The sequence below is a fragment of the Mus caroli genome, unplaced genomic scaffold (assembly GCF_978045245.1).
Source record: "Mus caroli unplaced genomic scaffold, Mus_caroli_1 scaffold_2, whole genome shotgun sequence".
Taxonomy (NCBI): domain Eukaryota; kingdom Metazoa; phylum Chordata; class Mammalia; order Rodentia; family Muridae; genus Mus; species Mus caroli.
Genome location: NW_028227257.1, coordinates 56,933,041 through 57,005,129, shown reverse-complemented (window position 1 = coordinate 57,005,129; position 72,089 = coordinate 56,933,041). Strand labels below are relative to the sequence as shown.

The 72,089-nt window shown below is 38.5% G+C and overlaps 1 long non-coding RNA gene across 1 annotated transcript; it reads left to right on the top strand.

The window, feature by feature from the left end:
* Positions 1-24,676: 24,676 nt before the first annotated feature.
* Positions 24,677-48,613, top strand: LOC115029714 (uncharacterized). The gene is made up of 3 exons (XR_003835264.2): positions 24,677-24,751; positions 27,569-27,638; positions 48,424-48,613. It is a non-coding gene; the product is annotated as an uncharacterized LOC115029714 (long non-coding RNA).
* The last annotated feature ends 23,476 nt before the right edge of the window (positions 48,614-72,089 follow it).

Genomic DNA, 72,089 nt, shown 5'->3' with positions numbered 1-72,089 from the left:
GGAGAAGAGATACCCAAAAGAATGACAAAGGTGCACACAGTCTCCATGATACATGACATTTGATAAGAAAAGGACATCTGCCTGTCACCTGCTGTATATCCCCCCCTCCCCACACTTCATTGTACAGAGGAGGACGAAATGGTTGGGCCATTCTGGGGCATAGATTCCCTGCTATAAGGATCCTTCCGTACTGACTGTGCTACAGAGAGTTAACAGCTAATGTGACTGGAGCAGTGAGCAGCTTTCATTTCATCTTGCTACTGTTTGCCAGAGTGCAGAGTAATCTATTCCAGGCATCTGCAACTAGAGGCAAAACATGCCAATTATTTTTATTGATCTAAATCCTTCATAGGTAGGACACCTTGCCAGGGCACCATATGGAAATTTAGATAAGGAAATGATTGCAGAGACATGGAAAGGGCTTTGCTATTTGGAAGAGGATGAGGGAGGAAGGGAGGGAGGGAGGGAGGAAGGGAGGGAGGGAGGGAGGGAGGGAGGGAGGGAGGGAGGGAGAGAGAGAGAGAGAGAGAGAGAGAGAGAGAGAGAGAGAGAGAGAGAGAGAGAGAGAGAGAGAGAGAACAAGACTTGGTATTCCAGAGCCCAAGAGCACCAAAGACAAATTATGCAGTCGCTGCAATGGAAATTGATTACTAAGCCTACCATGAGTCATATGCCTTAGGAATTAAGCACTCCAATCTATTATTGTCAGTATCCCAATGGGTCAACCAGCCTGTGAATGGGAATTTGCATTAAATTGATTTGCGTGTTTTTTTTCTTGAACCAACATCACTCAATCAAGAGACACATTCAGACAGAGTGAGATAAGTCTGAATTTGATTTGGAAATGTGAAGGAAGAAGGGATTAGCAGGCAGAATTTAAAAGCACAGGAAAGCTGGCACTCTAGGCTGGTCTGGGGAAAACCAGGTGAACAGTTTCTAAGCCCACACAGCATAGACAAACAAGGTACATTTGTTTTCCAGCTGTGTAGCATGTCAAGACTCTCATGATCTCAAAATCCGTCTGCTAATGTTAAAGGCTTCTCCTGGTATTCTAGATTTGTTGCAGGAATGAGAAAACATTTGTCATCTACCATGCTCAAATCTGCATATTTCCAGTATACATTAACTATGTACATTAACAATGATATTTTGGACTCAGGAAAGTCACTCATCCTTCATAAAGAAGCTCTTTTTAGGTAAAAGGTTTCTGTGTAGGTCTAACAGGCCAGGTTCTGTGAGTAGGAGACATATCCTGGATGAGACTTCACCCAGACGACAGCCCTTGCAAAACAAGCTGACATTCCCACTACATCTTAGCTTCAACCTGAAGGCTCTTATAACATACACATAACTGGTGATTTAGGAAATGTATGAATTCCAAGGACTTGTAGTGGATTGAAGGATGCTAGATGGATTTTAATAGGCATTGAGAATTGATAACATTAGATGTCTGAAGCACCCATGGATGGTCAAAAGATTCTATTTTACTATGAAATTATGATTAAGGCAAATGAGTATTCATTTATAATTAACCACTCTCACACATAAGCCAGTAAGAATTCACATAACCTGCTTTGAAGGGAAACAAACATTAATTATTTTTATATAGTCCTTTTCAGAAGGAAAAAGGTAGTAAATTCTCACAGAACCCACGATAGCCTCAAATTTTAACCTGTTTCAGTTAAATAATTCAATTTAAGCTGCATTCCTTAAACTTTACAAAACATCTAACTCTGAGGTATTATTCTATTACTTGGAGCTGGTTCAAGGTTTGGAGATGACCATGACTGACCAGTGTTACTGTACTAACTGCTGGAAAGGAAATTTGAAAAACACATGAGTTTACTGACCAAACAGGACTCATGTGAGTACTGACTGGCCTGTTATGAGTGTTAGAGTCTCTTTTTCCAACATGTCTGCTCCTGGGGTTGCTATAGTAACTCCAAAGGTGTCCTTATTCCTGATTACTGCCTGCCACAAGGTCTTGAGATATCTTAGAATTTAGGTGTCTGCACTGCCACATGCCCCTTGCATGACTGTCATTGCAAGGCAAAGCAATCAGACTATGTCTTTAATTATGCTGTAACTTATTATTCACAGGGAATGCACCTCCAGATTTTTTAAGCTGTGTCTTTTCTAGGTTTAAAATACAGGAAGTGTTTCTTAAAAGATCAATATTTTTATCTTAAAAGTTACTGAGTTCCTTGAACTTCACTCTTACAGAGAAGTTGGAGAAGTATTGGAGACAGGTTGTTTGTACAAGATGTGTTCTCTGTTTGCAAATGTTGCCTTCTGAGGGTACTGCAATCAATAAATTTTCTCCACGTGAATTAGAATTATTCAATCAAACTCCATTCAACTTGAACCATAGACTCTGTTGTTGAATACTTTTTGGAACCATAAACATAGTTATTAAAACCTTAAAGAGCCTGTATGTCACTGATTAAAAAAAATATCATATTATAATGCTCTTGTGAATATATGGGGTATACTGAAGGGCAGTATGATAAGAGTCTGGCAGAAATTAATCAAAATAAACCAAGAATCTGTTTTCAAGTTTGGTCAGGGAGTAATTTTGAAACCAAATGTGCCTATTAACCTCACTTGTAAATCACACAGCAAAGATTCAGGAATATGAATCTGGAGGGAAGGTGGTGTGTTTCCAACACCAAGGAAAGATGACCTTGGACTGTCATTATTCAGTGGGTCTGAAGTATGGTTTTCAGGATGTGCAGGAATGTGCACATTTGATGTGCAAGGTAGAAACTAGAATACAGTCAAATGGCGAGGATCCAGAGATTGAGGGATGGTTGTGGATGGATAGTAGCACTTTCACAAAGCTTTTGTTAATTTTGGGAAAGGTTGGACAGGGAAAAATTTGGGCTCACATTTTCTTGGCCATTAGGGGGCATCAGCTGAATGTATGATGTTTATCTAACCGCTCCCAGCCCCCTTTCCCCTGCAATCACTTTCAGACTCTGGAGAGAAGATTCAACAGCTGGTCAGTATTTATACAGATGTCATGGTTGAGTTTCCAGCTGTATAGATATGACCTTCAAAGAAGAGAGACTGAAAACATGAGCTCAGTTTCGTGATTCTCTTTACTTAACAGAAGTCATATTTCTAAATAATAAGATGTCACGGACTGCCTCTCTATCTGTCTATCTATGTATCTATCTATCTGTGTATCTATGTATCTATGTATCTATATCTATGTATGTATGTATGTATGTATGTATGTATGTATCTATCTATCTATCTATGTATCTATCTATGTGCGTGTACACACACACACACACACACACACATATATATATATATATATATATATATATATATAAAATACTGCTTCTGGAAAGGCATGGTGTTTACAAATGCAAAAAGCCATGTTTATGCTTCCCCCATTAACATCACAGAAGCCAAGGTATCCAATAATAAATCCAAATTTTATAATAAAAAAGTCAATATATAGGTATGGTCACAGTTGTAAAAGAAGTGACAGTAGGGTCATAGATCTATGGTAGGCATTAAGTATACAGTAAGTGTTAATCTATACAGTGTTTTTTCCACTGATGTAGCCGAATCCTTGTCTACCATGCCTTTCTGAATGTAGGGCTTTAGTGAGTGTCACAAGTGGCCAACTGTGTCCCCCAAGCCCCCCAAAGTAGGACACTCATGTAAAAAACCCTACCTCTCTCTTTGATCTGCTGCCGTGACTGAAACTCATTTCCATCTTTGCTAGGCCCTAGGTACCTAGGCCAAAATACCTGTGAAACAACTGTAGCTTAAGATTCAGTAGAACTTGAACATTTCTTCTGCAAAACTGTGAGTCTATGTAATAAGACGTTTCCAAATGCTACTGTACAAAAACTTGTATTGAAATGAAGCATGAGTTAGGGTAAGTGGCTATGATTTGAACTGTGACTTAGCTAGGATCTTGATAGCTTAGAGCCATCCAGAAATACCTCTTTAGAGTTTTCAGGGATGGGAGGGTGAAGTAATTAAAAATACATGAAATCTTTAAAGGCACTGGCATCCACTGTGATCCTCCCAAGGCATAATAGTGTTTGCTACTTTAGCAGGGTCTGGGAGAGAAGGCACCTTTAGTAGCTTCTAGTTAGCTTTTAAGAGTACAAATTAACTCAAACAAATCAGTGGCCTTTCTCTACACAAAGAATAAACAGGGAAACAACACCCTCCACAACCAGACACTATTGTAGATGCCAACAAGAGCTTGCTGACAGGAACCTGATATAGCTGTCTCCTAAGAGGCTCTGCTAGTGGCTGACAAATACAGAAGTGGATGCTCACAACCACCATTTGATGGAGCACAGGGTCCCCAGGGAAGGAGCTAGGGGAGGTATCCACGGAGCTGAAGGGGTTTGCAGCCCCATAGGAGGAATAACAATATGAACTAACCAGTGCCCCCAGAGCTCCCTGGGACTAAACTATCAATCAAAGAAAACACATGGTGGGACTCATGGATCTAGCTGCATATGCAGCAGAGGATGGCCTAGTCGGTCATCAGTGGGAGGAGAGACCCTTGGTCTTGTGAAGATTATATGCCCTAGTATAGGGGAATTCCAGGGCCAGAAAGCAGAAGTTGGTGGGTTGGTGAGCAGGGGGAGGGAGGAGGAGATAGGTGATTTTCAGAGGGGAAACTAGGAATGGGAATAACATTTGAAATGTAAATAAAGAAAATATCTAATAAAAATTGAAAAAAGAAAAAGAAACTACACAGTAGATTATGACTTTTTAATGGAGTCCTCACCTTGAGATTTGCCATCCATCATTTATTTCTTTGTTGGTACAACTGTTGGTTACCTGTCTACCTTGCCCCTGGGTTGACACATGAACTCTTTTCATTGTGTCCTGTGGGTTAGGTGCCATTGTTTTCTCTTCAGTCTTGCTATTCTTACTGTGATACATTTTGAATGTCATTGGTTGGGATCCTATGATCTAATTAGTATAACTGAGCAAAGTGCTATAGATATCTTCACAAACAAACCCTCTGAATCTATAGATGTAGTTACTACTTAATCTCTTGGCAAAATTGGATTTTACTCTCTGCAATTGTGCATTCCTTTTGGATCTGGAACATGGTGTCTGTAGTGGGTTTTCTTATGAAACAATCATTAGGTATATCTTCATGCCCACTCTGGTATGCTTATTTCACAGTCTTTTAATTTGTTTAACTGACTTCTATGGGACTTCTTCAGAATACATGGTTGTTTTTTTCTATATTCCATATAAAAATTTAAATTCATACAAGAATGTAATATTATTTTCTGGAATTCTTTCTAAGATGCTACATTGTGAATGTTGGGAAATTATTATCACGCCAATAGTATTTTTATCCAGTGTATCTAAAATTATTGTTATGTTATTTTCTATTACGTTTGTTGCTATTTTTCCATAATGTTTGAGACAAAGCTTCCAACACTGTGAACCACAGATTGGTCTTAGATTCACAGTCCTCCTAGTGTTTCCTCCTAGCACTGGAATATATAGGGTGGGTGACCATAACTAATTTAAGTTATATTTCTGATACACATTTCATCACACAGTCATTTAAAATCTTTACAACTAAAATATACATTATAATAAAGCATTCTCATTATTGTGGGTGGAGTTAGGTTGGGGCATGCATGAGGTGATCAGAAAATTGTGTGATGGCAGTTCCAAATTTACATGTAGAACTCAGGATTCAAAGCCTGTAAATAAGTATCTTTACGTGTTTAACAATCTCATCATCCTTTTTTTAATATTTGTATTCACATATATCATTTGCATGCATTTCAGAGGCACAGTATGTTAATTCAGTGTATGTATAACTATTGGATTGATGGGTTTTTATCTATTAACTTGATACACCTAGAATTATCTTGGAAGGAGTCCTTTCTAAAATTAGCTTATTTCATTTTACATCCTGCTCACTGGACGCTCCTGTTCACCCCTTCCTACAATCTTTCAACCCATTCCAGTCTCATCTGAGTAGGTGGGACCTCCCTTAGATATCCCTGTACACTGACACATCAAGTATATGCAGGGCCAAGTGCAGCTTCTCCCAGAGTCCAGACAAAGCAGTTCAGCTAAAATAACATATTCCACGGACAGGCAACAACTTTTGGGATATGGAAAGCTTGTGTATGTTCTTTTGTTGGTGGTTCAGTCACTGAGAGCTCCAAGGACCCAAGTTAGTTGACTTTGTTGGTTTTGCAAAGAGTCTTAATGAGAAATTATCTTGATCAGGTTGTTCTGTGGGAAAGCCTGTAGAAGACTGTCATGATTGTCAACTAATATAGGACACACTGTAGGTGGTACCATTTCAGGGGCTCAGCCCTGAACTGTCTATGAGTGAAGAAAGCTAGATGATCATAAGCAAGCAAAGACTCATAGTTTATTTCTTCCCCTACTCTTGACTGTGAATGCAGTGACTTAGGTTTCTGCTTTGAGTTCCCTATAGTTGTGGACTTCAACCTGAACTTATAGGCCAATAAATTCATCCATTTTATCAGGGTATTTTATTATAGCAACACAAATGAAACTAGGACAATGGCTAATATCCAAATAAGCACAATCAGCATTTCTATTTCTTCAAATATTCATCACTACTACACATTGATAACTCCTAGACCCTCAGTTATTTTGAAATATATAATGTAGTAGACTATAATTATGCTGTTTTGCATCTTAAAGATGAGGTGAAGAGTTCATTAGTTAATGGGTTTTTTGACTCCCTTGATCTAGAACCATCATAATCCAGTCCCGTGTATACTTTCTTGACTTGTGCTCCATGCTCTAGCTGTACCTTGCAGGTTCATATTGGCATAGCCCCTTTCTTCGCCTCTGGGAAAAGCATCCTCAGCAAGACTATGTTGTAATTTTTACTAACTGGAATAAGATCCTGTACTTTAGCTTTTCAAGAAAAATAACTTCTATGGGCTAGATGCCATGCTCACAAATCCTGTTGAATTATCTCATTTGAAGGAATTTATGAGAAGTAGAGGGCTGGTGAGATGGCTCAGTGGGTAAGAGCACCCGACTGCTCTTCCAAAGGTCCAGAGTTCAAATCCCAGCAACCACATGGTAGCTAACAACCATCCGTAACGAGATCTGGCGCCCTCTTCTGGAGTGTCTGAAGACAGCTACAGTGTACTTACATGTAATAAATAAATCTTAAAAAAAAAAAAAAAAGAGAAGTAGAAGTGCTGCCAGCCTTTGCTTCACCATCAGCCCTAGATGGTTCTGAGGTCTTGTCTCTACAGTTCTTGGAGACAAGAAAGAAGTTGGTTTCTATCCCTCTTTCCATCTTTATCACTCAGTCCCTGTGCACAATGACTTGCTCTTGGTGTTTATGGCTGCTAGAATCTGGAACAAAGCTTTTTCTTTGGTCATCATCATTTTTGTGATATTTTGTATTTCCAGGGCTACATACTGATTGATAGATTGGATTAAGAAGCTTTAGTATTTCTTCCTGGAAATTTGTATGCTTCATAAAAGAAAATCTCTGCATAATCTTGTTAAAGTTGTTTAAACATATTTATTTTAGTATTTCCAGATGGTTTTCTTGGTCAGTTATCTTTTTCTTCTGCAAAGGAGAAATCTATATTTATGGTTATTTATATAGAAAGCATGTAAACATGTGGACTAAATACTGTCTCCTGGATTTATATGCAACATGCATAAGCATTCTCAAACTTACAATTCAGTGTAGTATTAGTGACATGTCCTGTCATCTTGTCATTATACCTTTGGGCCCACACTTCCAGCCTATCATGGTGGGAAATGCATGAAGTCGGGAAGTTGAGGCAGCTGATCTCATTGCATCCCTAGTCAGCAAGTTGAGGAGAATGAATACTAACACTCACTTATCCCCTTTATATTCAATTTGAAATGCTAGCCCATGGGACAATGCTGCACATAACCTACCTTAGTTGACTGAATGTAGATAACCCTTCACAGATACATGGAAGTGTGTCTTTTAGGTGACTCAATCCTGTTAAGTCAACAACCAATATTAATTGCATAAGTGATTATATTTATGTTTTAATTTTGAGTGAAAACCATGTTTTTCCCATTGAAAACCATTCATTAAAAGTCTTAGAGTAGAGCTGGTGAGATGGTTGAGTGGATAAAGGCAAAGCATTTGTTACCAAGTCTGATGACCTGAGATTAACATTGCGACCCATACAATAGAAATAGGGGGATGACTCATGTTGTTCTCTGACCTACACAGGTCCTCTGTGGCACTCATACTATCCCTTACTAAATGAATCAATCAATAAAATATTAATTAAAAATTGAGTCTAACAAAAATAAGTTATAAGGAGAGAAGGACATGCTCTTGAAATCATAGATCAGTGGAATGCATGTTCCGTTTATTGGCTAGTTTGTTTGTATCTGAGTCTTCTTCAAAACAATCATGAACAAAAACAGCAAAAGCAAGCTGGTGGAATATACATGGTTTCTAAAACCCTATAAGTTATAATGCTTATTTTCTTCATAAATATTTCAGCATGTACAACCAAAGTTGATTTATTAGATTTGCTTTAAAATTATATGGCATTGGGAAGTAAACAGAATATAGATGAAATAGAAGTGGCTTTGAGTTTATAAATGAAGCTGCATTGTATGGGTTCATTAAGTATAAAAGTTGGCAAATAACACAGGCTATTTTACACTTACTGTAGAAAGTGTCATGGATCTCTTATTTAATTTTAATTGTATTGCTGTCACTTTGGCATAGTGATTATTTGTGACCATGTCTCATACATATATTATTGAGGGATAGAAGATTGTAGGGAGTAAAGAGGACAAATATCAGATTTTCCTTAGCTGTTTCTTCCAGATATCTTTATTAAAATGTATTAATGATTAAACTTTTATCTCTGTTCACTGATTATTTTATTAACCTGAGAAAAAATTGTAACATAAATGTAAGGAGAAACTGACAAATATTGTATACTAATATTTGTATGTCTGTTTTATTGATTGATTCATTTATTCAAGTAAGTCTGACAGGACTTACTTTATTTTGAGTATTGATGTATGCATATTATTGCATGCAACAAGTCAACAAGTGAAAGTATGTTTTCCATTACTGAAAAGTTATTGTTAAGGATTAATACTTCAATTTGATATTGGGATGCTCAGTACTAACTGACTATTTTAGCATTATGATTTTTTATTTGGCATTTTCTCCATGTATCTCTTCCACCAGTTTCTTTTCACATTTTTCCTTCATTCGACCTTAGCCAGTAGTTTTAGAAGATAGTTAGATTCTTGGGCTTTTAAAACTATGTTTAATTATTACACTTGGTAATTCTACAGTCTTATGGATTTTATGACCTTTTTTCACCCCTAATTATTGTCATGGGTTCTTGGATTGATTGGATCTTCTAATCCCTTTTCCTTCAACTAGTCTGGGATTTATTGATCCTATATCTAGTATTTTAGTGCTATCCTTTATTTGTTAACATGAATATTGACTTAGAGGGAGATTGATCTTAGACTTTGTATTGATTGGTTGGAGGATAAAGATGGGAAGAATTCTAAGTGTCTCTTCCTTTAGTGCTCATGTTCTTACTGATGCTTTAGTCTGTATTGTTTAAACTCTGTATTGTTAGATGCCACTCATTCTAAAGTCTTTCCAGCCTCACTTTCATTTTATTAGCTACAGATGCCACAGCTACTCTGTGTGAGGTATGACCAACTTGACACAGATGCCATCTGACAGCTTCTTGCTTAGTGTTCTTTATTTCTTGCTATCTACCTTTAACCCTGTTAGAATTCCCTATGTCTATCCTGGAAGAAAGCAGAGTTAATACAATGCAAATATTTGCCCATTCCCATTGGCCAGTATGTCATATCGACTCTCAGTTTCCCCTACATCTTACTTGGAAATTTCAAATATATTTTGTATGGATATTAGGGAAAATTTTATAGGCTCCAGCAATCAGTCATATGTTTAATTTCTGGTTTGCCATTTAATCATCAAAGGATCTCATAACCTATCTGGGTCACAGAAGTAAAACATTGTTTTCTTTCTTGTCTGTTTCGTTTCTTCTACCACCCATTCCTGCTCTCTAGAACTACCCTCTTTAATCAAACAGTAATGTGCAAGTGCTCCATCACAGGCTCTCTGAAAACTAAAAGTTAGATTCCAGAGATATGAGATGGAGCTTTGGCATTCACAAGCCTGCCCAGAAGGGCAAACACTACTGTAGCCATACCTAATTTCCTCAAGCCAACCTTTAGATATATTGAGAACATTATGGACAGTTTCTAGACTTCCTGATAATGTATGAATTCAGAACCTGCATCTCTTTACATATCTACCATGAGGCTTCTTCTAGTGCCTCCAGAGCCTTAAATCCACATACTCAGTAGTCTAGACATGCTAGGAAAATATTCTTAGAAAATTTCAAGCAATGAAGTATGAAAGTTGATAGGCAAAGCCTTCACCTTCATAGACAACTCATGTGTAATCTGCAAAGATTCCAAAAGCAGGATGAATTTCTTGTTAAGAAAGGGATAAAAGAGTGAGGATTTATGAGCAAAGCCACTCACTCCTGAGTTAGGTAAGTTGTCTTTGAACTTTGGACTCTTAACATTGTTGAAACTCTTAACATTTTTGAGACTATTATAGACTATGGGAATTTTGAAGTTGGGAGAAATGTATTTTGCATCATACTATGGTTAGGTACGATCCCCATAGACTCATATGTTTGAACAAGCCTATCAGGCCATGGAGTATAGTGTGGTGTTTTGAATAAGCTTGGCCCAGAGTGTCACACTATTAGGAGGTGTGGCCTTGTTGGAGGAAATGTGTCACTGTTGGGGTGGGTTTTGAGACCTTTCTCCTAGCTGCCTAGAAGTCAGTCTTCTCCTAGCTGCCTTCTGATCAAGATGTAGAATTCTCAGCTCCATCTTCAGTGCCATGCCTGCCTGGATGCTGCCATGCTTCCTGCCTTGATGATAATAGACTGAACCTCTGAATCTGTAAGCCAGCACCAATTAAATGCTGTCCATTATAAGAGTTGCCTTTGGTGTCTCTTGTGAGGTTATGCCGGGGCCTGGAAAACACAGAAGTGGATGCTCACAGTCAGCTATTGGGTGGAACACAGGGACCTCAATGGAGGAGCTAGAGAAAGCACCTAAGGAGCTAAAGGGGTCCGCAATCCTATAGGTGAAACAACAATATGAACTAACCAGTAACCCCAGAGCTCGTGTTTCTAGCTACATATGTATCAGAAGATGGCCTAGTCGGCCATCATTGGGAAGAGAGGCCCCTTGGTCTTGCAAACTTTATATGTCTCAGTACGGGGGAACGCCAGGGCCAAGAAGTGGGAATGGGTAGGGGAGTGGGGGGGGGTGTCTGGGGGACTTTTGGGATAGCATTTGAAATGTAAATGAAGAAAATACCTAATTTAAAAAAAACTAAATAAAAATAAATAAATAAAAATAAATCCTTAAAAAAAAAAACAAAAAAAACAAACAAACAAAAAAAAACAAACAAAGAGTTGCCTTGGTCATGGTGTCTTATCACAGCAATGGAAATCCTAACTAAGCCAGGAGTCCATGCTAAATCTGATCCAATGTCTCTTCTGAGCTTCCAACAGAGAGCTCCTTTAGGCAGGTCATTCTGGGATGCCACAAAACCCCAAGGCATTTCTGAGGAAACTGTAAAGTACAGAAAATTACCTATGCAAAAAGATTAGTATCCTTGCATATCTGGAAGAAGGACTGAGGTAAGAAGTGAATCTGAAGCCATGTACAAGCAGCACCTTCAGGCAGGAGAGTTTGTCAGGACACTTAATAATTCTAAATAAGAGCTGGATTGCTTCCACAATGAACTATTGTACTTTACTTTCAAATAAATTATTTTAGAACAGTTTGACAGTGAAAGAACAATTGTGAAGATATTGTAGAATGTTCCCATCTGTCTTAAATCCATTTTCACTAATAGCATCTCACATTAACTCAGATCTGTTTGTTTCAGTTAATGAACCAAGTCTGATACATTAACATCAGTTAAAGTCCATGCTTTATTCAGTTTCTCAGTTTCTACCTACTGTTCTTTTGCTATGATTTTAGGATTCTGAAAACATCACCACATTTTATTTTGTTGTCTTACCTCCTCTGGCATCTCTTTTCTGGGACACTTTGTGGAACTTCTTTATTTTTGGTCAGTGTCTCAGGTTTGAAGAATACCAATCAAATTTTTTTTTTCAAAATGTTATTCAATTAAGATATGTGCAATATTTAACATGTACTTTTGCTCAGAGTAGTATATTTCAAGATGGCAGAAGTGAGGGACCATCCTCATTTTGTTACTCACATGATACACATTGTCAGCATAACACATCCACATCATGGATGCTCATTTTGAGCATGTGGCTGAGACTGTGTTTGTCCTATTTTACCAACACACAGTTATAACATCCTTTTAGTTTCTGACTTCAGGAAAAGAAATCGAAGACACGTGCTTATCATATAATCTGCTAGTTCAAATTATACCTGTTCTAATGAGAAATAGTTTATAAACACATTTTGCTCCTATTGATGCAGATGCCATCTTCACTCTTATAAACAAGACAATAAAGCCCAGAAAGTTCAGTCTGTTTGTTTACCTAGCCAGAAAAAAATAGAATTAGAGAATGCCACCCTTAATGACACCATCTTTTCTTTTCTTTCTTTCTTTCTTTCTTTCTTTCTTTCTTTCTTTCTTTCTTTCTTTCTTTCTTTCTTTCTTTCTTTCTTTTTTACTAGAATAAAGCTAACTCACAAGCCAAACATAGGAAATTGATCTTATTAGTCAGAGAAAATTCAACAGTTCCTCTTACAGTATTGCCTTGACTTTTAAGTGACATCCTTGCAGGCTGGGATTTGTAGAAAACCGATATCCTAGCACATTTAATTTTAAATTCTGAGATCAATTATTTTCAGATAATAGAGGATGTCATTAATTCTCAGATTTCACTGGAATGTCATTTCTAAGTCCCATAGACAAAGCTACTCACTGGTCAGTCCTCTCCTATGTACTCATAATCTTAAACAACCCAGATGACCTTTTATATTCAGAATATATTTTCTTCCAGTCCTTTGGCAAGAGGAGCAGGGGCTACAGATGAGAAATTACATCACATCTACATGCTTTCTGGTATATATACCTAAAGCTAAAGCCCAGAGGATCAAATAAGGTAACAGTATTTGAAAGGACTGATCTTATCTATTGTACTAGCATGCTAGGTGTATCACAATAAAGACTATTATTCATAGGCTCTTGTGTCTCTGATTATAGAAGATTCAACAGGAATGAAGAAGACAGATCATGATATGTCTGCCCTCTTCTCTCCTTGCTGATATTAATACAGTCATTGTATCCTGCCCAGAAATCATATATTTACTAATCTATCTCACTTTCTAACTTATCTCCCACTACAATGGGTTATTCTTCATTGGGTATTTATTTTAGCAGATAGGTGTCCTTCTTAAGTCTTTGGTATTTTGTTTGGGGAATGAAAGAGATAATCATGTGGCTGCAGCTCCCTTCCATTTCTCTACAAGTAGCTACAACTGTGCAATTCTAGTCATTTCTCAAAATGCTCTTAGTGTTCTCAGCCCTACTCCTTCTTACAGTAATATCCAACTTGTTTCCCAGTCAATTTTGAGCCTCTCTATAGATTAAGAGCTCTTTTTCTGTAGTCTTTTTTAAACAGTTACTCCGTTTATTCTAAAACTAAATAAAAATGCCTTCTACTACATTGTTTATAGTTCAATATCAGTAATAAACATGTCTTTGCTGGTCTTCCATCTCCACATCTCAGGACTCATTAGAAAGAAGAGATCCAACTTTGTTACACCAGAAACTATGTCTTTTGCCAACTCTCCTTACAAAGATGTATACGGAATTATAAGGGCATAGCTAACCTCAGCATATTAGTGCATTTCATAATACTAGCATCTGGGGGGCTAAGATAGGGAGACCGCAACTTTAAGCCATTCTAGTCTATTTAGTGAGAGACCTTATGTAAAAGAAATACTTAAAGGCCACCAATGAGTTCCTCAAGTATAACTGTTTAAAGAGCTAATTGATTATTTTCTACTTTGAATTCATATAACAATGAATATTCTCTGCCTATTAAAAACACATAGAAACAAATATCACAGCTCAACTATGATAATGAGATTATTTCTTTAACATTAATAAAATTCACCTATGCTTCAGCTACCTTCAGCCACTTATGTATTCACATATATGTTTATTATAGTTTATTATAGTATTATTAATGATTTTGTTTCCAGCCATAAGTTCAAGTTCTTGGAAAACTAAAATAAATTTGTCTGCAAGTTTATGTTAGACATGTCTGGCAGAAACTGTATTCTGTTGCTCACATACTTCCTAAAATGTGTAGAACTTAATTTTAAGAACCCTGTGGGGACAGATCACTCAATCATCAACCTTCTCTTTCCTTAAAAAAATGAACAATAGTTTGATCATATTCTTTCCCCTCATCAATCTCTTCCCTGGTTCTTTCCACCCTCCCTAGCCACCCAACTTTTTGTCTCTTTCACAACAAATAAATAAACAAATAAATAATTTAAAAAATACAAATAAAATCCTCAACAAGACAAAAAGTACCAAAATAAAACAAATACACAACACACACACACACACACACACACATACACACACCATATCATTTCCTTTGTGTTGGCCAACTACTCCTGGGTCTATCTAGGGCCTGTTCTGGAGTGTAACTAGTGTACCTAATGTCATCAACCTTCTTGAAGGGTTCTTTGAGGCAGAGAGCAGATGTTTCTACTGCCACGTAGCATAGAGTATGCCAGTAATCCATTGTTCTAGGAGTAACAAGACCCAGCCCTAATGCCGCAACTCTAAACAGGTCTGAGCTTTATCTGTAGATAAACAAGTCTGACAGATGTATTCCCTTGTATCAAGTATTGCATTCCACTGAAGCCCACTCTGCTCAATCTCATTTGCTTCCTTTCCCTTCTACATGTTAGAACCACCAAAGCCCTCTCTAATAACCCTCCTATTTCTTGATTTCTATCTAAAAGTCCACCTGCTCTTGACTGGTTTCCTAGAAAACGGAGTAGGGGAAGTATGTGTGGAGTTACACAATGAGTATTATTATATCTCCCTTTAGACAAAGTTGTTACCTTCTCTAATAAAAATGAAAGCATTTCATCTAATGGAGTAGGATATGGAGAGAGAGTGAGACATAACCTGAACATTAGTCTCAACATGAGTGCCATCTGGAGAATAAATCAAAGCCTACCAGATCCAAACAGGAATTAGTGCATAGCATCTACTGTGTCAGGCAGCACAGAAGTCACACACATGTTCCTTCTTCATATTACATTTTACCCACACATTTATAAACAATGTGAATTTGTATTAAGAACTTAAGTGCCAAGGATATGCCTGCTTCAATAAAGTCTATCTGGCAGAGAAAAATAGATCAATCATGCTCCCAGAAATTGATTGCAAGCAGGCTGCATGCGTGGGAGCAAGGACAGTATAGCAATGTTTGAAAGCATGCCCATGGAGTGTGGCCAGGAGTCTAGATGGGGCTAAGTGCACTCTCTGCTTCTCTAACTGCACAACTGTGGGTGGTAAAGAGGAAAACTGATCTTTTGTACTTTTCTATGGATGAATGGTTGAATTTGCTCTAAGCTCCTTAAAAGGTCCCAGTAGGCAGCTATGTGCATAACAGAAGAAAAGGGACATAGCAAACTGAACCTAACTTGTATGTGTGCTTGAAGTAGCCCTCTGAGAGTCCAGGGGAAGATGATTTGGTTCAGGATGGAATTCTTGGTCAATCCATTGCAAAAGCTCGTTTACATGCTCAGAGAACAAGAAGGAAAAGACACATTACAGAAAGCCAAGATCAACATTTGGTAAACGCCTAAAAGTTGTTGATGACATTTAATCATGAGGAAGAGGTGAATGTACAAAGTAGCCACCACCTTGATATCACAATCAAATAGCAGTGACTGCTTCAGGAAGAGGAAGGTCAGCTTTAAGGTCTAAGGCAGTGATGCACCCTCGTGATGTCGATGAGCCCTTGGGAGGAGATGAGCTGCAGATGTCACCCGAAGGTTCAGTAAATTGGATGAGGGAAGTTAGCCACCTCTGACACATCTTCAGAAGTGAAAGCTGTGCAGACACAGGCAGCTTGCACACTTCTTCCCTTGGGCTGAAGCACTAATGGAAATGTCAACCTGTATAAAAGCTCAGAACAATGTTGAAAGTTTTTACATGCTGGAATACATCAGGGCCTCATTCTATTTCATCCAGGAAGGTCCAGGTACTTATTTTTTAAATGCAGACTTAAATAGACTTTTCAAGATTCCAGTTTTGTTTAACCTCTAAACAAAAGTCTCTAGTGTAGTGGGTTTTTGTTTGTTTGTTTTGATTGTTTTTTTCCAATATTGTTGATTGACACTATGTATAACCTTGCACATGCTAGGGAAATATTCTACCACTGAACTATATTGCCAGCTAAACTTTAAACCTTCAACATAAAAACTGCTTTTCTTCATCTCTATAAAGATACTATACTCATATACACAGATTACTGCATGTGAAGTGATCACATCCATACATATATCTTTACTCTTTTATATGCTAGTGTCCTAAATTACCTCAATTGATTCTCAAATTGTGTACAAACTAGTTATTGCTGGAATGAATTCAAGTTGGTTATGATACATTGCATATATTCATATCTGTGGCTTGTGTGTGTGTGTATGCGTGTGTGTGTGTGTGTATTCTTTATTTTAACTATAGTTTATCATGTTCTAAACAACAAAGCCCTTGGCAGCATCATTCTTACACTGTCTTGCTTTTTAAAATCATCCGCAATACTATAATTATATTGTAACAGCATTTGTAAAACTGAAAATATCTCGAGGAAAGGTACCCTAGTCTAGTCCTTGTATGCCCTCCAGATTTGACAAGTTTATATGTCAAATAAATGCTTGTTGAGCTTCAGAAAGAAATTTTAGCTAACAAATGATATTCTACATCTCATTGGTTCAGAACCTGGAAGGCAAAAGTTACAGAGACTCAACGAAGGCAAGAGAAGAGAGAGAAAGAATTTCTCTAAGAACATGCTAGTTTGATAACATGACATCAGTTTAATCCAGAAGTCTCAAACTTGATGGCAGCCTTCCAAGGGGGAGGAGTGGCCCATCAACTAGGTGAATCTTCTTTGCTCGCTCAAGGTATCCGTAGACTCTTTAACTGGGATATCTCATTCTTCTAAATTCTCCTTCATTTTATCTAATAGACACTAGCACCATTAAGTGGGGTTCTAATGTAGAACCTAAATAGCATATACCTGTTTGTCACTTTGAACATATAAGGCTCCATTTACTGCGATTTTCACGGAATATTACACTTTTGGGAAAATGTGAAAGAGAGGGTGGTGTAGCTGCATGGTTACAAGGAGGTGAGAACAAGCTGAAAGAATGAAATACAGATGGACATTGGGTGAGTCTTAAGGTGTTCCCATCTTATAGGGAGCATAGTGCTTCTCTTTCTTTCTTTTTTTTAATTATACTTTTTTTTAATTAGATATTTTCCTCAATTACATTTCCAATGCTATCCAAAAAGTCCCCAATACACTCCTCCCCCAGCCCCCCACCCACCCACTCCCACCCCTTGGCCCTGGCATTCCCCTGTACTGGGGCATATAAAGTTGGCAAGTCCAATGGGCCTCTCTTTCCAGTGATGGCCGACTAGGCCATCTTTTGATACAAATGCAGCTAGAGTCAAGAGCTCTGGGGTACTGGTTAGTTCATAATAATGTTCCACCTATGGGGTTGCAGCTCCCTTTAGCTCCTTGGGTACTTTCTCTAGCTCCTCCATTGGGGGCCCTGTGATCCATCCAATAGCTGACTGTGAGCATCCACTTCTGTGTTTGCTAGGCCCCGGCATTGTCTCTGGATCCATCCCATAATCAGCTTCCAAACGCTGACACCATTGCATACACTAGCAAGATTTTGCTGAAAGGACCCAGATATAGCTGTCTCTTGTGCTTCTCTTTCTATGCTTGAGTTTTTATCTAGCATACTGTCCTGAAGGTCTACTCAGATTGTAGCAAGTTGTAACATGATCATCACCACTAGGTGGCCATTCATGCTCTAGCAATACACTGTTTCACACTGGAGTTGGTTTCTTTCTGTGGCAATTAAATGTATCCATGTGTCTTCCCAGTAAAAGTCATAAACAGTCATTCCTGAGCTGTCTATAAGAGTGGCTCTAGAGAGAATTAGTCACTGAGTTGATGGGCTGAATAACAACCTGCACTTTAAATGTGAAGAAGCAGTACACATTCTCCAAGATCCCATGAGAAAGACACTAAAGGATGGGAGATTTCCTTACCTTTCCATTCACATTTGAACAGTAGAATTTTCTTTCTTCTCATACTCTGGGGCCAGCTTCAGCATACATTGGGCCTTGGTCTGAGATGCATGGCCAGGCCAGATCTCTTCTTTCTCATATGTCTCATATGTCTTTTGTCTACAGACAGACATATGATACTTCCTTCTTCTTTCTTTTATAGATGGCCTATGAAAAGACTCCTCAGACTCTGTGATGGTGTGAGCCCTTTCTCACAATAAAGCACATATCTGTATTTCTAGGTAGATGAATATTACGTATTTATCCATATTATTTCTGTTTCTCTGGAAAATTCTGGCTCATTCACACATTTAATTTATCTATGTATCTGTTGATGAGCAGAGTATTTCTATAGGTTTTGGCTCTTGTGAATTTTGCTATGTAACCATGGAACAGCAGTCTTAAGTCCTTTGGATGAACACCCTGATGTGGTGCTACTGACAGATCACATATATATATGCTTTAGTTTTAATTTATGAAGACTCCCCATACTTCTTTAATAGTGATTATAAGAAGTCACATTCCTACCAACACTCTATAAAATACTCTTCTTATCTCCTTGGCTACATTTCCTTTGTTTTGATACTGCTAATATCATAGCTTGTATGAGGCAATATTTCATTAATAGTTTTGAATTTCCTGATGACTAGTGGTGCTTTAATTTTTTTCATATTCTAGCAGGCCACTTGCATGGAATTTCTTGTACTTCTAGAATGTTAAGATGAGGCATAAAACATTTTCTATCATTTCATAGGTTGTCTTTTTTTTAAAAAAATATTTTTGGAGACTATAATAGAATTATATCATTTCCCCCATTTTTTCTTCCTTCTAAACCCTCCTACAGACCTCCCCATCCCCTGCCTCACTCTTTTAAATTTATTGCTTCTTTTTCTTTAATTGTTGTTACATGTGTTCATAAATATACAAATAAATGCAGTCTGTTCTATCTGTATAAAATTACCTGTATTTAAATGCTTTCAGGCTGACAAACAGATATTGGTTTACCAGTTGGTATGCTCTTCCATGAGGAAGACTATTTCTCTGGCTCTCAACATTAGTCAGATGACTGTAGTTCTTTGTGTAGTTCATAAGTGAAGTCATGTATTTTGAAGGAGAATCTACAATTGCCTTAAAGTACCAGAATAATTTCTTTCTGTATTCTAAATATTTGTCCTTGTATTTATAGATAAGAGTAATTTTCACTCCTCATCAGGTCAACTTCTCTTTGAACCAGATGGTGATCATTGAAGGAAACCACAACCAATACAATAAAGAGTGTGGAGCCCAGTCCCAAAATAACTACAACACAGCTCCTACACCTAAGGCTCAAGGGACCATTGTGGCAGAATGATTTTAAGAGCCAGAGAAATAGGAAATTTGTTGTGAGATTGTGGCTACTAGGGATATCAGAAGTACATTCTAAACATCTTGTTAACACAAGTGCCTAAATATGAGCTGGATAAAAACAAGAACAAGTGTGCCAACTATAGAGAAAGTACAGAAGGCTTTTACCTCAAGGATACCCAAATTAGCTACTTTTCTGTTGCTTTTGTAAGACATCATGGCCAGTGCAATTTATAGAAGGAAGGGTTTTATTTTGAGTTTGTGGTTCTAGAGGGTAGAGTCCATGGTGGTGGAACAAAGGTATGGTGGCTGGAGCAGTAGCTCATTGTGGATGGGACCAACCTTAGGTAGGTGGGCATGGGCTATAGAATAATGGTGGCTGAATATGAGTCTAAGAGAATATAAATAGAATTCTTCATGTTTCTGTTTCAAGTTTCTTCCTTGCTTGATTTCCTGCCTGACTTCCCTGGATAAGGGACTCTAATTTAAAGAAATGAAATAAACCCTTTACTCCCCTAGTTGTTTTTCATTGTGTGTTTTATGGTGTTTATCACAGCACAAAAACCAAACTTGAACAATAGTCTAACTCATTTTTTAAGATCATCATTATATGATACCCAAAGCCAAACAAAAACATTACAAGGGAAGAAAAGCATGGGCCATTTTCCCTGATAAGCACGGATTCAAAATATCCTCAAAACTACTAGAAAATTGAATTCAATAGCACATGACAAAAGTAATATAAGCTGTGATTAGGTGAGATTTATGCCCAGGATACAAGAATGCGTCAACATACATAAATAAATGTGATATATTAACAGAATACAGAAAAAACTGGCATGATTATTACAGTAGATGCAGAGAAAGCACTTGACAAAATTCAACATCCTTTTATGTTAAAAACACTCACCCAATTATGCACAGAGGAAAAGCACAGGAAAATAGCTCTTGAGCATAATAACAACCGTCCATGACAAGGGCTTCCCATGGCTAGTATTCAATAGCAAAAACATAGTTTCTCCTAAAGTCAAAACCATTATTTCTTTCCAACACAGTGCTAGTAGTGATGGTTAGAAAATTTGGGTAAGTAAAAGATATTAAAAGTATCTTGGTGGTTTGAATGAGATGTGCCTCATAGCCCAGGCATTGGATACTTAGTCCCCATTTGGTGGCTATTTAGGGAAGCTTTGATGAAGGAAGTATAACACTTGGGATGGGAACTGGGATTTCAAAGACGCCACCAGTTCTAACTTGCCCTCCTTCTGCCTATTTATATTTCAAGATGGCTGCCCTGATATCTCAGCTTCAGCTAACATGCTTTGGGTTTTCTTTTTTTTTCCACCATCATGGACTCTACCCTTTAGAGACTCAAACTCATATATGGATCTCTGTGAATTCATGATTATTCGGATTTACATAATGAGTTTCAGTACAGCCAGGGCTACACAGAGACCTTGTCTTAAAAGAGGAACATTAAAATTACTTCTTTAATATTTATTATAATCCAATGTTGAAATCATCAGGTCCTGAGATTTTCTTTGAGGGACTTTTGATTACTGATTTGATTTCCTTATTTGTTTATTCTGCTTCTATTCTTCATAGTGATTCCATATCAGATTGTATATTTTTAAGCATTTACCATTTCTCTTAGATGATTTTGTTGTTTTAAGTTTTTTATAGCAGTTTATTTGATCCTCGTGTTTTGTGGTATTTGTACAATTGAATTGCCCTCTCTTTCATTTATAGACTTATTTTAGTCTCTTGTTCTTAAGCTAAAAATAATGGGAGTTTTGTTTATCTTAAATAAAAATCAGACTTAATCTGGTTGTTTCAATTATTTCTCTAGTACCTGCAAAAATGTTGGTCGTTTCTGACTTTTGATGAGTGGGGATAATTTGGTTTTACTTTCTTGAGTTGCTTCTTTAGGTTGTTTCCTTGAGGTCTTCCTTTTACTCTAATTTGACATTTCTACCTACACACTTCTGTTTTGAATAGATCCCATACATTTTGGTAAGTTGTATTCATTTTAGTTCTTTTAAAGATTCTTTTAAATATTTTTTTCATTTACCTCTGACTCCCTTTTTCTTCTAGGGTGTTGTTTACTTCCATATATTTGTGACTTTTTCCAATTGTGTTATTACCAACAACTGATTCATACTATCATGGTTAGAAAATTGATAATAATTGTTTTGTGAGTGAACATGGTTTCTGATTGTGAATTTCCTGCTTGCAATGTGCTCCTGGATAGAATGCTGTGTATATCTCTCAAGTCCTTTTTGTACAATCACATTGAGACTTATCCATGCTACCATGTTTACAGATTATCCCTCCTTACTGCTAAATAATAGTCACTATATAAATATGTTATAATTTATTTAATAAATTATCCACTGATGGACATTTGGGTTGTTTTCAGATTTGGCTTATTATGATAAAACTGATAGATGCACTGTGGTTGAAGTCTCTGTACAGAAACACACTCTTACTGTGTTTGTATAATTAGGGGTTGGGTGACTAGATGATAGAAAGGCTGGATGTTTAGTATTAAGTGAACCCTCTCAGAGGCAGTATAGGAGACTGAAGATTATTCCTTGAGGGCAACATCATGTGCATAATACATTTCAGGCTTAGTATATTCATAGCAGCCTCATTTATAACAGCCAGAAGCTGGAAAGAACCCAGATGTTCCTCAACAGAGGAATGGATACAGAAAATGTGGTACACTTACAAAATGGAGCACTACTCAGTTATTAAAAACAATGACTTCACGAAATTCTTAGGCAAATGAATAGAACTAGAAAATATCATCTTGAATGAGGTAACCCAACACATGGTACACACTTACTGATAAGTGGATGTTAGCTCCAAAACTCAGAATAGCCATGATAGAATTCACAGATCATATGAAGCTCAAGAAGATAGAAGACCAAAGTGTGGGTCCTTCAGTCCTTCTTAGAAAGGGAAACAAAATACTCATGGGAACAAATACAGAGACAAAGTGTAGAGCAGAGATTGAAGGAGAGGCCATCCAGAGACTGTCCCCCCTGGGGATCCATCCCATATATAGTCACCAAAGCCAGACACTATTGTGGATGCCAAGAAGTGCCTGCTGAAAGGAGCCTGATATAGGTGTCTCCTGAGAGGCTCTGCCAGAGCCTGACAAATACAGAGGCAAATGTTCTCAGTCAACCATTGGACTGAGCACGGGGTCCCAATGGAGGAATTAGAGAAAGGACTGAAGTAACTGAAGGGGTTTGCAAACCCATAAGAAGAACAACAATATCAACCATCCAGACCCCCAGAGCTCTCAGGGATTAAACCACCAACCAAAAGTACACATGGAGGGACCCATGGCTGCAGATATAGCAGAGGATTGCCTTGTTGGGCACCAATGGGAGGAGAGGCCCTTGGTCCTATGAAGGCTTGATGCCCCAGTGTAGGGCAATGTGAGGGCAGGGAGGCAGAAGTGGGAGGGTGGATGGTTGAACATCCTCATAGAAGCAGTGGGAGGGGGAATGGAATAGGAGGTATTGGGGGGGTGTAGGAAAGGGGATAATATTTGCAATGTAAATAAAGAAAATATCCAATAAAAAACTACTATTCCCGTTTTTGTAATGTTAGATAAACAGGACTCACTAATTGTGACTAATTATGATGTGTTAGAAATGACCTGGCAAAACGGTGATAAGATAAATGGTTACTTTTGCTAGATTTCATGTAAAAATGGATATGGTTTGAGAGAGGGGTGGAATCAGATTGTTCCTCAGGTAAAAGGGTTGTTAATGTCACCAACAGTCCTTCAGAGTCTAAGTGAAACTTCAGCTTTAGAGAGTGGGAGGAGTTATACTTCAGGGAGCTATGTATAGATACTTTGGCCTTGCTACATTAGATTAAAGGGCACTACATGCTCCATGGTTTATGCTGAGACAAGTGCCTGGAAAGTCCACGGTTTGTTTGGGGGTAAACAATCAGATAGAGACTCCCACAGAGCCATGTGCTTGTTGATACACATGTCAGTGGTCAGGTTGTCTCTGACCCCAGACAGAAAGGACTCTGTGTGTGTGTTTGTCCTGGTTCCATTCTTCTGTGGTGGACCTCGTCCTTTCTAATATTGCAACACTTTAATACAGTTTCCCATGTTTTGTGGCAGCCACCAACCATAAAATTATTTGTTATTACTTCATTATGTACTATCTGATATGTTGGATATCTGATATGCAACCCCACAGGGGTTGTGACCCACAGCTGGAGAACTACTGATTTAGGGTCTGGCTGAAGTTCTCATCTGTGTGGTAACATAACTTTGCCTCTGTGACCAAAATTCCATTTTCACCAGCATGGTGTTCTGTTGGGAATTAATTTCTCAAGATGTCTAATTAACATGAGGTTATTTTAGTACCTCAGAAATTCTTCATAAACTCTCTAATGAAACAGTTCATATGATTGTGTTCTCTGACTGTCCTTAGATGACATGAACAAATAACCATCTATGCTCCAAAGGGTACCAACAACATACCAAGGGAAGAATTCTTCAAAGGTCTAGGTGAATAAGGCAATGACTTTACTGTCACAAGTCACAGGAACATGGGTAAGGAGTTACATACAGCATGAATGATTCAAATTGTAGCTGCATCAGAGAAAAAAAATGGACACCATGAGTCACAGCTCAGGAAAGCTGCACCCCTGGATGATCTCCACACAGACAAGTCTGTAATCAGAATCCTCGGCAGCAAATGTTACTGCTTATATAACCTTGGGGAGAGACCTTGTGATTTTTATTTTCTGAACTCCTTGAGATACCTAAGTTTGGTTACTTCCTGAGTCTTAATAAACTTCCTTCCAGGATGTAGTAGTTCAATTCAGAGGAAAATGCTACATTACGGTCTGCAACTGTCTGCACAGTCATTGGTTGGAAGATCTAAAGCTGCTTGCATCACAGGCCAGAATTGCAAAGAACACTTTTCTGCTGTAAGTACCACTTAAAACTAGTAGCTTTGGTAGCAGCTTATGAGTCAGATGAAAGTTACAAATGCAAAGCTCTAAAAGTTGAAAAGTATTTTGCTTCTTTTTTTTTATAAGGATGCATATAAGATGTAGCAATTGTTATTTTTCTTTGGAGACATCTACCATAATGTGGCTACTAAGTCTTTAGATAGTCTATTAAGGGCAAATAGATAAATCTTGAAAGCACCTCTAAGTCCCCTAGTGTGCCACCTCTAACACAGCCTAGTTCTGTTGACATGGATATAGTGGATCAATAAGTTCTTCATATATCTACATGGCTCTGCCTTTTGATTATACTTTGGCAGTGAAGGTCTGTTGTCACACCTCATAAGCACTGTCTATTACATGTGAATGGAGTTTCCCCCAGGCCTGTGTATTATGGGTTCTGTAGACCAAAAGCACAACCATATGGACTGGCTGCATATAATTTACCCATTAGTCTGCTCTAGCAAAGATTCTTCAGCATAGCAAGCACAATTATGGTTTCTGCTTGGCTAAGTTTTCAGCACTCTACAGTCATTTTGAAGATCCATCCTTTGCAGGATATAATGAGGCAGCCCATAATCTACCATGGCAACTCAGGCAATACAGCTTTGCTCAGCAAAGCTTCCTGTGGCTTCTAAGTGCCATGTTAGCTCTGAGATTGTCATGTCCCTGGGGAATGGAGAAAACACTGTCCAAGTACTGTGCAACTCAATCAATCAGCTACTGCTTGTTAAGTCTTGTTAGCTGGTCTTCATGACCAAGAATTCTTACAACTCAATCCTACAGGAGTATTCTTGGTCACAACTCCCAATGCTCTCTCCCCTCTACTTCAGATATTCCATGCATATTGGAGGGGTATATTAGTTGGGGCTCTTCAGAGGAACTTAAACAATATAATAAGTTCATATAAAAAGAGGATAGATTAGGTAGTTTACACTATGTGGTCAGAGGCTGTTGATCGATGGCTGTTATAAAACTGGGGAGGATGAGAGTCAGTGCCTGCTTAGTCCACCAGCTTGGGTGATTAGGACTCTCAATCTAGTGTTGGAGGCTTGGAGGGTTTCTGAGATATGGTGTTCAAATTGGAAGGCTAAAGAAACTGAGTTTTGATGTCACCAACGAATGGCACTAGCAGTGATAGCTGCAGCAATATGGTAGATGAACTCACTAGTATGCTGTGAAGACAGCAAGTCAAAAGAGCCAATGTTTTTGCTCTGGATGTCTTATACCTGGGAAACTACTCGAAGGCTCTGTTCATAGTTAAAGTGTATCTTTCTACTTCAAGTATCTTAATCCCTTACACATGCCCTCAATGCTTGATGCTCATCTGCTAATTGGTACCAGATGAAGTCAAGTTGACAGCTTAGAGATTATTAGCTATCATGATGCCACAACTATCATTTGTGTTAGGGACAGTTTCTGATTGCAGGTTCTGCACCATACACTTGTGTCATATCCAGGGCAATGGTTGACAGCTTCCCAGAAAGCACTTGGCCTTCCATTGACCTCGGGAGGGGATTCTAAGTAATTCCTTACATTGTGCAAGTTAATTTTTTGGAGGGTAATTAGCATGTAACTCCATGCTGTCATATGTTCTACCCTACCAAAGCAATTCAAAATTCCAGTGAATTAATGCTACAGAGGAGAATGATGGCAACTTAATTATTAAGTCATCTCAGGTCTGTTCTTTTCAAGAATATTCAAGAGTAACAAATTCATTCTCTGGAGCTTAAAGCAATGATATCTTATCTAAACACTTGAGTAAATGAATAATGAATCTGACTATTGGTCCTCCATGTAAGATTTGTACTAACATTTTTTTAAAAAAATTACACATAAGATAGAAGAAGGAAGACATCCTAAGAGGAAAAGAAGAGAGTTGGAAGATGTATGACTTATTTATATGAAATATACAAATTTAATTTTCAGATAATATGGTATTCTAATAGAAATATATATTATATATGGAATTTATGAATTAAGTAATAAGTAGTTCAAGTCTTAATTATGAAGAGTTGGGTGTATGTCATTTATATATAGAGAAAGCAATATTAATAGAGGAAGATCTTTTGAAATCAAGACTGGAACTATGTTTGAGGATCATTTAATTCAAGTATGGATTGATGATAAAATACCTACTTACACAAAGTTTACTCATATTTTTTAAAGCCCATACACAAAGGACTTAGATTAGAAAACTTGAGAAACACAAAGGAAAGATAGACACATCTCTTTAGAAGGAACTGCCATGCAGTTTTTATTTATTATTTTCTCAGGGCTTCCATACAGGCAGAAGGAAATATTGACTTAACATGGCATTCTTTGTTTATATAGGATTCTTGGCTTGCAATCTTTTCATCTCATAAGAAAACAGGAAGATATATCAGAATTCATATACCCACTAACACCACATATTTTTTATGTCTGAGAAAAATATTCGATAATAATCCTCAAATCTCTGAGCAAGATAGGAGAGATGCATACAGGAAGCAATAGTGAACAATGAAATGTAACACATTTAAATTTAAATAGCTCAGAGGTCACCTGAAACAAAATGAATGACAAATCAGGAAAGCTAAAAGTGTAATTGCTATTGACTGTGCAGTGAGCCACATCAGACAAATCTAGAAGCCATCAGTGCATCAGAAGAGGGAGGCCACGGTGAGGATACAAAGTAGAAGCTTTCAGTGGGAAGAAAGGACACTAATAATAATAACTGACCTGTGGAACTTATTGAGCCTGAGAACCATCTGTTTGTGCTCTTAAGTTTTTTTCTTTCTTTTATTTTTTCTGTAGGAGCAATTGTTCAACTGCGAGAAGAAAGGAGTAGCAAATATTGCTGAATTGGAAAAGTAATTAATGCACAGTGAGTTATAACACCAGAGAACACTGCGGAAAGAAACAAAAAGAATTCAGAGTAAAGCTAAGAGGGACTACTGACTCATTCCATTAAATATGCTACATTCAGTTCTTGCCATACTAGATTAAGAAAATGAAACTCATTTATATATCTTTCATAAGAATTGCTTAAGTCAAATGACTAAGGTCAAAATAAAGGCATGAGGGAAATGAATGTAAATAAAGTAAAGCCAGTGTTCAGTGCAGCATTATTTTCAGGAACCAAGCTTTGGAATCAACGTAAGTGTCAACTGATGGGGAAATGGGCACAGAAAAGGTACAATTACCTGCATTTTTATTTATATCTCACACACTCAGTGTTGCTTTGTCTTAATAAAGAAGAGAATTCTGGCTTTGTTCCAACAAGGGTCAACTTGGAGACTGTTCTACTAAACAAAATAACCAGGCACAGGACAACAAAGCCCTCATTATGTTACTTACCCATGGAATCTATGTTTAAGTCAAAGCCACAGAACAACTGAGTACAATGGGGGTTGCCAGGGGATGGGTCAGAGAAGGGGAAGAAAAATTTACACAGTCAATCTTTTCTGTAAGTCTAATGCCTAGAATGGACTCATACATTCTAGTCTTCCTGAATACTTAGAATTTATTATGCGATTAGGTGTGAATTGTTCTCACCACACAGAATTATAAGTATATGAGGTGATGGAAATTCGAATGAGATTGATTCTAGTAATATATATATATATATATATATATATGTATATATATATATATATATCCACATCATGTACTTTAAAATATGGAAATTGGTCTACTCTATGTCAATAAAGTTGGTGGAAACAGTGTTCAAAATATTATTATTATGATTGAATTACATAGCATGATTAATAAATCCACAAATATAATATAAATATATATAAAGTGGAGAATTGTTATGAATGGAAGGGCTTTATGCACATGTTTACAAATAGTCTTCATTATGTCTGCCATAGATGGACATATGTAGAATATAGTATGGACACAGAAGTGAATTTTTGCAGGATATTACATAATAGCTGGAGATGTGAGTTAGATGTAGAATACCTGCTTACAACTTGTGAGGCCTGTTGAGTGCTCTGCCAGCAGTGTGTGTGTGTGTGTGTGTGTGTGTGTGTGTGTATCACAACAATATTAGCCCAAAAGTACAGAATACCTATGATACAATCCAGAGACCATAAGAAGTTAAACAAGAAAGAAGGCCCAAGAAAGAGTGCTTTGATCCCACTTAGAAGTAGGAATAAAGTAATCATGGGATTCAGAGGGAGGGAGGGACCTTTGTCTGAGAGGGGAGTGGAAGGGAAAAAGGGGGCAGGATCAGGCATCACTGGCAACAGGAAAGAAGTTCAAAGGGTCAGGACAATGAATGGAAATATGCAGCAGCAGGGGTGGGAATAGGGATGGTATCCTCTAGAAAAATCCCAGAGACCTGGGATGTGAGAGGCTCCCAGGATCCAATTGGGGTGACCTTAGCCAAAATGCCCACAGTAGCTAGATAAAACCTGAAGAGACCACTTCCAGCAGATAGACAGGGCCTCCAGTGGAGCGATGGGTGTCACCAACCCATTTTCAAAAATTTTGACCCAGAATTGTTCCTGTCTAAAAGACATGCAAGGGCAAAAACTGAGCAGAGAATAAAGGAAAGTTCAGTGACTGGCCCAACTTGGGATCCATCTCATTAATGGGCACAAAACTCTGACCCTATTACTGATGCTGTGTGATGATGTGATGTTGTGTTTACAGACAAGACTAGCATAGCTGTCCTCTGAAATGCTCTACCAGCTGCTGACTGAGACAGATGTAGATACTTATAGCCAACCACTGGACTGAGGTAAGGGAGCCCTATGGAAGACTTAAGGGAAGAATTGAAGGAGCTAAAGGAGAGAGCAACCCCATAGGAAGACCAAGAGCCTCAACTAACCTGGACCCTAGGAGCTCCCAGAGACTGAGTTACCAAGATACACAGGGTTGATCTAGGGCACAAAGCATGTATGTAGCAGAGGACTGCTTTGTCTGGTCTCAGTGGGAGAGAATGTACTTAATCCTGTAGAGACTTGATGCCCCAGGTAAGGGGGATGTCCATGAGCAGAGGAGAATGGGGAGCACCCTCTCAGAGGCAAAGAGGAATAGGAATGGGGTGAGGAACTCAAGGGGAGTCTGAGATGGGGTGACATTTAGGAGGTGAATAGTTAAAATAATTAATTTTAAAAATTAATTTAATAAAAAGACAAGATGCAGAGAAAGATAGGGCTCTATGTCTATTTTACATGAATAAAACTATATCATTGGATGGTATGCTAGTAGGTGCTGCAAGAATTAGTGAGGAGCCTATCAGAATGGGGCGACAAAACTCCAGAAGATGCAAGGGAGATGTGAGGCTGAACATTGTAATGCTGTTACCTGTGTTTCAGTAGATTCCTCTCTTTTGAAAACCCCACAGTGTTCATTAGAATCTAAAACGATCTTTGATGGAATGACTGAAGGCTTCATCAAGCAAACCTGAATGACACTTTCTAAAAATTTTATGTTTAAAAATACATAGCAATGTATTGCATCATACACAGTTCTACAGAAAACGAGAAATGTCCCAATTGATAAAATGTCTTGGATATAATCCTCTGTACATTGTTATATATTCTAACTAAAGGAGAATCTGGATAGCATAGCTTGGCTTATAGTTCTTTGTGATAACATTGTGTGTGATGTTTGTTGGCTAGTAAAGAGTAACCAAGTTTATCACTGCTGAGGATCCTCTACCTATAGCCAGTAAGCTAAGGACTGAGGGAATAGTGGCGAGGATGCATGGTAGGTTGCACTTCTCTTTCCTAGCGAGGAAGTAGTGCTGAGGCCTGTGTTCATGGGAGCTGTCGTGCTGGGAGCCAAGCCTGATAAGCTGTGAAAGGCCATGGTTACCTGTTCATATGTTTTGACCTTCAGTTCTCTTTATACATGCTGATTTATCCAACTTCTTCTGTGACAGGCACTAACCTATGGAAAATGCAGTTAAAATAAGATACTCTGTAGACAAAGCACTAGTTGTAGACATTTACTTTATTGGTAGACCCTGGAGACTAAATTCAAATAAGTATGCAAGCACATCTCCCGTTTGATACATGAGAACTCAGCTGACCTTGCCATGTTCAATTAGATAGTGTAATATGCAACAAAGGCAAATGTTTCTGGACTGAACACATTCTGAGATCTTCTGCATCTGTCCTACCAAAGAAAAAGAGTCACACACAGATGTATGTCCTTTTGGGTAGAGGCACCTCAGTGACCCAGAAGGAGTAGTATTGTAATGTATATCTTCATAGGTATGCAGGGTATCTGAGGCAGGTTTATTTTCATTCTTGTAACCTAAATGTAGCTTTGACTCCACACTTGAAGTACCTTGACCTAGCTAGAGGCTTTCCTTACCATAAGATCCTCAAGCAAGTGAACAGTTAGTTCTAGGCTTCCTTAATACACAGCAATGCTGCATGTTATTATATGTATACTCCTGAATTGTTATCTGTCAGCTACTTGACATTGTCAACCTTCCCTCGTTCTTTACAGGCAGCCCTAGTGGCTGCTGATACCAGACTCTCCTATCATATCCTTGACCCTAGGAAATGGGAAGAGACAAAAAAATATTAAACAAACCAGAAAGAAGATCTTTGGCTTTCCTAGGGATAGCATCCTCTTGAAAGACTTGAAGAAGGAGTGGGTGGGTAGGGGAGCAGGGCAGGGGGAGGGTATAGGGAACTTTCGGAATAACATTTAAAATTTGAAATTGTATATAAAGAAAATATCTAATAAAATGTGAAAAAAAGAAAGTGATAACTTTCCACAAGTTTATGCAAATATACACCTGAGATTTTATTTTCCCTATTGAAGGGATGGGGAGTTTTTTTTTTTTTGTCCTGGTTTGTTTGTGCAGGGATAACTCTACGTAGGTGTGGACGAGAAAGTAAAAAAGATTAAGTTGTCACTTGGAGGTCAGTGCTGTTTAGGGGCATTGGTATCTTAAGAACACAGTAATAGCATTCAAGCAGAGCTCAGGAAAAATACACTGTACGTAGCAGGTCATAGACAATGGGGAGATGGAAAAAGACAGGGGAAGCTTGCCAAGGTATTTGAGGAATGAGAGGAGCCATGATAATAAAAAGTAGTGAGTGGCACAAGGTCAAATTCTGTGATGCTCATTTTGTGTATGGGACTGGATATGGCTCTCCTGTCATTCCCAGATAACTGCCTTGGTATCTCAGGGGCAACTACAAAACACTTTGCTGTATGGTTTTCAGATTTACCATCTCAGGATCTATTTTTTTCATAAGCAATGAAAATACAACTGTAGGATGAACTGAAATAACTTGAATTTAAGTTAGTTCTAAGGTGTTGGTGGAAAGCTATAAAGGAAATGAAGTCATTGGCAATCTTGAGATATCATAGAGAGGTGCATCATCAGCAAAAAGGTGCACCATCCCCTAAAATAGACTTTGAGTCCTGGAGGGAGAAAACAGCTCAAGTGACAGAATTATCATGAGAAATGCTCACCCAGTTTAAAAGAAGACAATCTCATTCTATAATATCATTGCTTGTTTTCCTTCTCCATGTCTCAATGCCTCTGAGGTCCTATCCATGCCTAAGTATCTTCCATGATTTTGGACAGGTTTTAAATAGCTTCCAAGGTGAACATTAAGGAATGAGTAAGTTTAGTTCTCTCTGAAAAAAGTTTTTGTCTTTAGTTAACTTCTTGATCTTCTGCGGGCACAGATGAGATTATATCTCATTGTAGGTAATCGCTAGAACACATCATGGCTTAGGTCCTGCCTTTTACCTGTACCCTCCTTTGTTCATATCACCTGAAAACTTTGCCTGATAACAGCATTAAGATGAAATAGAATACATTAGCCATCAGAACTGAATTTAATTTCAATTCACAATTTATTTTTGGTCATTTAATGGCTATAGATTAATGATTTCATCAAACCAAAGCAGCATATATCTTTGAGAGGAATATCAGAGACAAGGAAGTTCATAACACTAGCACTAAATTTCAAAAGACTAATTCTCTTCAATTCTGATAGGACCTGGCCTATAGAACACGCAGAGCCTGAGCACAGTTGACAAGAGTCTGGTGTATCCTTCCCTTTGCTGCCCCAAGTCACTGGACTATAGAGAGCTGGCTGTTTCCTGTTAGACATAGTTCTTTCCCTAAAGCCCTGAGAAAGGATTTCAGAAGCAACTGGGTCTTTCTGTTGAGAGCTCTTCTGCACTCTCCCAGTCCTTTCAGGGCCCTCCCTAAACAGCTAATGCCTATCACTTGGGAGAGTAATGTAGGAAATATGGCAGGCTTGTTCCAGGAGGCCAAGGAAAGCTAAGCCAATCACAAAGAGCAGCTTGAGCTGAACCAAATATGAGAGAACTAGTACCAGTCTCATCTCTCTAGGATAGTTTTTTGAATTTAAGGCAACCAAAGTAAAGAATTTCTGTCTCCAGTTTGTCTTCTGTTTCTGTATTAGTGGTGTTTTAAAATTGCTTTGAACAAGCATCTGACAAGAAAGAGTTTAAAAAAGGAAGCATTTACTTTAGCTTATAGTTCCATGGGATAGAATCCATCTCTGTGAGGCAGGACAGAAGGAAGGGAAGTCAGCTGGTCATATTGCATCAGAAGTCAGGAAGTCAAGAACATAAAGGAAGTGGAAATGGGCTAGAAAGCCTCATAGTGTGTCCACAGTGGGCCATTTCCTCCAATCCAGCAGGCTCTGTCTCTTGAAGCTTCCACATACAACCTTTCCAAAAAATACCAACAGCTGGGGACCAAGTGTACAAACCCTGGAGCTTACAAGAGACAGCTCACATTTAAGCCATCACTTCTCATCCTGCTTCAGAAGGACCTCTTTTGTTAGCTCTTCAGCCAATTTTATAAGTAATTGGGGATAAATGAGCTAAATCATTCTAGAATATGTATTTAGTTCAAGAATTCATTTAGCAAAACAACATGAAATAGCATATACATACTGAGTCCACAGCCAAACAGGCAAGGCAGACTCAGAACTTTCAGTCTAGAGATACTCAGAAATACTAGACCTCAAACAGCGAGATGAAAGAAATAGGTATCTGAGCATTTTAATCTTCTATGCAGAGTGCATCCTCAGCAGGGATCACTGAATCTTCAAAGAGGTAAAAATTAGTCCTTTGGAAGCAACAAGCCTTATATTTAGTATAAAGCAAAGGTATGAATAAACAAATATACACTTTGCATATAGTGTTAAAATCTTATGGTTTAGCAAACCCAGACACTATGGCAGATGACAACAAGAGCTTGCTGACAGGAGCCAGATATAGCTGACTCCTGAGGGGCTCTGCCTGGAAAATACAGAAGTGGATGCTCACAATCATCCATTGGATGGAGCATAAGGTCCCCAATGAAGGAGCTAGAGAAAGTACCCAAGGAACTGAAGTGGTTTGAAGCCCCATAGGAGGAACATCAATATGAACTAACCAGTACCCCCAGAGCTCCTTGGAATTAAACCACCAATCAAAGGAAACGCATGGTGGAACTTGTGGCTCTAGCTGTATATGTAGCAGAGGATGGTCTAGTTGGTCATCAATGGGAGGAGAAGCCCTAGGTCTTGTGAAGGTTCTATGCCCCAGTATAGGGGACTGTCAGGGCCAGGAATGGGAGTAGGTGGGTTGGGGAGGAGGGGAAGGGGATAGGGGATTTTTGGAGGGGATACTAGGAAAGGGCATTTGAAATGTAAATAAAGAAAATGCTTGGACCTGGAGGGCATCATCCTGAGTGAGGTAACACAATCACAAAAGAACTCAAATGATATGTACTCACTGATAAGTGGATATTAGCCCAGAAACTTAGGCTACCTAAGATATAAGATACAATTTGCAAAACGCATGAAACTGAAGAAGAACAAAGACCAAAGTGTGGGCACTTTGCCCCTTCTTAGAATTGGAAACAATCACCCATGGAAGGAGTACAGAGACAAAGTTTGGAACTGAGAGAAAAGGATGGACCATCTAGAGACTGCCATATCCAGAGATCCATCCCATAATTAGCCTCCAAACAATGACAGCATTGCATACACTAGCAAGCGTTTGCTGCAAGAACCCTGATATAGCTGTCTCTTGTGAGACTAGGCCAGGGCCTAGCAAACACATAAGTGGATGCTCACAGTCAGCTATTGGATGGATCACAGGGCCCCCAATGGAGGAGCTAGAGAAAGTATCCAAGGAGCTAAAGAGATCTGCAACCTTGTAGGTGCAACATTATGAACTAACCAGTACCCCAGAGCTCTTGACTCTAGCTGCATATGTATCAAAAGATGGCCTAGTCGGCCATCACTGGAAAGAGAGGCCCATTGGACACTCAAACTTTATATGCTCCAGTACATGGGAACGCCAGGGCCAAAAAAAAAAAAAAAAAAAAAAATGGGAATGGGTGGGTAGGGAAGTTGTGGGGGAGGGTGTGGGGACTTTTGGGATAACATTGGAAATGTAATTGAGAAAAATATGTAATAAAAAAAATAAAAAAAAAATCTTATGGTTTGAAATCTTGGTAGTCAATTCTGTTGAATCTCCTTTGCTCCTCCTAGCAGTGGAAATGCAGTGAGCAGTTTGGATAGCTGTGACTTTCTGACAGGATTAGCATACCTCTTAGGCTTTCTCCTTTTGGAGCTGTTGGAAGTCACTCTTTTCTATTATAGTGGGGTTCAGAAGAGGAAAACCGAGGCCCCAAAGGAAGTCCTCACCAGTGGAGGATAGCTGTGTGTACAGATCCTTTAGTCTCCTGTTGTCTTAAAGGACAGTCTGAAGATAAGCTTGGAAACCATGAAGAATATTTTCAGACAGTATAAAGATCCAAGAGAGACATCCAGGGATTCTTGGGTCCTTTCTTAAGTGAGAAGAATGGGAGTGAGAGCCATACTCAGGGACAGACAAGAGACAGATGGACAGGATTGCAAGGATCAGCAGTAGGCACAGAGAATAGACAAATGATGTCATTTTCCAAACAACACATCATCTGTGGATAAAGATTAAATCAGACTATGAAACAAACTTTGCTTCCCAGGTGTTATGAAAGGCATTAACAGCATCATCATTCCTAAGAGAAAACATAGGGTCTGGCAGCAACCACACAATAGAAAAAACAGATGAGCAAACTAAGCCAAGAAGTAGAAAAGAAGAAAGGCAAGGAAGAAAGAATAAGAAGGCAGGAAAACAGGAAAGAAAGAAACAAAGAAGTGAAGAAAGGATGAAAGGAGACAAGAAACAGAATGTGCTTCCTTTGAAAGGCAGGCAGCACTGGGCAGCTTTCGGGTGCTAAACCACGGTGCAGCAAACACTGTTCTTAACACATCCATCACTGGGGTTTGAAATGAAGCTACCTGCCCCATGAAGATATTTGATTTTTTAACAAGATTTGTTGGTGCGTATTAGTGCCCTTAAATACTAGAGGGCCCCCCAAATATTAGATATTGTTTATCACAAACATAGCCCAGCACCCAACTGTCCCTGGCTGCCTGCCTGCCTGTCCGTCTGTCTGTCCTTCCCTCCCTCCTTCTTTTCCTTCCTTCCCTTACCACTCTGTCTTACTCTCTCTGCTTCTGTTTGATCTTGAGACCAAGTCCACAAGCAATTACACCCCAACCTCACTATGGGCTTGCTTCTGTTTTAATGCCTCTAAGTTAGACAGTCCTACTTGTGTCTCCATGTTCTCCCCATCCTGCTTTTTTGAGGATTATATAATGATGAATCAGTACAAAGAGGCTAGACCTTGCTCACTCTCTGTCCTGAGTAGCTCCTCTCTTCTCACTTCCTGATTGCTTTGCTTATTTTCAATTTTAGTTTAGTCAATTTAATTTTACAAGTTTCAGTCAAACTTTTAGTTCTGGGGCACAGATAAGGTTCTGAACAAAGGCTATTCTGGTAATAACAGGTGAATATCAACTGTAATGTGATCTTGGTTTTAAATCCACCTGTCTTCATTTTATGGAGGCCCAGTCAGTCTGTCATGGCAGGCCAGCCTGTGACTGCTTTCCAGTCTAGTCATGCAGGCCACCCTCACCCCACATGTACTTCTATCTAGTTTCTGCCTTCCATTGTTCTCTAGGTTTACCCTCTGTCCCCTTCTCTGCTCTGCAAAACTTCAAGTCTATACCCAGAGTGGTTGAAGGCACAGTTGCTGATAAACCAAAAGTTTCCCACTTTAATCCAAAGCAATGAAGTTGAGTATGGCACTCTTGCTAACTCAGCGTGATGGACTGCTACAGAATTCCCAGAGGTACTTGCTGCCACCCAGGAAATCACAGCTTTTAACTAAACTAAAAACCATTTAATCTGCAGTCCTTGGGTTGTCTCTGATGCAGGACAAATACCAGCTTGCATTTCAATCATATTTATGAACCTCTTCAATTCTGAAATTATGTCCAAAAGTGTTTTACATCATCACAAGACAGGACTATATTAAGGCAACTGTAAGTTTGTTCCTCACTGTGGATTGTATTGTGCTTAAGCAAGCAAACTACTTTTCCCATGGATCACAAAATCTGTATTGACACCTTGTCACTCATGTGGAGATCAGAGAACAGCTTGTGGGCCCTTGTTCTCTTGTTCCATGATGTGGGTCTTGGGGGTTGAACTCTGTATGTCAGGCTTGTTTAGCAAGTGCCCTTACCTGTTAAGGCACTTCACTAGCCCTACTTAACCACTTAATGGCATTGATTATTTTTATTGTGAGTTCAACATCATTCTTATGCAGGTACGAATCCAGAAGCTAAAGAACATTTGTTGTGAGCATTGCTCTTTCCCAATGGGTGCCCTTGCACATTTGTTGAAAATCATTTGACTGTGGATTTAGGATATGTTTCTGGGCTCTCCAGACAAGTCCATTGTCTTCTAAACTTATCCTATCTGTCTTCACACTAAAGTCAAGGTTTTTTTTTTTTTGTTATTTTTATTACTAAAAAATGTAGGGAATTAGGGAAATTCTGTCATGCAAACTTTTTTCCCCCAAGATTGTTTTGGCTATTCATGGCCCTTTGAGAAACCATTCAAATTTTAGGATTTCTTTTCTTACTTTTGTAAAATATGTCTTTGGTTCATGGCAAGTTTGAGCTGATTGTATATCAGTTTAGGTAGTTATTATGTCTTAGAGAGGTGTTCAGTTGAATAAACCTTCAGGCCAGAGGTTTGTTAGTGATTACAGTAGCACCATGACAGGGTTCTGATATAGTTTCAGTCCCCACTCTCCCCTCTTTTAAGATAAAACAAGGTGTTTTGTTAAGGGAGGGGAAGGGCTTGTACCATAAGGAAGCAGGTTTAGTTAACATGATTCCTTTTATGTGACAGTGGTCATATTTTCTCTAGATAGGTAAATTGGGCCCAGTAATGAGTGACCCATGCTTTGTGATAGTGGCAGAGAAGTGAGGCATCTGTTACTAATGCGATGCAGTGGGGGTCATTCTCTCTCTGGAGGCCAATGGAGATTATTGTCTGAAAGACCATACCCTAGGAAGATGTAACACACACACACACACACACACACACACACACACACACACACACACACACCTCTCAACTAAAAGTGGAACAAACAACGGACAAAAATAACAAATCTATTAATGTTTAACTTGGTGAACCAATGAAATTTTATTAGGTTACTTACTAACAGGAGTATCAGGAGTATTACAAGGAGAATATGTCAAAAGGAGCTGCATCGCTGAAATGACACCTTCCCCCAACAGGGCTGATACTTTGTAAAAGCTGTAGCCCTGGGTTTCTCTGAACAGCCTTCAGGCAGCGGGCAGTCTTGACATCTGCCTTTCTTGCAGTGCTTATGGTCAGAGTCTCCCCACAACCGTTGTTTACTCATTTTTATATCCCTGTAGTATGGGGGGACTCAAGAACTCAAACAGTCCATGTTTAATCTTATATAGAGAGATTTTTAGCTTTAAGGCTTTAAATGTGAGCTTCAATTCAAATAACCACACAGGTTAAGTACTTCATACAGAACCAGGGTAGAGAACAGGATCTTCTAAAGAAGGAGAATAGAATATGGTGTAATAAAAGGATAAAAGGGGAATTGAATGAGATTAAATGGGGAGGGGAAGAGCGGGGGTTGGGGGGAGGAGAGGCAACTGATGCTAAAAGCCTTTTGTAAAGCCATATAGAAGCCTACTTTAGAAATAGACTAAACTGTATGAAAGAGATTTGAATGGAGTTACCATATAATGAAGGGAATAATACCCCAAGTAGATAATGTAACCCCCAGTGCCAGGAATGGAGGATATTATTTCTTTGAGTCATTCATCAAAGGGGTTGAGTAAACTCATGTAAACATTACAGGCTATTGAGAAGGCTCTTATTTACTCTCCACAAGCTGAGGGGAAGACCCTAATGCTGAACACACCGCTTTTTGTCACTAGACATAGACAAGTAAGGCTGCTGCCCAACTAGAAACGTCACCCTACTGAGTGCCATTCACAGCACTATAATGTACTAAATATATGACTTGAGGAGAGAGTAATCATCCCCCAGCTGCAAATCTCAACCTGTGAACTCTACCAGCAACCAGCCTGCAAGATAGACTGTTTCAATAGTACCGCAACGGTTATGATGATAGTAACCAGTTACTTTTTGGTTGGATTCAAGGTGTGTTCTATGACCTGGAACCCACACTGACACTGTTAATGAGTCCAATAGCCTGAGACTATATATAGGCTATGGGCCTTAGAGGAAAACAGTATTATTATTATGTTAAATGAACATAGCAATAACATGTTTCCTAGAGACATTCTGCTTTACTGATAGTTCAGATCAACCCTCTCCAGAGAATCTTCTTGCAGTAAATGATGAGTAACATAGACTTATAACTGCAGAGAGTGGAAAGCTTGGCCCTAATTTGGATGTCTCCATCGAACCCCTACCCTCAAGGCCCAGGAACCACACAGAAGAGAAAGTGGGAAGATCTTAGGATTCCGAAGCGATGGAAGGCTAATTGATGGGGGGGGGGGGGTACGCGATGATGTAGCTTACATGAAGTTGTCATCCATGATATGGTGAAATTTTTCAGGAATATAGCAGTTTGGGGGTCATAAGTGACCCTTACATATTCTTAATAAAGTTAACTTAATAAAACCATTAGTTCAACAAGCTGTACTTTAGTAGAATTATACTTTGCTCTGTTGTTGGTGCTCTACTACAGATAAATAAATATTCATATTTTCCTAGAGAAAGCCGATGAAACAGACACAATTCCTTCTCTATTAATAGCTCACCTTGGTACAAGAAATGGCTTAGAAGCAAAGAAACTTGCTGCCAATCCCGATGACATAAATTTGAGCCCTATGACCCACAAGGTAAAAAGGGATAACTCACTCCAGCAAATTACCTTATGATTTCCATACAGGCACATACACACACACACACACACACACACAAAGAGAGAGAGAGAGAGAGAGAGAGAGAGAGAGAGAGAGAGAGAGAGAGAGAGAGAGAGAGAGAGAGAGTATAAATGTAACAACTAATTTCTATAAAAGTTTAAAAGTTTGTCCTGCTTCACCTGGAATGTTTTCTGATATTCCTGCTGCATCTACAGTTACTTCCTCCACTCAAGACTTGAATCCTTGAGGGTTGGGGCCAACTGCTTCCAAGTACCTGTCAGTGTTTAAGGTTTTGAGCTCTCATAAACCATGAGTGCTCTTTCGGTGTGTGTTCATGTGTGTGCAGGTAGTGTGTGAGTGCATGTGTACATGAACTTGGAGCATCCCGATTATGCTTGACTAGTGGCTGGTGAGCTTGGGAGAGCCACCTGTTTGCAGTCCCCCATCATGGCTGATCACTTTACTGACAACCAATTCCCCAAAACCCATGAGCTTAGTAACCAACATCTGGAAAAGTCAGTCATTTCCAGGGGTGTCCAACTCACTTTTCCCAGATCCACTAGAGGAATAACTATCGATGTGGCACCTGCAGCTTTATGGAACACATTCCTTGAATACAGATTTGAAAATCAAAACTGCTTCTAAACCCATGGGCTGTAAAATGAATATTAGCAGGCATTAAAATGTCATTAATTCTGTTGTGCATCTCCATTGTAATTCTTGGGTTACTGGGGACATCGCCAATGAGTAGTAATATTTTTTGAAGTTTTTATTTCTCTTTTGAGCAATAGATCTCAAAAGTGGGCTGGAAATATCCACTAAGCCATGCTGTAAACACTTGTGTTGCCATCCGTGTTTTTCCCATTTATAAAACACTGATAGAGTGGAGTTTGTATAACTTAGAAGAGAAGGGTTTTCATTGTGGCAAAGGAACATTTGCACCAAATAGCTGCAGTAGCCTCTGCAAGAGAGTTGGCTTTATAAAATCAACCCAGACCCAGACTTCCTTCTAACTTAGAAAGTTGGAGAGAATATCTACATAAAATATAGGGATTTTTTTCTTATTCTGAACATGTTTTTATGTGTAGCTATCTTCATTAATTATCTGAGATACTCCACATTCCTTGCCTAGGATTCTCCATCAATACCTGCTCTCTGTCTCACTATGTACTTTTATGTGGCATACAGCATCTCCCTTTCGTGTCACAAAGACATTTCTGCCAGTGTCAAAGCTTTCTTCTGAGACTTTTCTCACCTCCAGGGTCTCTGCTTTGCTTCAAGCTGCTTTGATTTTTACGCAGGATACTGAACAAAACTTTCTGCCTGTCAGCAGTTGGGTTACTGTGCTTTTTAAGCTTTTGTGTGTTCACTCAATTAATGCTTTTAATTCCCTTTGAGAACTGTTGCAAAATTAATGTTTGGTGCTGGAGGTCTACCTTTGGGCAGTATGGCTTTGAGTATATCTCCCTCACTAACTTTAATTATTTTCAGCATTGATTTAACATGAAAGGCATGCAGCTCTTACTTGAACACTTCTGGGCCATTGTAAGGTTATTAATTGAACCTACCTTAATACTGTGTTATCAGGAGACAGGGAGGCCAAGAGAATGGGAGCCATAAGGGATTGGCTCCAGAAGCAAACTTAAAAGATATGCATTTAGCAGTCAAATTATTATTGGCTCATGAACCTCTCCAAACACCTATGCTCTAACCATCATGATTCACTGATCACAAATCACTGTAACAAATATCATAACATTTCTCCTTAAAAGTTTTTCCAGAATTACCAAAGTGTAACAAAGACCAAAAGTGAGTTCATGTCACAGGAAAAAAAGGGTGCTGTTTGCTGTGCTCAGTGGTAAGCTACCACTATGATTATCAATCTGTAGATAAAAATACATCACAAAGCCTGATAAAGTGACATAGGTCTCTACAAGTCTATCTTACCAGTTAGCTTTATCCTTAATTACTTTGTTTGTGACATTGCTGCTTCCTTTTCTCCAGATGGACTCAGTTTTGTATATTTGCTCCTTTGTTCTGCATCTTTAGTAGGAAAGTTTATGTGTTCTATCATTGTTGTGGTTGGTTTTGTTTTATTTTGACTCTTGAAGACGTAATACATGGAATCTGCCATTTGAAGCTATGTCATTACTTCCATAGGAGTCCTAAGCCAGCTTTGAGAACTATAAACCCCTCACTGGGTCCCCTTACCCAGCACATTCCCACTCACAAAGTGCTCATCTTTTTCAGCTCTAAGTATAATTTCCCATAAACACAATAGTGATAGTGTTGTCAACATGATAGAATCTAGAATCCCATGGAAGTTGTGCATCTGGGTATTCCTGTGGGAAATTGACTTGCTTTTATGAATAGAAAGGGGAAGGCCTCTCACACTTTATACTACTATTCCTCGCTGGGATCTTCAGCTGTGTAAGTGGAGGAAGGGAACTGAATTTCAGCATGAATTCATCTCTTTCTGTTTCCTAAGTGTGTACAATATGTGACCAGCTGCTTCAAGCTCTTACTGCCATGTTTGATTTCCTTGTTTATGATAAATTTTACTTCGACCAGTAAGTCAAAATAAATCTTTTTTTGGGTTGGTGAGCAGGGAGAGGGAGATGGAAAAGGGGGTTTTCAGAGGGGAAACCAGGAAAGGGGATAATATTTGAAATGTAATTACAGAAAATACCTAATAAAAAATAAATCTTTTCACTCTTATGGGTTTATTTATTTATTTTTTTGCCAGAATATTTTATGATGGCAACATAAAAAGAGACTAAGACATTAATGAAGTTCACCTTCCTTCTTTAGACCCCCAGATCCAGGCTCTAGTCTTCAAGCTTCTAAAACCACAAAAGAAATAAATGCTACATGAATTGAATTTATTATTTTCATTTTTAGGTTTTATGCCAACAAATATCAAATAAATATTTTAAATTTTTTGTCCTAAGCTTACAAAGACCTTTGCCACTCTAGTTAATTTTAAAAATTATTTCATTTATTTTTTTGATTTTATTTACTTCATTCTCCCCCTCTCTTTCCTCCCTGCAACTCCACCCATGTCTCTCTATTCCTTCTCAAACTTATGGCCTCTTTATCTTTAATTGTTATTATATATATATGAATATGTATTTATAGATTTATTCACAAATCTATAAATACAACCTGCTGAGTCTGTATAGTGTTGATTGTATATGTATGTTTTGGAGCCAACCACTTGATATTGTGTAACCAATTAGGGGGCTTATTGCTGAAGAAGACTAACTTTTCCTTTCTCAGAATTCATAATTGCCAATAGCTCTTCATCTAGGGATGAGCCCCATGAGATTTTCCATGCATGTTGATTGTTGCGGCCTGCCCGCAGTCCACAACACGAACGGTTCAACTGAGAATGGCAGTTCGAACTGAAAAGAGAGGAATCTAGACGGGGCGGAAGAAACAATGGAGCCAAGACAACAAACATTCTGATCAAGGCTCAATTTTACTATTTTCAGACACTCAGTTATAAAGGAAGGGGGAGGGAACCCAATATCCCGCCAAGTAACTCAGGGTCCAGTAGCAGGACGAACACGTGTGTGCCTCCAGGCAGCAAAGGCAGGTTCCAGCAGTAGGCGTGGCAGGACTAATGAGCCGGTAGCTCCACCCTTGAGCAAGCAAGTTCCAGGCTGGGGGAAGGGAGGCCACAGTTGATATGTCAACTGATGTTCTCATCATTCAGGTCTTGTTTAGGCAGCCATATTGTTGAGATTTTATTGGTGTAGCTTCTCTGTAACATAGAAAAGACAGAATTTTGCAACAGATTTCCTGGTTCTTAACAACCTTCTCACTCCTGCCATAATGTTGCCCATATCTTTAAGGTATAATGATTGTTCTGTAGATGTATCAGCTGGGAGTGGGCACTTCATGGTCCATTGTTCTTTACATTCTGACCAGTTGTAGCTTTTTGTGATGATGTCTGTCTGCTATGAAACTTCTTTGGTCAGGGGTTAGAGCTGTGGGCATATATATTTTGAATGCAGTTATGAATTATATTGGTTTAGGAATGTGGCAGTAAAATGTTTTCCTCTAAGGTCCATGACTTCACTAGGCAGGGTAATTGGCTAGGTTTCCAGTACCCGACATTATTTCCCTTTTTCAGCTGGCACAATTCCCCTTCTAATAGGCATTAAGTCTTATCAGACAGCTGGTAAGGCTATAGACCATCTAACAAAAATCCCAGGAATAGAAATGAAAAACCACCATTTGAGGTTTTGGTCAGTGTAACTCAAGCAACTCCTCAAATAATATTGGCTATTGCTGTAGCCCTTAGTTGCCTCCTAGAGGTTTGAAGTAAAGTCCATAATGCTGAGGCTACCACAGACTTCAGCACAGTACCTCACAGAGTACTTCACACACAGGACTCAGAGGAACTGTGCTGGACATGTTCTGAAAGCTGCCTTCCTAAGAACTAGCTTTATAATACTGATTTCCAGCCTGTTGAGCTAGCATGATTTCCATTCTTTAGAAAAATTAATATTGTCAAAGTATTGGAGTTTGTTTATTTATTTATTTATTTTTAGGTATTTTCTTCATTTACATTTCAAATGTTATCCCAAAAGTCCCCAATACCCTCTTCCACCCACTCCCCTACCCACCCACTCCCACTTCTTGGCCCTGGCTTTCCCTTGTACTGAGGCATATAAAGTTTGCAAAACCAAGGGGCCTCTTTTCCCTTTGTTTATTAATGAGAGAGGCAGACCTCCGATTTCATTCACTTTGTATTGTTAGCCTCTTATTATGATTTCTTCCAGCTCAGAGATCCTTGTGTCCCTATAGTTGCACATAAAAGACTAAGTATTTTATTGAGTTCATTCTGAGGCTCCTTTCTGTTGTAAGTGTACACAGAAGATGAAACCGTCCTTATTCCAAGGAGGAGTTCTAGACTCCCACCAATGCAGGCCAGAATGACTCCAATCTGAGGATATCCTGCCTCCCCTTGTCACTAGCCACAGCAGTACAGAAGAGTGAAGATCATAAAGTAGCAACTGGGAGATATTAGCTCTGGACAGGATCTCTAGCCCTGTTATGTTGAGCAGTACTGGGATGCTCTGTGGACCCTCTGAAAAGTAGCAAGGGTTTGTCTATGAGAAATGTGGCTTGCGATGCACTGGGAGTGAGCAAGGCTGAAGGTAAAATGGATGCATTTCTGGGTTGAGAAATGATTTTCTAAAGTCATCATTCATATCCTATACCAAATGGGAGAAGGGGCACATCACATGGATGCCAAAAGTTGCTTTTGATAAAATACATCAATATGGTTGGCTAGTACTGAAGTTTTTGTCAGAAGAAGATTTAAAGTAGGCTCATGTTAACTTTGTTTTACCTCTGTAACACTTGTGCCTTTTAGTTTATATTTTGAAATCTATAATCCTACTGATCACAGGGATACTACCTTCTTAGGGCAACCGAGATCCTTGACATAGAGAACAACTTGACAAGATCCATGCTCTTCATACACAAGCTAACCAAACCTAAACTCCCACCCACAACCACTCCCACTACTGGGCTCACAGTGTTCTCATACCCAGGTCTCAATCATTTACTCTTCTTTAGTTACCACAGCCAGATGTTCTAAGAAACTGGGTCTGCTTCACATTTCAGAGCCTTGAGAAATTATTCAAGATAGCTGTGTGTCCACACATCCTCTTTTGTTTCCCATCTAAAAGTACATAAGAGACTATTTTCTAGAATTTTCCCTTATTCCCTCTTGCTTCAAGATAATAAGGTTAAAAAAAACCAACCAACCAAACAAACAAACAAACAAAAAACAAAAAACAAAAAACAAAAAAAACATTTGCTGCCTCTGATCTCTGTTGATGACTTCTAAAGTTCTCCCCCAAACTAAGTGACCGGGCAAGCTCTAAACTGACAGATGAGGCTGCTACTCTTGGTGCTTTTTTTCTTGTTTCTTCTGCAGCCACCAACTGCTTTGGAAGTCTTTCCATTGCCTGTCTGCTTCTCTCCCAAATCCTTCAACACATTTCAGGTAACCTCTGGTCTCTAACCTGTACTTCGGAGGCCACCACAAGTGCCGTGCTTAGGTTTGCTTCTTCTCTATGGTGGCTCCATGGAGTTTGTGTCTTCCTCTAGCTTCCACCGCCTGAGTCTATTCACATACATAGCTTTATCCCTGCCAATTTGCATGGGTATGTGTGGATTGTGGTATTTGTATGTGTCAGATGTTTTCATGTGTGTGAGCACACATAGGTAAGGATGCCCATGGATGTGCCATGCACATGATGTGCCACACACATGGAGGACTGAGGTTGATAAATAGAATCATCTTCATCCATGCAAAAGAAGTACTTCATGCTCACTCAGCACTACATAAATGTGGAAGAGGAACATGTGTAGGTTGCCCTGAAGACATTGTGCTGCCGGGATCGTGGAGGCATTACTTCCTCTGATTCCTGGGAAGAAACTAGAAAAGCTCTTCAGAAGGCCAACACGACCCAACTGTTCAAAGCTTTGGGGCCTTGAGCAGTTCGTGCATCTAGTTAAGCTGCCCCAGATCTACCTTGAAGAAAACTAGACTGGAGTGGTGGTTGGTTATAAATCCCCTTGTTATCAGCAATTCATTCACCATCCCCACTATCAGTCTACTAAATTCATTTAGTTCCCTTTGCTTAATTCTTTCTTAGGTTACTCTACATGTTTGCTACATAATTTCTTTTAAGTTAATTAGTTTTATTTCATAGTGCTTATCTTTTAAGTCACCTTATGTTTGCAAAGACTTCATTTTGATAAAATTTATACTTAATTCTTCAGTTCTTTTAAAACCATTTTTGTTTGATTCCGTTTTCTGATCTTAAATCCTGCCGTTGCCTCCCATGTTCTGGGAGTATGGGCATGAACCATCCCATCTGGTTTATGAGGTGCTAGGTTTGAACTCAGGGCTCTGTAGGTGCTAGGCAAGCACTGTCAACTGCGCTATAGCCCCAGTCCTAAATCCCTCTTATTGGTAGTTGATACTCTTTATATTTTTGAAGAATTTGATAAAGTATTTAATTTTCTTGTTCATTTGTATTATTCACCTTGCCTTATTAATTCTGGGGTTGGAATGAGCTTCTTCATCTTACTTACCAAAACAGGATTTTTCTTCAGCAGAAGGTATGAAGTAATTTAAGGTCAATAGATTTTGGATAGGGAATTTTAGGAATATGTGAAATATTTGGAGTGGGAGATATTCAAGAACTTTACAAGTCACTTAAACTGGAATCAGTTCTGTTCTATCCTCCCACAGTAGTTTCAGATAAAGCTATGGAGAAAAACACTGGGTGACATAAAACAGCATACCTTTTACTAATTCAGTAGTTGTTAATATTCCACATCCAATAGTGTCACTCTTCAGTGTCATCAGTTGCAGGTTGGAACAGTGAAGACAGATGGAATGTGATAGAATTTTGCCAACAGAGATTAACACAGGAATCTGAAATCTGGAATATTAGCAGAGCCAAGACAATACCATTTTTAGCTGGGGGATTTTAAATGAAATCCTTTCACTCAGAAGACTATAAAGTTGAAATGTTTTCAATTGAAAGATTGGTAGACAGTATAGGGAAAGATCATGTCTACATTTCTTGAGGCATAGAAAGCATAGAATGACAAGCCAACGGAATGGGGACAATTTTGGTTTTTAGATTTGAGCTGAACCACTGTTGCAGCCAAAATATTCATACTGACTAATCAAAAGCAGCCTTAGGCATCAGCATCCTGTGTTCAAACTACTAAGTTCTTCATGCAGACTCAGCATGTTTTCCCAGGTGTTGTTATGCTTATGCATTCAGTTAAAGTGATGCATTAGAAAACAGAGGCCACTGGAAGACTCCCATTCTTTTTTGCTTTATTATGATATAATTGGCAAAAGCATAACTAGTCTAGGTAAAATGTAGTATTATAATATGTGTATACATTGCCAAATGATTACAATCAAGCTAATTACCATAAACATCATCTCATTTACACACTAATTTTGTGTGTGATAAGAACATTTAAGATTTAGACTGTTATCAAGTTTCAAGAATATGTAATACACATATATACTGTACATATACAATATACACACTACATATACATATACATATACATATACATATACATATACATATACATATACATATACATATACATATACATATACATATACATATACATATACATATACATATACATATACATATACATATACATATACATATACATATACATATACATATATGTTACCCTGTTGTGCAATAGATCTCCAGGACTTACTCATGACTGCAAACTTTTACTCTCTTAGCTTTTCATATCTCCTGGCCATGATAACCACTCATCTACTCTCTGTTTTTGCAGGTCTGACACTTCAAATTCTCTATATAAGACAACCACAGCAGTTGTTAATATTGGCCATCAAACTTAAGATAATTTGGAAGAGTGTACCTCAACTGAAGAATTGCTTCCATCAGATTTACCTGTGGGACAATTTTCTTGACTACTACTTTATTTAGGAGGACCAAGCCCACTGTGGGAGGTACCATTCTTAGGCAGGTGGGTCTGGGCAATGTAAGAAAAGTCAGTAAGCAGCACTGCTTAATCGATTTCTGGTTGGCTTTCCTGAATAATGGACTGTAACCTTTAAAGTAAATTCTTTCTTATTGATTTTGATCATAGCATTTTATAATAGCAACTAAATGCAAACTAGGACGATCATGAACATCTTGTCTTTCTGTGGATGGCTTATTTCATTTAACATAATATTCTCTGATAGGATAGAACACAAGGTTCTATCTTCGATGAGAAACCTTCATACTGGTTTTCACAGTGACCTAAATGATTTTATAGTCTCAGCAACAATGCACATGGACTCCAATTTATCCAGCCTCACAAAATACTACTACTTGCAATCTTTATTTTGATAATAGCTATCCTAACAGACATGAGCTTGTTTTTTTATTATGTTTTATTTATATTTCCCTTCTAATTAGTAATATCAAATGCCTTTGCACACATTTGTTGTCCACCTCCATGATAGGCAACTTTCATTTCACTTTCAATAATGCCTATCACTGTCTGTAGCGCACCATGATTTTTTTTTTTAAAGAAAACTTTAAACTCTCTGTGAAATATATCTAAACTTGGGTTTTCACATAGGCCCTACGTCATGGTCTGTATTTCACTCAGTAAGCTACAGTTTCCACCTTTGATGGCTTTGTCCTTTTATAGCCATAAATAATTCATTCATAGACAGGATAATATGTCCTTATGAGTTCTCAGAAAAATCTTCAGTGTGGAAATTTGTGTACTTGTTACTTATTTAACAAACATTACAACTCCATGACATTTACATTTCGTGTAGTACTGTCTGCTCATTCCCACACCAGCGGAGGCAATCATGGGTCTCCTGACATTTCTTTTCAGTCCATTTGATTTTATTTGTTGAATATAGTTGTGGGTGTGTGAGCTTACCTCTTGTCAGCTACAGACACTACTCAGAGAAGAAGTCATGAACTCTTTCCATTTTGTTATCCTAGGCATTTTCAAACCAAATAATCTTGCTGTTCTCTTAAGGCAGTACACAGTTAAGAACTTGAAGATGAAATCTTGGTCAATTAAAAATATAAATTATTGCTGGGTGGTGGTGGTGCACACCTTTAATACCAGTACTTGGGAGGCAGAGGCAGGTGGATTTCTGAGTTTGAGGCCATCCTGGTCTACAGAGTAAGTTCCAGGACAGCCAGAGCTACACAGAGAAACCCTGTCTCAAAAAAAACCAATATATATATAATCAGACTAATTGTTTAGGCTATAGTAGTCAAGCTTTATCAAGGTGTTTTGAGTCATTCTCAGGAGACTCTGAGATAAAATTCCTTATTGGTCACTCATTTCTGAAACCCATTCTTTTACTGTTTTCCTCATCACTTCTCAATCTTCTATTGTAGCATCAATTCTTAAATGAAATACTATTTTAAAATACTTATCTCTATCTACACTTTGAAGTTGCCTACATGAAATCACACAGAACTGCCACTAGAAAGCTGAAACTTGTTACCAATTGAGGATCAAAAATTTCAAGATTTAAAGTCACTCCTTTATGCTCTAGTATAACATAACATCAAGAAGAAAATGGCAAACCAGTCATTTGAATGGGTGATGACAAATGCTTCCTGTCTTAGTTTACTAACTTTTATATGTCTTTACTCCTCCATTGCTGGTAGGATTGCAAGCTTGTACAACCACTCTGGAAATCAGTCTGGCGGTTCCTCAGAAAATTGGACATAGTACTACTGGAGGATCCCATAATACCTCTCCTGGGCATATATCCAGAAGATGTTCCAACTGGTAAGAAAGACACATGTTCCACTATGTTCATAGCAGCCTTATTTATAATAGCCAGAAGCTGGAAAGAACCCAGATGCCCCTCAACAGAGGAATGGATACAGAAAATGTGGTACATTTACACAATGGAGTACTACTCAGCTATTAAAAAGAATGAATTTATGAAATCCCTAGGCAAATGGATTGACCTGTAGGGCATCATCCTGAGTGAGGTAACCCAATCACAAAAGAACTCACATGATATGTACTCATTGATAAGTGGATATTAGCCCAGTAACTTAGAATACCCAAGATACAAGATACAAAGCACATGAAACTCAAGAAGAACGAAGACCAAAGTGTGGACACTTTGCCCCTTCTTAGAATTGGGAACAAAACACCCATGGAAGGAGTTACAGAGACAAAGTTTGCAGCTGAGACAAAAGGATGGACCATCTAGAGACTACCATATCCTGGGATCCATCCCATAATCAGCTGCCAAAAGCAGACACCATTGCATACACTAGCAAGATTTTGCTGAAAGGACCCAGATATAGCTGTCTCTTGTGAGACTATGCCAGGGCCTAGCAAACACAGAAGTGGATGCTCACAGCCAGCTATTGAATGGATCATAGGGCCCCCAATGGAGGATCTAGAGAAAGTATCCAAGGAGCTAAAGGGATCTCTAACCCTATAGGTGGAACAACAATATGAACTAACAAGTATCCCCTGTAGCTCGTGTCTCTAGCTGCATATGAATCAGAAGATGACCTAGCCGACCATCAGTGGAAAGAGAGGCCCATTGGTTGTGCAAACTTTATATGCCTCAGTACATGGGAACACCAGGGCCAAGAAGTGGGAGTGGGTGGGTAGGGGAGTGGGGGGGAGGGTATGGGGGACTTTTGGGATAGCATTGGAAATGTAAATGAGGAAAATACCTAATAAAAATTTAAAAAAAGAAAGAAAATTTGACAAACAGATGTTTGTCATTCAACTATAAATACAAGATAGTCTTTAATTTCCATATTTTTGTGTCCTTAAGATAGGTGTGTATTTAATCACATAGAATTATCTGCAAGGATATGTATCATCATTTTAGAAATCAAATTTGTGGTGGTTTCTGAAATTTTTGAGTGGGTGTATCCTCTTCCAAGTCCTGATTAAAGAGAAGTTTATGTTAGTTGTACCTTTGATCTTATGTCAATGATCAACTAGTATATATATATATATATATACATATATATATAATATATATGTGTGTGTATGTATATATATATATATAAATATATCCTGCCATCTAGTTATAAATAATCTTTCATTTTGAGGGCATAGGGAAAACACAGGTCTTGTATGTCAGCAACTCTAAAAATATATTGGTCTTAGAGAAAAACTGTTGCGATATCATTAGGAGTCTAGTAATGACCTCTGATGTACTACTATGACCACATAATATTTAATATATAATTTAAAACTAACAGGGCTTCAGTCTAGATTAATACAGTGTATAAATATATACAGTTATAGAGGTTTAATAATACAATGTATTCATCTATGATAAACCCTGTCTTTTTTGCAAATACCTGTTTCAATTTGAGTAAAGCTGCATACAAGTAAAATAGTTCACTTGAATGCTTCTAATGATTCGGGACTTTGATGGTATCTAGCTTTTCATAGAACTGGATTCCTATCATACTATTTTCAGGGCTGTGGAAATGAAATCATCCTTGAACCAGTTGAAAATTTTTTTGAGTGGCATCAAGAAACATGGAGAGTAGAACATGATTATATCTGGAGAAAGGATTGTATATATCACTGAGCTCTAGAAAAAATAAGGCTGGCATCCTAGGGGCTTAGTAGCTGAGAGTAAGGATGTTACAATATTCCCTCATCCATATATGTAGCTACATAGCTGTACATAGCTGCAATTGAAGCATGCTTTGTTATTGTTATTTATAATTAAAGGAATGGATATTTTATAATACTTTCATAATAATAAAAATGAAATCCTACAAGCTAGAATACCAATAAGAAGAATTTAACAAGCCTTTAACACAAACAGAGGATTTCAGGTTTTATGTGGGGAGTCAAGAGCTTGTGTAATTCTTTTGTTCAAGCAGCCAAAACAGCAGCAAAGAATAAAATTATGAATTGAATACTGCCAGATTGGCCGTTGTCCACGATTCCTTATTTGTAAGGAAGTTTGTATAAACCATCAGAAGCCTTTGCACCATTTTCAATTAAGGAACAACATTCTCAGGAGACATTGTATTTTTTATATAACGGGTATATTCTTAAATGAAATTACTGAGTTTTGTACTAAGAGGTATAAAACGAGATTCTGGAAGCTCTTCTGCCCATCCCACAGAGGGAGAAAAAGTGGAGAGCTCTGCTATAGAATGTACTGAATCTAGAAGTGAGTTAATACATAACATTTTGCTCAGAGAGAACATAGAAATAACTAGAATATGGCAAGAAGTGAAGTGAGTGGGCCCCACATGGACTTCTGGGTGTTCACAGTGCTCCATAATCCTCTGCATTCAGAGCACACAGTAGCTGTTAGGGAGCTTTCTGGGGAGAGATCACCAGTAGATTCTTTTAGTGGGAATTCTTGGCATATAAAAAGTGTTGAGATTTCTCTTCCTCTAACTTTTGAGTGAGTCACAAAATAGATCACAGAAAAAGGGTAGGGATCTGTATGAAGCTTCATTTAGTTGGGGGAACCACGTTAGCGTGACTAGATGCACAAGAGGTGGCACCTGCTTGTCAGTTGCTCATGACCTGTCATATTGATTATGTTGAAACTTGATGAGTGTTGAATGGGAGGAAAGGAAGCATCCTGCTCACTACATCTGGGAGTGTGGAGAACAGAATTTAAGGCAGATTTCTATGTTGAATCTTCACTCTATTTAAAAGAGAAGAAACTTAAAATGTCGTTTTATGAAGAGTAAGAAATGCTAATTTGAATATTAAAAAACGTTTATTTTCAAATTATCAAGATTATCAGCACCTGAGGATACCCAAATTCACTACTTCAAAGTTAAAATTTTGTGGAGGGGCTTTGAGGGATGTACTTCCTATGTAAGCATGGTGACCTGAGGTTAGATCCCTAGAATCACTTAAAAGCCATGTGAGGCGGTGTGTTCCTGAAACCTTAGTAGTCTTCAGAATCTTCAGGCCAGCCAGGCTACCCAGAAGGATGAGTGATAGTTTCTGAGATTCTCTGTGTCAAAATAAAAGGTGAGTCTCCTCTGGGAATAGTTACAAATCCATGACCACCTAGCTGCCCAGGTTAAACTCAGTGGATCACAAAACTAAACAAAAGTACTTGAATGTGAGAAGGGATTTGTAGATAAGGGTGGGGAGATTAACAGGCTTGGGAGGGAGATAAGCAAGCTTAGGAAGCAAGAGTAATTAGAATGTATTATGTACATTTATGAAATTCTTAAAGATCAATTTCACCAATTAAAAATTAATAAAGTAGATGCCCTTTGGCTGCTAGAATCTCCTCAATCCCACCTACTGCACACACTTTGTAGAAGCTCTTTCTGTGTTTGCTTTGCTGTGAACGTGCATAGATGCTCATAACTAATAAATTCTTTCCTTCTTTCCTTACTGGCCAATTTTATTTCCTGTGTCTGAGAATTCCTCCAGTGCTATCCTCTATGCAGACTTTTCCTACCATTTACTTCTTTAACCAGCAGACAAAAACAAACCCCATCAAGAACCTTACAATGGTAATATTTTGAGGACCTCATCTTGTGAGTTCTTCAGAGGATTTACTGACTAAAACCAAAATGCACATTAACCTGGAGCCTGACTTGCAATTATGCTCCCTCATAATGTGTGTGGGGGGGTAAAGCCTTATCCAGAGGCCAGAAGGGGGGACTTTAACTAGGAAGATTTGGGGAGTTCCTCTCCACCTGGACACTGACTAATCTTTGGATTCCTCAAAGCATCAGTATGAGCTAAAAATCATTGATGGGTCCATTCCTTCTTTTCCCTCTCTAGAAGCTGAGATGGAACCTCTCACTGACTTAAAAAGAAACAAACAAAACACTCTAACAGCTATGTCTAGACCGCTTATTTGAGCTGAGAGCATGGAATTCCTTCCTTTGTTTCTTTACTTTGCTATATTTGGCTTCCTTCTCTAGGCCATCATGATCATCCCCTCCTATAGCCCTATGGGCCTAACTAAAGTGTGTCATTTTAAATAAAATTGTATTACAGTCCACATTTAGTCTATATCTAATATGGACCTGTGTCCTGACTGGGGATGGGCTTACTTTACTGTGGAGTTGAAGTCACCCACAGCAGAAAGCAACCACAATCAATAGTTACCTTATTAAGATGGAGGAAATCATGTGACTTGGCTGCCATGTTTGCTAGTGATAACACAAAAGGGCATATGCATTGTAACTTCACCTCCATCTTAGTTAAAGTAACTACATATAAGAAAATGGAGGCACCTGTGTGGCTTCCTGTCTGTTTGGAGTCTATACTACTCTCTTTGGCACTATACTACTACTTCTTTACATAGCAGACTAAGGAGGTAGCACCAGGCCTCTAACCTGTGTTTTGGAATGTTTAGTTTTCTGTTTTTGTTTTGAGTCTGACACATGGTTTTATATAATATATCCACTGGTTTCCAGAGGGGACTTAAAACTTGCAGGAAGAACAAACACAGCCTAACAAATCCCGATGCCAAATTAAGAAAAAAAAATCATCTCTAAAAGCTTTTGTTCATAGAAAATGATCCTTAGGGAACTACCCTGACCTCCAAGAAGTCCAAAAGCCTTAAGTCTCTGAATATTTGTTTCCTTTTTTGCTCAAAGTAAGGTCAAATGATTATCCCTTAATTTTTATAGGATGAAAGCTTTTTTTTTTTCTGGCTGCCTACCTCCATTTTCACACCCACACCCACATACCCACTTCCACACGTAAAACCCTCCACAGATACCCACACACAGACAACCCACACACACACACACCACCCCCATACACATCACACGCTCATACATACTGATTATAAGAGGAGAGTTATAAGCAGTTGGTCACTCCAAGGCTAGACAGAAAGGATCTCAGGGTAAAGGCAGATGTCTTTGTCATTATGATCATGAGTATAGAATATCATATACCCATGACCTTATACAATTTAAGGAAACCAGAGGGTGAAAATCAAATATTCTGTCCCTTATGGCCCTCTAAAACCTCTAAACGGAAAGAAACTACTTTCTGCCTATTGTCAGTACGTGCTTCCAAAGAAAGACCCAACAGATAAGCCTTGTTTGGATGTCATAAGGAGGTCTGATGCTTGAGTCCAGCCAGTTGTCAGGACTCAACAGCAAGTTTCCTATCAATTAGGCACTAAGTTTAATTTTATAAAGAAGTAAATGCCTCCTACATATATGTTATATTAGCAAATGAATCTGTGCTGTTTAATCAATGAGAAGCTGGCTCAGCAATGAGATTTGCTATTTCAAAGGCCCCTTCCATAACACACTCAAGCATTTTTGTCTCAAAATGTCCTCCAAAACCCCTGTCTTGAATCAGGCTGGTCCCTTTACTCTGTGGTAAGAACAAGGGAAATGTAACAGCTTTCGGAGTAAGAACACAGTCCCGTTAAGGACAGATAATGGGTAAACTACTTCCAACATATGTTACTATTCTTTATCTCATGATACAGAGCTGTCTATAGGTAAAGAACCTAATGGAATGCTCAACCACAAAGAGGGATTTTTGCCTCAAAGTCACCCAACCAGTTACTCCAATATAGCAATGGGAATTCCTTAGTTTATTTCTAGAGGAGGCTGTAAACATAGATTGAAAGATGTTTTGTTGCACACCTGCTACTTTCTCTGCTATTGAATTCATTCAAAACAAAAAGGTGTGCTATGGCAAAAAGTTCTCTGGACTGTGAAAGCCACAAAAGGTTATTATTCTCAGCCTTTGAGAATTAGGGGAGTTAGGACTTCTTTGCAATGGGTTGCACCAAAAACCCTTGATAGACTGTAAGATTGGACTAGAGGGAGAGGTGATTTTTTTTTTCAGGACATTGCCTGTGCACTGACCTATCTTAATTAAAGCAGAGGAAATGAATGACTTCTATCTTCCAAAACTACAATTATGGGGTCAACATATAAGGATATTTGTCTGGTCTTTATCTTCTTATTTGCATGGAGTTATTTCTTCATATCAAGGTCTTTTTGATAATGTGTCACAATGCTTGCTAAAATTTAATTTTCTTCTATATGCTCGCATAATCCTAATTCCTTATATTACACCTGGGATCAGAATAAAAACATACTATAATATTTATGTGTTCTTAAAGAAACCAAAATTCCAGAATTCCCACTCCAAGTAATGGCTTAAGAACTATATAGCTAATCAAGGATTACTTTAAAGTGTTTAATTTCTACTCTGACTAAATATTATACAATATTTAAAAATACCAAATTAGTGCAATAGATTCTCTGAGTGTTTAACAATAGTTCTTGGAGAACCACACTGATGTGGTCAGAGGAGTTAAAATGGAGAATATTTTCCTCCTTGCTATGCAAACGTCATCTAAGTCCCAGTGGATTATAGGACGTATTTCAAAGTATCCTGTAACTATAGGAAGTAAGCCATTCTCTTGTTCAGTAATGTCATGGAGATGCCTCTAAGTGGATTTTAACCAGTGTCCAGTATACAAAGAGGAGGATCAACACAAAGAAAAAAAATTCCTCCACAATTCCAAGTGAAATAAGTGTCAAACATGGCCTTATATAGATAGATTAATTGATAAATGAAAGACTAGAGAAGCTAAAAGTTGTTTCCAAGTCCAAGTGAGCCTTGAGGCCTCTTCAACTGGATTAGACAGCAAACACACACACACACACACATATCTATAATTGCATGCATATATGTATAATGTCATATGTTACACACACATATATAATGATTATATATAATTATTAGTTATATATATAGTTATAAAGTATATATGTAATTATAGTTGTCTTTTTTATCTTTTTTATTGGATTTTTTAAATTTACATTTCAAATGTTGTACCCTTTCCTTGTTAGCCCTTGCCCACCTGAAAACCCCCTATCTCATCCATCCCCCTCCTGCTTCTATGAGGGTGTCCCCCCACCATCCACTCCCACCTCTCCACCCTCAAATTCCCATACACTGGGATAGTGAGCCTTCACAGGACCTCTCCTTCCACTGATGCCCAACAAGGCCATTCAGTTGGAGCCATGTGTCCCTCCATGTGTACTTGGTTGATGGTTTAGTCCTGGGGAGCTTGGTGGATCTGGTTGGTTGATATTATTGTCTTTCTATGGGGTTGTAGACCCCTTTAGCTCCTTCAGTCCTTTTCCTAAATCCTCCATTGGGGACCCCATTCGGGACCCTGTTCTCATTCCAATGGATGGCTGTGAGCCTTTGTATTTATCAGGCTCTGGCAAAGCCTCTCCGGAGACAGCTATATCAGCACACACTTGGCATTCACATTAGTGTCTGGGTTTGGTGACTATATGTGGGATAGATTCCCAGGTGGGGCAGTCTTTGGATGGTCTTTCCTTCCGACTCTGCTCCACACTTTGTCTCCATATTTGCTTCTGTGGGTAATTTGTTCCCCTTTCTAAGAAGAACTGAAGCACCCAAACTTTGGTCTTCTTTCTTCTTGAGCTTCATGTGGTCTGTGAATTGTATGTTGGGTATTCTGAGCTTTTGGGTTAATATCTGCTTATCAGTGAGTACATACCATGTGTGTTCTTTTGTGATTTGGTTACCTCACTCAGGATGATATTTTCTAGTTCCATCCATTTGTCTAAGAATTTCATGAATTCATTGTTTTTAAGAGCTGAGTAGTATTCCAACATGGAAATGTACCACATTTTCTGTATCTATTCTTCTGTTGAAGGATATCTGGTCCAGCTTCTGGCTATTATAAATAAGGATGATCATAGAGGAAGATCTGTCCTTGTTATATCTTGGAGAATCTTTTGTGTATATGCCTAGGAATGGTATAGGTAGGTCCTCAGGTAATACTATGTCCAATTTTCTGAGGAACTGCCAGACTGATTTCCAGAGTTGGTTGTACCAGCTTGCAATCCCACCAACAATGAAGGCATGTTCCTTTCTCCACATCCTTGCCAGTATCTGCTGTCACCTGAGTTTTTGATCTTAGCCATTCTGACTGGTGTGAGGTGGAATCTCAGGGTTGCTTTGATTTGCATTTCCCTGATGACTAAGGATGTTGAACATTTCTTTAAGTGCTTCTTGGCCATTCAGAATTCCACAATTGAGAATTCTTTGTTTAACTCTGTAACCCATTTTTAGATAGGGTTACTTGATTCTCAGACTCTAACTTCTTGAGTTCTTTGTATATATTGTATACTAGCCCTCTATTGGATGTAAGATTGGTAAAGATCATTTCTCAATCAGTTGGTTGACATTTTGTCCCATTGATGGTGTCCTTTGCCTTACAGAAGCTTTGCAATTTAATGAGGTCCCGTTTGTCTATTGTTGATCTCAGAGCACAAGCCTTTGGTGTTCTGTTCAGGAACGTTTCCTTTCTGCACATGTGTTCAAGGATCTTCCCCACTTTCTCCTCTGTTAGTTTCAGTGTCTCTCATCCAATGTGGTGGTCCTTGATCCACTTGGATTTGATTGTGTACAAGGAGATAAGAATGATCAATTTGCAATCTTCTACTTGCTGACTGCAAGCTGAACCAGCAGCATTTGTTGAAAATGCTTTCTGTTTTCCACTGGATGGTTTTAGCTCCTTTATCAAAGATCAAGTGACCATAGGTATGTGGGTTCATTTCTGGCTCTTCAATTCTATTCCATTTACCTACCTGCCTATCTCTGTACCAATACCATGCAGTTTTTATCACTACTACTCTGTAATATAGCTTGAGATCAGGGATGGTAATTCTCCCAGAAGTTCTTTTATTGTTGAGAATAGTTTTCACTATCCTGGGTTTGTTGTTGTTGTTGTTGTTACAAGTTAAATTAAGAATTGCTTTTTCTAACTCTGTGAAGAATTTATTTGGAATTTTTATGGGGATTTCATTGAATCTGTAGATTGCTTTCTGCATGGTGTCCATTTTTACTATATTAATCCTGCCAATCCATGAGCATGGGAGATCTTTTCATCTTCTGAGGTCTTCTTTGATTTCTTTCATCAGAGACTTGAAGTTCTTGTCATACAGATATTTTACTTGTTTGGTTAGAGCCACACCAAGATATTTTATATTGTTTAGGACTATTGTAAAGGGTGTCATTTCCATAATTTCTTTCTCAGCCCATTTATCCTTTGAGTATAGGAAGGCTACTGATTTGATTGAGTTAAATTTATACCCAGCCAACTTGTTTATCAGCTTTAGGAGTTCTCAGGTGGAATTTTCGGGGGTCACTTAAGTATCCTACCGTATAATCTGCAAATAGTGATATTTTGACTTCTTCCTTTCCAATTTTTATCTGGTTGACTTCCTTTTGTTGTCTAATTCCTCTAGCTAGAACTTCAAGTACTATATTGAATAGATAGAGAGAGAGTGGGCAGCCTTGTCTAATCCCTGACTTTAACGGGATTACTTCAATTTTCTCTCCATTTACTTTGATGTTGGCTACTGGTTTGCTGTATATTACTTTCACTATGTTTAGGTATGGGCCTTGAATTTCTGATCTTTCCAAGACTTTTATCATGAAGGGATGTTGAATTTTGTCAAATTCCTTTTCAACATCTAATGAAATTATCATGTGGTTTTTTTCTTTGTGTTTATTTTTTTATATAGTAGATTACATTGATGAATTTCTGTATATTGAACCATTCCCAGAGAACCAAATAACTGTATAAAAAATGAGCAACAGAGTTAAACAGAGAATTCTCAACTGAGGAAACTTGAATGAGTGAAAAGCACCTCAAGAAATATCCTTAGTCATCAGGGAAATACAAATCAAAATGTCCGTGAGATCCAGCCTCGTACCAGTCAGAATGGCTAAGATCAAAAACTCCAACAAACTTCACAATTACATGACACCTTCTCAGATTCTGGTACAAGATCACTGACTTCTTATTGTCTGTTGTTTTATAGCAGAGAAACTGAAACATATTGGCTTCACAGTATTCATAGAAATACGGTTACCTTATTGCATTCCTTGCTTACTTTTTCTTTTAGTAGAACATCCTAGGAATAGTTATGACAAAAAGAATATGCATAGGAGGTCTACAAATTATGAATATAGTTTTATTGAATGACTTCTGAGCCAATATGACTGGATTATTTCACTTTTTACAATAAGTAGCTTATTTTAGTCAATATTGAAACAAAAAATAGAGAAAATACAGGTCCTAACAAGCTACCCATTGATGACTTTTTATAATTCGTCTTTAACTCAAATATAAGTCCTGGGTGAACGTGTACAAGGCAGGGCTGGAGAGAATACTCAGTGATTAAGAGTGTGCTTTATGCATGTGGAGAACTCCCAGCTGCCACATGGGTACTAAGAACCTCATGGTATTCAATACTTTTGGATCTTGTGGGTACCTCTACTCTGATATACATAGCTACCATACAGACATGCATTCATACACAAAATTAAAGATAAACCTTAAGAAAGCATACAAGACAAAGATTTAAACACACACACACTAACATGAGTGATTCTCACCCCCTTGAAATAATAAGTCCTGTTCTTATGTATTCACTACCCCTCTAATTACTACATTCCAAGTCTAGGGACATATGACTCATCACTACAGGAGACAGAATGGATAAGACGACCAGTGTTTCTGTAACAGACAATTCTTTAGAGGTGAGAAGTAGATGTGGGGGAGCTGTCTAGATCATGAATAGCAGGGCAGGCCCTGGGGAGGCTCATTCACCTACCAGATGCTTTTTGTGGGGACGTAATTACTACCTGCATGTTTTCCACCTTTTCCTCATCTTGGGAAGGATTGCACATCACGCTAGACTACACAGAGCTGTAACTGTGAAGGGAATATCCTTGGGCATCAGAGGCATCTTGATGTCTTGATGTTATGTCACCCATTGCATAGCATTCAGGGTCAGATACATTAGTGAATTCATGACATCTGTAATAACAATAAGGCTGGGTATGAGCTGTTCATCTTTTTTCTCAATAAACAGAATCCAAGCTATAATTCAGAAGACTATGTGTTCAAATTTAGATTATATGTTTGACAAAAATAACAACACTAACACATTTGTCCTAAAAGTTAGGTGAAATTACCAAAGCCATAATAAATAGAAATGATGTTGAAGTATCAAATGACCAATCTGAATATCTGTCAGCCATGTTGACTGATTTCTGAAGTGTACATTGTAGCACTCAAGAAGTGACATGGGCCAGAGGATCCTTTGAGTGGGGTGGAGATATTCTAGAGGGACATGCAGAAGCACTGGCAGTTGGGGTGGGAGACTTAGGATTCTGAGGACAGTTAGAGATGTTCATGTGAGCTTCTTAGTATGAGAGAAGGGCCTTGACTGTTTTGATTTGAGAGTCTCTCAGAGTTTCATGTGTTTGAACACTTGGTCCTCAGCAGGAGGCTCTGTTTGGAGAAGTTGAGAACCTTTTATGGGGTGACGATTTGCTGGGGTTAAGACTTGTAATGTTATAGCCTGGCTCTACTTCCTGTTTTTTGTCTTTGCTTCCTGACTACTTGTTAAGATCAGGCTGTGCTCTATTCAAATGACTCCATGCTACACACCACAGTGGTTTCTCAGACTCTGTCTTGCATGCAGAGTCCCCATTCTACAAGCAATATTTGACTCTCTTTTGAGGATGGAAATGACTCCATGCTAGGCTGGACAGGTGAATCACGCCATCTGTCCAGTCTCAGCTCTGCAGAACAGACTGATAAATGACTTCTTTCTGGAAGTAGAATGTGTGTCACCGATTTTTATATCAGGGAAAATGGAGAGTACCTAGACACATGGGTATATTAAAATCCCACTGGAGGAAACAGGCCCAAGAACTTATCACAAACACCAGACCACAGAAAGAGTGGAACTTTTCATCGGAGCATTGTTGAGAGACACATGCTCAGCACTGGGATACTGTCATCTGTCATCCAGTATGTGCCCCCACCAACCTATCATCTTAAGTCTGTGATCCACAGAAGCCTTACTCTACAGAGACAGTTTCTTTCCTCCAGCTCCTTTGGGTTTCTTATCTCATCATAACAGACATTATTTACATTTCTATGAGCTCACCTCAGAAACTTTTTAAACTCTGCTGAAGCCTCTTAAATCACCTGTACCAACACACACACACACACACACACATACACACATGTGTGCACACACACGCACGCACATACATACACTCATGCACACAAACACACATATACACACATAAACATACATACACACATGCATAAATACACACAGACAAACACATACACACAAACATACACATATGTATACATACATGCACACACACAGACAAACAAACATGTACATACAAGAATACACACACACTACACAACAGTTTTCTGATTAGTGTAAGCTTACACAGATGAAGCCATGATGCTAATCTGTGTTTATTTCTGTGGCTTCAGACTTTTGGTTCATGAGGAGACATATGTAGAGAATATTTACTATGTGTTGTGTGATATTAGAGTAAATATTAGTAATTAAGATAGAAATAAATGCGTTTGTGTTTAATCTCGTGCCAGATGTCTGGAAAAAAATCACGTGATCTGTTGAGTAAGAAAACTCCTTTCTGTGAACGAAAACCTCAATAGAGTAAAAATGTAAGAGTCATGAAGCTGGTGTCATTCTACTGGGAGCCTCTTCCTTGCTCACACAAACCTTGTTGTTTTGCTTCTGTTGTCTTCCAATCAACCTTCATTGTATATGTAACCGGAGTTCAACCTATTTACTCTCATAAAGCATTACCTGGAAAATAATGACCAAAAGTCTACTGCCCTAAAAAATAGCTATAGATTCTCTTTGCAAGCAAAGTACACAGACACAAGTGCTAGCACTCATCATGGGTGACCTATAGTATGCTCTGATGCTCACCTTTTGGAAAGCAGGATAGCTTTTTTTGGAGACCTCAAACCTTTAGAAGTGTTGTAAGAGGAAGGTATATTTAGTATGGAGAACCACTAGGTGGACAACAGGACTTACTGAGTCATTAAAGAGGTAGCCAAGCCCACGGGAAGTAAAAGTGGGTCCTGGCTCATACTGCTTTCATTTCTAGGTGGCAGGAAAGCTCAACTTAGTCTATGAAAAAGAACATTCATGGCTAAAAATAGTACTTTACCTACAAATGTCCAATTTTGTTAAATTCCAGGCATGATGGAAACTCTATCTTGAGATGGAATTTCAGCTACTTTCGAATGGATCTCTGGTCCTCCCTACAAATTTCCTTACCCATAAAGACTTGTGTAGAAGGCAGGACTCCTCTAGGCACTTATGACCCTGTGCTTATCCATAAACTGATTTAGACACTCTGGGCTTGGACAAAGCTCTCTCAAGCCTTTGGCATTGCACAATCTCTGCAAAAACCCATCCTCCCCACTCCTGTGAATCTGGGGTTGCTGGTGCCCCTGGACAGCTTTCTGATTATGACCCACTAACACAGGTTTTTCCAGGGGGTTAATCTGGTATCTATTTCTGCTGCATCAGGGGTTCATGCTATGATGTGTGCTAGCACTTGCATTTTCTCTGTTCTTCCTCCCCAGTGACTTCCTTGGCCTGCTCTCATGCACTCTACCACTTCCTCCACAGGATGCTATCTTGTCACTCTGGAAAGCACTGTTTTCAACAGTTTCTAACCCTTCCAGTCTCTTCTCATGGAGCCTCCGTGCTTGGACCCTTCCATAGGACAGCTGTTTTCTCTTTCCTCTCTTCCTTTCTATGTGAGTCTTTGTTTTCCTTCCTTGCTAGTTTCTAACAAAATAGATTAATCACAGCAGACTTTATTGTCCCACCAAGGATTCTTTTTATCTTTACTGGTGCTCTTCCTACAAATTCTTACCACCCCCTCAGCATTTCATAAGTCAGCACTTGTTACATGTTATCAGTGCTGCACATCAATTCTACCTCCCACAGCTTCCAGCATCATTCCCTGACACTTCTCAGCTCACCTTTGCCAGCCCAGAGTCTTTCCATAATTCTGAGACTGTATCCTTGCCTGACTATAGCTATGTGCTCACTCTCCCGCAAGTAAATTGTTCCCTGTACAAAGAACCTCCTTCACGTGGTATGGGTTAGATTTTCTTTTTTTCTTTTATTTATTTATTTATTTATTTATTTATTTTTATTACGTATTTTCCTCAATTACATTTCCAATGCTATCCCAAAAGTCCCCCATACACCCCCCCACTTCCCTACCCACCCATTCCCATTCTTTTGGCCCTGGCATTCCCCTGTATTGGGGCATATAAAGTTTGCAAGTCCAATGGGCCTCTCTTTCCAGTGATGGCCGACTAGGCCATCTTTCAATACATATGCAGCTAGAGACAAGAGCTCCGGGGTACTGGTTAGATCATCATGTTGTTCCAACTATAGGGTTGCAGATCCCTTAAGCTCCTTGGGTACTTTCTCTAGCTTCTCCATTGGGAGCCCTGTGATCCATCCAATAGCTGACTGTGAGCATCCACTTCTGTGTTTGCTAGGCCCCGGCATAGTCTCACAAGAGACAGCTATATCTGGGTCCTTTCAGCAAAATCTTGCTAGTGTATGCAATGGTGTCAGCGTTTGGAAGCTGATTATGGGATGGATTCCTGGATATGGCAGTTTCTAGATGGTCCATTCTTTCATCACAGCTCCAAACTTTGTCTGTGTAACTCCTTCCATGGGTGTTTTGTTCCCAGTTCTAAGAAGGGGCACAGTGTCCACACTTTGGTCTTCATTCTTCTTGAGTTTCATGCGTTTAGCAAATTTGGTGTTTTTTTTCCCCCAGGTTTTAGTTCCTTGAATAATTCTGATGTATAGCTGAGGTCAAGAACCACCTCCCACCCCTGTTGTGGATGGAGAAGGAGTGTGCTTGAGGTCATCACATCTCGGCAACTGTAATGCACTCCATCAAATATGGGTGACCCTGGCCCCGATTCTCCTGCTGCTTGAAAGTTATTGATCACTTTCATCATATATATATGCAGGATGTATTTCATAAGTTAGTTGAACCTGCAACTGGAAAAGGGTTTCCAAATACTCCCAGGGTGATTATATTTATCATAAGAGCAGCCTTGAGCTTTCAGACATTCTGGAGGGAAGTCAGCTATTTCAGCATGTGACACATCGGTATTGAGGACTATGGATTCCAAAGCCTCCTATGGTGTTGTCATGTGGGGGTTTATGAGAACCATAGATAGGACGTACATTCTTTATATGATTTGAAAAACATCTCAAGACTGAAAATTCTATTGCTAGTGGCATGATTTAATCTTCACACATATAAATGGCTACTTTGAATCTTTGGGATGGAACATGGTGTGACAAATTTTATTAGTCTTTTTTCAAGCTTGAGCATTACACTGATGACTTATTAACTTTCTGGGTTAACATCCATAGAAATAACTTCATGATTTCTGGAGGTTATACAGTCTTACCTGACAGTTTCCTTAATAGCAATGTACAAGATGCCGATCTGGTTGATCCAAGTACTTTGTGTTAGGGAAATTTTTTCAGTATGCATATATATGTATGTGTGTGTGTGTGTGTGTGTGTGTGTATACACCGAGAGAGAGGGAGACACACACACACATTCAGAGAGAGAGAGAGAGAGAGAGAGAGAGAGAGAGAGAGAGAGAGAAAACATATTTCATTTGGCTGGTGTGTTTCTTCCCATGAGAACTTGAAAAAGAAATTTAATAACATTATCAGTGAAGTGACCCAAAAAGCAATTGAAAAAAAAATACCTGAATAGAAATTTCTCCAAAGTGAATACAAATGCTATGCACATGTCAACACGATCAACACTACATTCAGATGGAAGAAAAAACTGCAATGGACCATCATTTCAAACTTTAGTGGGAATATTATTTTAAATTTATAATAAGTGTTGGGGATGGAAAAAGAAAACCCATGTATATTCCTGGCAGAAACCTCAGTTAGCACTTGGTCCAATTTGACAAACATGTGAAATATAAGTATAAATCTGAATATTTACTTATTTTTTGCAGTCACAAAAATAGTTAGAATATTGCCCTTGTTCACAGAAAGCATATCATTACTGTTGGGAAAGATAAGCAAAGCAATAATATAGGTTACATGTCCCAGAAAGAGATTTAATTATAAGCTGACAGTCGATAACAAAAGTTGTTCTCATGGCTAAAAGAGAAATAATGGGATTTCCATGTACAGCCTGGGCAGACAGTTATGGTTTATAAAAAGCAAACCAGAAAACAACACAGTGAAATTGTATTCTTTCTCAACAAGAGCCTCTACAAAGGGGACACTATGGAAAGATGTGGGTGTATGTTGTGTGGACAAAAGATGAAGTCTGAGACTGGAAAAGTATGATGGGCAATTTTACCTAGGAAATAGTGAAGCATGAGCTGGCTATGCCTGTAAGAGCTTTTACAAGGAGGAGAAAGACACATCTATTTGGCAGCAACACCACACATATTGGGGACTTGGGTGGAATAAAGCTGGGGAGAGGAGACAATTAATAAATAAATGTAATTTTAAAAACCCACTTACCATGGGCATAAGGAAACCACGGTGGTGGCATTCATAGTTTTAAGTTCACTTGAATACTTACTGTGAGCCTGGCAGTAATGCTAACAAAATTAAACGAACCTTTTTAAAAAGAGGAAAAAAAAAGTAGCTGAGTGTAAATTTGGAATAGAAATATCAAACTCTCCAAAGGTCATCTTACATCAACAGTAAAGAGATCTATTTTCCTTCTAGTCTGTGGCTTTGAGGTCTACATTATCTGGATATTTGGAACACTATAAAATGTCCATTGATTTATCAAATACAATGCAGTTTGAAGGAGAAAACTGTAACCTTGTAGCATGTATTCCAAAGTCAGAACATTTTCTGATATTAACACACATGACTGTATGCTCACTGCGGTATAGCCATACTCACATCCATAATGCCCTGGTCCAACCCATCTGCTCTTTCTGTGCATCCCCCTTCTCAGTGTCCAGTAGGCACTGACCCTCTATTGCCATCTTACTTTAGCTTCCAGATATGGAAAAGAACCTGCAGCATGTATCTTCCTGTAGTATGCCACACATTCCTTCATGCAGCACCTTCCAACTCCCTCTTGATTCACTGCAGAAGACAGAATTTCAGTCACCTTATGGTTGAGCAATATTCCACTGTATGTCTAAGTTACAATTTCTTTTTTTAGTTATTTTTTGATGGCTTCTAAGCTGAATCTATACATTTTACCACCTTTCTGACCCCTGATTCCATAGCTTAGATATGACAAATACAGCAAACAGTGTTTGATAGTAACCCAAATCATAGTTTACGTAAGTCATAAAGGGCATACTAAAATTTTATCAGCCCTCAGATATGATTTCTGAAAGACATATCCTGTGGCAGGACAGTTGGTATCTTTCTGCAAACAATCTTGTATGAGATCCCACTATTAACAAATAAGAAAGCATGCAAGCTCTCAGATAGTTGTAGACATGCCACTTCTAAGGTACTATAAATCACTGCACCTGACTCTATCAGGTGACTATGTTCTTTTCCAAGTATGGCTGCAGACTGATAGATTCCCATAGATAACATTGCTTCCAGTCTGAACACTGAGTAGTGGCAGCATTCAGGTTAGATTTACTGTGATGGGGTACATGCTGAGGAAGCCATGAGTAACCCTTATTTTTACCGTTGATATTACATCCATAGACCCACTGTGTAAGCCCTGGAGTAAGCAATCAGAGCCATATGGCATGATATCTATCTATTGGTAGTTTGTATCTTTTTTTATATTGACAGATGACCATTAACCCTAAATATGTCCTCATACCTCATTCCTTCTCAAATTGACCTTCTCATCACTAGAATGACTGGTCTTGGGACTTCCTAATTTCTTCCCTTTGGATCCTGACACTTAGATATAATTCTGAGTGGAACTGCAGTGTAGCCACAGTCTACTATGGACTAATATGAAAAGACAGAGCCGTATCATCAATGGATCCGAGGTATGTTCTTTCTTTGTATACTAGCTGGCCATAAGTAAAGCCCAATGGCACCATAAGTGTAAGTTAGGTAAATGCTCCAGCAATTTAAGTAAAGGATATGTGTATCTGGGTATTGTGTGAGCCTCTCTTGGAGATACATGAATGTCTGTTAACCATGAACACGTCACCAATGGCAGACCAAAGAAGAGACTCTTGGTGTACCAATGGGTTTAATTGAGGTTACTTATGGGAACATGAATGAGGAGCTGCTTACAAGAGTATGGGTAGCTCTGATCTCTTCATCTCTGTAGGCAGATAGATCTTCTCTTTGGAGCAGGGAGATAATGAGACCCCTTCCCTGCAGTCTCATACTGGTGCCCCACATGCCACTTATGTTCCCAGGTAACATTTGACACCTTTGTAGAACATCTTGTATGCCCATGAGTACTCTGGTGCTTCTGGGATATTAATGGGTCAGTCTTGTGAGGGTTTTTATCTGGGTAGTCATTTGTTCTGATATTAAAAGAGAGCAAGGGCCATACTGTGTATGAAAGAAGTTATTCCACAATCACAGAGCACCTCTTTGGATACCATATTTGTTTCCCTAGGATTCTTAATATCCTGTTGTGAATACACGATGGGCTGTTGTCCAATATTAGTACATTCTAGACATAAAAATTTCATATTATGACAAATGCTTGGCAGATGGTCACTCAGAGTTTGTGTGAGGCTACACTAGAAATTATCAGCCTTTTACTGCACTAGGCATGAGTTGAAAGAACATCTCATAGTGGTATAGACACTGTCAAAGAAGAAATAAATCCTCTAACACAGACCTTTTCCATTGTAGGCTCAACATTGCAATACATTTTGCAATACATTATCCTTTATGTTGGAGCAATGTCTGAATGTCTCAAGCCATTGAATTCCATATTATCTCAGGTCTTGTGAGAAGCAGACACATAAGACTTTGTTAAAGATACAAGAGATTTGTTAGGATGATGCCATTGCAAGAATAGCCCCCAGGCTTTGATGCATCTCTGATGCTCAGGACACAAGAGAAGTCAGCAGGGACAGCAGCACACATCTCGAAAGCTCTGTCTTGACATTAGAACATTAGGAGTCAATGTAAGCTGTGAAGCAGTGAAAGCACATCATGTGCGAATGCTGTGGCATTTGTACTTTTGTAGTGCTCAGTTAAAAAGAACATTGTGGGGAAACAGCCTTGACTCAGATGCACTGGAAAAATTAGATGGAGATAGTTTGGATGTTGGTTCTTTGATAAAGTCAGACATCTTAAAGGAGTTCTGAATGGCATATTTAAATTACTTTTTAAAAATGTTTAAGTATTCATCAATCTTTGAATTTCTTGAAAATTATTTTCCATTTTCTAGATTGCTTGGCCCTTAGCAGATCATAGAGTGTATATGCTATCACACTGCTGATAGGGCTAATTTTATGTGCCATCAATATGCAGGGCTTTTGTAATGACCCGAAAGGTACTGAGGTGATCCAATTTGCCTTGTTTCACATTATGGTGGAAAGAGGAGAGACAAGACAGTGAAAATGTATTATTATTTGACACAGGTATATAATAAAAAGTATTTTTGAGTCTCCTTTCTGATGAGGTTCAAAATGAATACATTGAGGAAACCAATAGCTACTAAAAATGAAAGCCTGTATTTATCTGCTGTAGCAAAGATGCTTTTTTTTTTAGCACGGCATGTATAATTAGTGCAATCATTTGTTAAGTTTACTACAGTCTATCACCATCTGCCATACCAGTCTGTTTGGTGCAGGGCCATACTAAGGAATTAAGCAGGAACATAGTGCAGACCACCAACCTTATATCCTCTGATTCTTTAAGGATTGCACTACTCTCTACATATTCAGCTGGGTTGTGATATGGAATATAATTTACTATGTTTACAAGAGAGATGGGATTTCAATTACTTCCACCCAGTCCATTTTGTTATAAAGTCTCTTACATTCTATGTAGTGAGAAATGAACTAAAGGGTATACTTAGTTCCTAAGTTATCTCATTCAAGGACAAGAGGAGTGAACATAGACTGATGGCCCAGTAGGATCACAGTTAAATAAATATAAGTGCACCCAGCCCAGAACTCCATTTAATCATGTGTCTTCTATTCTTCATTCATGTAATTGAATAAGTTTAATATTGCACAACTCCGGTGACCTTATATTTTATGTGATCACTAACCACTTTAAGAAAGGAACTTTGCTATTTGCCCAGTATCTCATGAGTAAATGGATGCAGGTTCCTTTGTTGGAAGTTTGGTAGAATATTTTTTACATATGTGTTCTCCTTAATTGGTGAGCTCCCTCTTTGAGAACTGGTGAAAATATGGAAAATGGGTTGTATCAACTGATAGCAACCTTCTGTTCTCCATTTCAAAGCTGTTTAGTGTCATGAGTATTGAAATACTGTGATCAAATTCCTCATAGCTTTTCTCCTAAAAATTTCAGAGTCTCTTAGCCACAAGGAAGATCACTGTGAGTGAAGACCCCTCTAGTGGTTAAAACATTCACATAAGTTACCACTGTAACACTGGTCATTCCCTTCTCTGCTCCCCCCACCCCTGCCCCACTGTAGTTAGGGTTATAATAGGGACTTTGTTGTTCTAGCTGTAGGTGATCAGTTGCCTCACTGGGTTGGGCCTTCCCTAGTGCTTAAGTATCCTTTGGGTCCTCTTAGTACCCACAGTCAGCTGGTGAATTTTTGAGTTTCCTATGGTAAATTCATTTGTTCCTGAATCTTTACTTCTTACTTTATTTACTAAAACAGTTTTGCTTCATTAAAAAAAATCCTTAAAGAAGCTTATAAAAAACATAAGCAAATAGTGGAAGGAAATGAATAAAACAGTTTAATACGTGAAAATGGAAATAGATTGAATAAAGAAAAAACAATCTGATGGAAATCTGAAAATTAAAATTTTAGGAAATCAAATAGGAATCTCAGAGGCAAGCCTCATCAGAGAGAGAGATAGAGATAGAGATGAAAAGGAGAATCTTAGGCATTGAAGACAATGATAGAAGAAATGAATATTTTATGAAAATATTAAACGAAAAAAAGTCCTAGCAAAAAACATCCATGAAATCTGGGACACTGTGAAAGGACAAAATATAACTAAAGGAAGAGGAAGAAACTCAGGTCAAAAATGCAGAAATATCTCAACAAAATTATAGATGAAAATTTCCCAAGTCAAGAAGGAGAATCCCACTAAGGCATAAGATGCACATAGGACACCAAATCGAATGAACCAGAAAAAATTCCCTTGATCCACAATAAAAAATCAACAACACCACCAAGAAAAAAAAAACCACTAAATGGGCTGTAGAGAACAAAGAAAGAATATTAAAACTGAAAAAGAAAGATCTACTAAGCTATAAAACCAGATCTATTAGAAAAATACCTGAATTCTCAGTGGAGACTCTAAAAGCCTGAAAGGCCTAAGCAGTTTACAAAATGTAAGAGTCCACAGATGCCAGCCTGGAATACTGTACTTGGAAAAACTTTCAATCCCAATAGATGAAGAAAATAAGATATTAGATGGGGGAGTTTATACATTATTG